The following is a 69698-nucleotide window of genomic DNA, read 5'->3' as shown; positions in this document are numbered from 1 at the left end:
TGGAGAGAACACCCAGGAGGCCAGTCCAACCCAGGAACCCAGAACCCCAGTAAGGATCCTTGTTCCTGGCGTTGCCTTCCTTGGACAAGCCAGGGGAGGTTGGAAGGGTGGGAATGCATCGAGTGTGACTCAGGGCGCACGCTGTGCCCGGCGCACGGCTCGGGGCGCTACAGAAACATCAGCTCGCACAGGCTTGCCACCGATGGAGCAAATATTTTCATACCCATATCACAGGTGAAAGCTATCACCACCCAAAAATTTGCAGAGCTCGGAGACCCAGTGGCCTGGGGTCACAGCCCATCGCTGGCTCAGCAAAGTTCAGCAACTTCCCTGAGGTCACCCAACCAGGACCTACTGGACCCACCCAACGCCGAAGCCCACGCTCCCCATCTGCAGCACCGCATCTCTGTCCCTGCGCTAAAAAATGGCTCTCGGGCGTGGGAACGGATGCTGCTCAGTGCTTTTCAAAGTCTGGTGCCCAAGCCAGCGGGATCAGCCCCGGCTCCTAGAAATACAGATTATCAGGCAGGGCCCTAGTCCTGGATGGGAGGCTGTGCGGGCGGGGCCTGTCACTCTGCTTCGGTAAAGCCCCACAGGGGACGCAGGCAAGAGAGCCGGGCCGGGACGGACACAGGGCGAGCGGAGCACCACGGCCCAGAGGGACAAGGCGCTTCTGTTTCTGCTCTCGGGATGACTGCCGTGTGATCGGGGTGCTTTGCCCCCACGTGTCCCCTTGCGGAGCTCAGTCTAAGGGTGGCATTCAGCCCATCAGCCCCCTGAGGGGCCTCCTCCCACGCGTGTCCTCAGCACAGGCTCTGTGAGCCGATGGCGTGTGCCAGGCCGGGACGTCGGGAGGGGGGCCTCTTACGAAGCGTGGAATGTGCCCTGGCGCCCCCCAGCAAATATTTCAGGACTTCCTGGCGGCTTTAATGAGGGTGTAGGTGCATCCCGTGGGACGCCCTTGGAATTCCAGCGGGGCTAGCTGCCGAGGCTCAGCTGCTGCCGGGGCCGCCAGGCCCACGGTCGCCGGGAGGCACGTTGGAGACAGAGCTGTCTTTGTCGGCAGGTGCGGGGGACAGTCGCACATTGCAGGGCTGAGTCTGGAGGGCAGCAGAGGAGGAACTTCTCATGGGCAGGAGGTGGAGGCCCCAGTCAGTGCTAGCTTTTCTGTGCACACACGCAGCCTCTCTCCACTCCCTGGGCACCGTGCAGCTGGGGCCCGGGCCCAGGCAGCAGTTCCTGGGGCTGTCATGCTCGTTCTGGCAGAAAGGCTGGGACTGATGCAGTACCCCAGGCCTCTGGAGGCCAGCCTCACCCTTCCCAGACCCCACAGCCTCCCTCTTACACCGAGCCTAAGCCCCCCACTTCCGGCCGCCATGACCCATGCTGCATCCGGTCCCGCCTGTCCTACTACCAGATGACCTTTCTTGCTTAACTAGCCGATGGCGACTTCGTTCCAAGGTACGGGTGAGGTCCTGCCCAGATCCTTACCGACACAGGGTGCTTTGCACCTCAAGGTGGAAACCACTGCATCTGTGCCCTGCAGGACCCCCTCCAGAAAAAGGACAGACTTCCCACTGCCACCCGACACCCCATAGGCCAGCTCGCAGCGTACCAGCAGAAAGGGACCAGAGAGCCGGCGGGAGAGCCCACACTGCTGGTGTCAGGCCGCATGTAGCCCAGGTCATACTGCAGGATCTGGGTCATGTCTCTGCTTTAGCTCGTTCATCAGCCGGACGGGGTTAAAGACTCTGAGCACAGAGCTCGTGAGGGATGGGCCCGCAGGAGAAGCAGCCCCCAGCACGCCACACCCGTGCACCTTCCACCTGTGTCTTCACCTTTCCGTAGCATGAAAACCAAGGTTGACCTCCACGTGATCGCCTCTGTGTCCTGGAACACGCACACGCTTGCACACGCAGACACACGTGTGTTCCGGTGACGTGAGGACGGGCAGGCAACGGCAGACAGCTGTCCGTGCGTTCGCCGCCGAGCAGCACTCGGTTTCACTTTCCCCGTCCTCACCCCCGTGGAACGGGTTCTATCCCTAGACCCATGTCACAGATGGGGAGACTAGAGCACGAGGAACGAGCAACTTGTCTTCCTAGAGCGCACAGGTGCTGCGCGCAGCACCTGAAACCCCCGTCTGGGGGCCTCGCAGCCCTCAGATGCAGCCACACCGCCTGCAGGGTCTGGGAAGACGCACACGTTCCAGCGGGAAAACAGCACCTTGCTCTTTCCAGCCCAGGGAGCCCAGAAATCTTCACCAAGCGATTCCGATGCTTGCTAGAGTTTGACAACCGATACCCTAAAATGTAATGCACAGAGCGTGTTCACATGGTGGCTTAACGTGCCCAGACACCCCTGCAGGTCCGCTCAGGATTCACGCCCTGGGACCAGGAGGCCTTTCCCAAGTCTCCCCGCAGAGCCGGCATCTTCCAGGACTACACGGAGAGGTCTACTTATGCGCTGATGTTTTCATCCATTTTTTTTTCTTAACTCTATGTCCACAATTTCTTCTGATGCTCCCCTTGCTTTTTTTAAATTGTGAAAGTAGTACACGTTTGCTATCACAAATCAAAATATTCAGAAGGCAAAACGAAAAATGCGTTCTTTTTAAAACACCGCAACGGGGTTGTCTGTTCTGGTCCAAAAGCAGCCAGATCAAGAGGGTCACACTTGGCCTCACAACAGATGAGGGACCCCAGCTTCTGCGCCAGCCCTCCCTTGAGCTTAGCCCGGTCCCGTGCCCTTTCTAAGCCTCACTGTTCCATTCTGCAGAATGGGGACAGCAATCCAACAATCTGACAGGGCTCCTGGGAGGTCCAAGCACAGCCCTAGCTGGCATTCTTTAAAAACCCTGAGGAATTCTTCACAGTGTGGACTTGAGGTCGTGAGGACGGGACCAGAGGTCTTACTTGCTGTGACAGTTGTCACTGACTTCTGCAGAGACGTATTGTGCACCCACCAGCCTTCCCTTCTCTCACTTGTCCACTCCGGGCGTGCACCCTTGCCATGTCCCAGAGCCTCACTGAGATGCCGTGAGGATCAGGTCCCGCCGCATGCAGGCTGCCCCTGGGCCAACAGCTCCCAAACCCACGCCTCCAGCCGCGGACTCACTTCTGACTCAGGAACTCTTTTTTCCTGCCTCCTGCTCAGCATCTCCACCTGGAGACTGACCAGGGATCCCCAAGACTCCCACCCCGAGCAGCGCTCTGGGTATGCCCCCTTCCCATCTCTTCCTCCCAGACGCCATGTTTGCAGAACTGTCACCATCATCCATTCATTTGCAAAAGCCCAGGAATCCAGGGTCCAGCACTGAAGAACCAGGCCCTGCCGCCAGGACTCCCGCCCCTGGCCAGATGCACAATCACAGGGAGAGACGGAGGCAGCTCCCTGGGGACCGGCCGACTCCTCTGCAGGCTGGTCCCCCTCCTAAAAAACCTCTCTGACAGCGTCGCGGGAGCACGAGCATCGTTAGGAACAAGCTGTCTACGGGCCGGTGGCCCCACATATTCACCCAAGACTTTGCGTCACTTTTTCCAAATCACATCCCAAAGCCTTACCATATCCCCAGGCCCGGTCATCTTCCCTTTCTCGAACACACCGAGCCCACATCACCCTAACGTGCTGGTCCAAAGTGCTCGCTTCTGGGAAGGCTCTGCTTCCAGATCTGCACATGGTGGGCTCCTTCCTGCCTTGATGCCCTACATGTGGCCTTCCCTGTCCACTCCACCTGCACCGGCCCCCGGGCACTCCCCGGTACACCTGCGCTTTTCCCTCTTCGGGGAACCTGCTGCTGCCCGGAGGTGCTATTGGGTGCCTGTGTGTCAGCGGTCTGTCCCCCCAACAGACATCGCCAGCCTCATTCACTACAGGGTTTGCAGCTCAAGGACACGTTGGGCCCCTAAGGGCTCAACAAACAATCAGCCCACGACTGAACAAGTAAATAAGTGACTAATGCCCTGTAACAAGCTTCCGCATCTGTTTGCATTTCAGAGCCTACGAAGATCTCTTACAGATAGTTTCTTAATCAAATGAATCTGATTGGGCACAGCTTTAAACTCAAGAAGCGTGGCCACACTCTCCATCCTAGCTCCTCACCAGGATTAAGAAATAGCGGGACTGTCTCTCCAAGGGAAGAGAGTTTATTTCTAGGAGCCCCAACAGCCCCGCGGCCTGGACACGCAGAGGCTCGTGGTTTCGTCCACGGGCATGGCGTGAGAAGAAAGCACGTGGGGCTGCAGGCTTGGCTGGTGGACACCCTCTGTGCGCACACCCGCCGTGGGCCGGACGCTGGGCCACGATGGCTGGCTCCACGATGAGGCGGGTGACCTCGGTTGTCCCCATTCCCCTGCCTGGCCGGGGAGACAGAGGAAGTGCAGTGGTAAAGTGACGTTCTGAAAGCTCAGAGCCGGGATTCGAGCCCAGGGCTGTGTGCCCACAGGGTCCCGGCAGCCCTTGTCCCTGAGCACGAGCTGAGTCAGGGAACGGAAATCTCGAACCAGGCAGCCCAGCACAGGCTTAGAAAGGGTTAAAACGCCCACTGCGGGAGGGAGCGGTCTGGGCTGCCTGGTGCTTTTTCAAGGCCAAGATTAGGAGGACTGTTGGCCTGGCCTCCCCTCCACCTGGCTCCCCGAGAAGGCCAGGTGTTAGTCAGCGACACGCGGGGGCGAGGGCAGGGGTGAGGGACTAGGGTTTCCTCTCCGCGGGGCGTTGGCAGGACCCCTGGGTCTGCGTGCTCACACTGGGGTGTCGAGTCCCTGTCTTCGGGGTCTCTGACAGGACGCCAGAGGCCCCACCAGCCTGGGTGCCGCCCACCCCACCCCCACACCGTGGAGCGAGGCGGTTGGACCCCACTCCTCTCCCAGCCCACACAGTTATCTCAAGAGCGCTGCTTCCTGCCTTGCAGCAGAAAGCAATATTTGCAAAGATGAAGAAATCCTGACTCTCTTTTCTTAATTTGTTGTTGTCATGACATGACTGACTCAAGAAGCAAAAATTTAAAATTCCTGCCCAAGGTCACGGGCTGGTCTCGCCCGCGCCTGATGTTCCCCCAGATGCTCCCGCTTTCCTCTCCCACCTCTGCACCTCGCTGCACGCACCCCGCGCTGCCCTGTCTCACGCCCAGACCCCTGTCTCCTAGCCAGCCCTTGGAGAGTGTTCAAGGTTTGGCTCAGCGTCACCTCCTCCAGGAAGTCCTCCTCGATGCCCCTCCCAGCTCTCCTGAACAGGAGCTGCCCTCCTGCAGTCCCGAAGCCCTCCACGGGGACTGGCTTGTGCATATCGTCTCCAGCAAGCGTGAGCTCCTCTGTGCTAGGGACCACATCCCCCTCCTCTCTGTAGCCCTTGCTGTCCCCCAAACAGTGCGGGCTCAACAGCCGTGCGAAGAGAGGAGGAGAGGGGAAAAGGAGCAACAGAGGGAAAGGCAGGGAGGCCAGAGGGAGAGAGGGATCTGGGGCTAGACGCACAGGCTGGGATGAAATACAGACCGAGACAGAGGGACGTGGCGCGCTGCGGGGCTGGAGGAGGAGTGTGCCCTGACGGAGCACTGGACCAGGAGTCCGGGGCCGCCGCTGCTCACCCGCTGGGTCACCCGTACCAACCCCTCGTCAGAACCCAGAGCCCAGCCGTCGTGCCCACTGGGGGACGCCCTGCTCCAGCAGCAGAGTGTCTTGCTTCCCTTCAGCCCCGAGCAACCTGCCGCTGGGGTGCGGGGGTCCCTCCTGGCAGCCCCCAGCTGAAGTCAGCCCTTGAGCTCATCAGGAGGCCAGCCCCACGCAGCGGGGGCCGTTACGGCCTAGAGATCTGCCCCACGCAGAGGCAGGACAAAGCAGGTACTGTGTCTTACTAAACTCCATGTTTAAATTTAGTGACACGTAATATATTATTAGTAAAAACCGAACACAACTGAGAAGGGGCTCGGGAGAGCGTCCTGGGCGCAGCACTCCGCAGGGTGCCGAGAGCTGGGCTTACTGAGCTGCGTCTGCTTTTCCCAAGACGAATCGCACGGCGCCCTTCAGATATGCGCCTTCCAGGCTCTGTGCATTCTACCTACAAGAACAGTGAGCGAACACGGAACTCAGATGGTGACACACTTGCTGGCGTGTTTAGACATGAAGGGTAGGGAATGCCTAGAACTCATCCAGAAACGTATCCGAGAAGTAAGGAGGAGGCACGGACAGACAGACGGTTGGCAGGATGGACGGACACGTGGGAAGACAAGTAGCGGAGACTGTTGCTGGCAGAATTTAAATAGTGGGCTATGCTCCCTGATGGCAACGCTTTCCCCTTTTCTGTATGTTTGAATGATTTTTAACTGTAATATTTCAGAAGAAATACAATGGAGAGCAGTTAGAGAAGCCATAATTTGGGGAGTGTTTAAATCAGTTGTGGGTTTCTGAGCCCATATAGGTGGGGATCCCGCTGACTGCAGGAACCAACGCCACCGCGTGGAATGAGTCTGTACGCATGTAAGGGTCACCGTCGGTGCCGCTCGGCCACGGTCCCTACAGCACGCTATCAACACGGGCTTTAGAAGGAAACAGACCACTGGGAGAAAGTCCCCAGGCCTCATTTCTGTTCACCTAGAGACACAACTGCGTTTGCCTCCCAGAGCCGCAGGGAGGGTCAGAGGAGTTGGTGTCTGGTACTGGCGGCTGCTCGGGAGGGAGAGAGGCTGGTGTCACAGAGACACTCCCGGGGGCTGCCCTCCAGGTGTGGGGGACACAGGGGACGGGCTCACGCTCGCAGAGAAGCGTCTTGAGGCCTCAACCCTCCAGCAAAAGCTTGTATTTCCTGAGCTAACAAGTCACCCTGATTATTTTTATTTTCTTAAGATTTTATTTCTTTATTTGTCAGAGAGCAAGAGCACAAGCAGGGGGAGCAGCAGAGGGAGAAGCAGGATCCCCACTGAGTGGGGAGCCTGACGTGAGACTCGATCCCAGGACTCCGAGATCATGACCTGAGCCAAAGGCAGACGCTCAACCGACTGGAAGTACCCTAGAAATGCTCGGGGTCGCTCGTAAGCTGGTGAGATCTGGGACAGTTCTCTTCTCTCATGCCTTTCCTACAAGGCTCCATGCCCTTTACCTAGAGCTGGTTTCTCCGCCCCTCCCCCACCGGCCTCCCAGACGCCCTTCAGAAAACAGCTCAAAGAGCACCACCTCGGGGAGCCTCCCTGGCCCACCAGACCGGTCAGTGCTCCATCAGAGCACCCCAACACACACAGCCCTCCTTGTCCGTACAGTTACGTGTGGGTGATCGTCTGTCTCAGAAGTCCCGTTTGATCCCCGGAAACCAGCCTGGGGTCTGCAGCCCAGAACGTCCCAAGTACGTGGTTGAAAATGAGTTCTGAGTGTTTGAGAAAGTGACTTCATTCTTTGCAGATTGAAAAGTAGGTAGAGGGGCACCTGGATGGCTCAGTGGGTTAAGCCTCTGCCTTCAGCTCAGGCCATGGGGGATCGAACCCCACGTCATGCTCTCTGCTCAGCGGGGAGCCTGCTTCCTCCTCTCTCTTTGCCTGCCTCTCTGCCTACTTGTGATCTCTCTCTCTGTCAAATAAATTTAAAAAAAAAGAAGAAGAAAGAAAAGTAGGTAGAAAATGGGCGGCAGGATGGCGGTGGGCAACAGACTCAGTGCACGCACGATTGTCCTAGACACCACCATGCAACTCTTGACTATCCAAGAAGTACGGCGGTGCGCCACGCCCTCCGACTCCTTCCGTGGGCACAGACCCCACTCCGTATGCCCCAGCTCCATGCCGAGCCTCCCTCTTCGAGCCCTTCCCTGCCGACCGCGGGCCGTGGGCACTCAGGAGGCCCCCCAGGTATGGTGGCTCCATTCCCGGCAGGAGGAGTGGAAACGCCTGCGGAGGACGTCACATGACCTTCGGGGCTACAAGCAACCGCTGCATCACGCGTTCAAAACCTGTGAGATGGCAGGACTAGAGCCTTCCTAGAGGTCAGCTGGACTCCAGCAGCCTGCTGTCCACCGTCTAGATGGGGACAGTGAGCCCCCACGATGGGAAAGGGCTTCCCCAGGTCATGTGGCAGGGTAAGGCCTTAGCTGGACAGGTGTTTGTGCTTTTAATCTCCAATTATCCTGCAGCTGAACTCAGAGAAAAAGGGACTTACTCATCGCTATGAAGGGGATGGAGGGTGTCCCCCAGATTGGTCCCCAGACCCAGGACCGAGGCATTCCTCCCCACAGCTGACGAAGGGCCACCCGCAGCTGTCTCAGCTGAATCTCTTTGCAAGAATTAGTCTCTGCCGAGGACAGCTGCCTTGCCGAAGTCTGTGCCCCAGACCTGGGTCAGCCCACAGGCAGCGATGGGCCATTACAGTAGGTGTACAAAACCCATGGGATCAGCTGGATCACAGCTGTATCCTGTGCAGCTTCTCCTTCTGGGGGAAGGAGACACAGGTGGTGTCCCTAGGGACACTCTCCAGTGACCTTCCTGCACAGATCTCTGCCCCAGCGTCTTACCAGGAAACCCAGCCAGACATGGAGACGCAGCCAGGGACAGGAAGTAGCAAGGCCTCCCCAGAAATAAAATGGTTTCCCCAAATACTGAGCACCTACTGAATACCAGATCAAGCCCAACCCTTGAGGACTCCCCAGTAAATGCATCCAAATGATCTACGGCCAAAGGGAGACATTCTGATGGGTGGCTGGACCCCACAGCTCGGTTCTTGGTCCCTATATGCCACTGCCTTCCTTCCAACTTCAGAGATGCTTTGAAGGAACCTACCCAACGGGCCCCCGGGCTCTCGCCCTATCTTCCGTATCTCCCTGCAGCTGGAACAGTCAGAGGGTGCCTTTGACTTGTCTCATTCCCCCTGTTAAAGAAAACCATGTGTTTACTCTCTTATGCCAAAGTTACAACAGAGCTGAGGTTCCGCCAGTGTTGACTTTAAAATTTGGGCAGAAGGGTTAACATCCTTCTCCCTGGTGCCTGTTTGTTTATGTTTCCAGAGCAAAAGGAGGTCACTGAAGAAACGAACTCAGATCTCCTGGGTCATACCGGCAGAAAGGCAGTAAGGATGGCCCCCGGGCTCCGGCCCCTCCCAGCCTCACCTCTCCCCCACCCCGTGCCCAGCCCTGCAAGGCTCAGAGGTCCCCTGCTCCATTCTCCCGGGGACAGAGACGCCGAGCAGCCCCCTCTTCTGTTCTGTTTCCTGCTGGGACCAGAGCTCAAAGCGGGGGACCCTGACAGCTATGCGTTTAGACAGGGATGCGTCTGCCGCGCCCCCGCCCCCCTCCAGTGCTGCCAGCAACGTTCACAGAGGAAGCAAGGGCTCATAAAAACCCGCTGCACCAGCCCAGGCTCCCTCTCGTCCCCTCAGGGGACCTGGGACACCATCACCGCTCACCTCTCTGCCAAGCACCCTAGTGTGCACACAGCTGGCTCACAAGGACAATGCAGACAGACAGGGATGTGTCCTGCTGCACCTCACAGGGGCACGCACACGCACACGTGCGTGCACACACACACACACACACACAGACACACACTCTCTACATACGGCAGAACCCAGGTCGTGATTTTCCAGAGCCCTCCTGGAGGATGCCGAGAAGAGGCAAACTGTCCATCCCCAGCTCCCCCAGGAACCCCCGAGAAGAAGCAGCACTTACCATTCTCCCTCCGAGGGAAGATTCTCTTCTGCAAACTCATGCCGCGGGGCTTTGAGGATGGGGCTGAGCCGCAGAAAGCCCCTCGGAGCCCCAGCCCGATGGAGAAGTCCCAGGGATCGCCGGCAGCTTCTGGGCGGGGAATATTTGAGTGTGACTTAAAACTACGAAGTAGCTAGCTCCTCGTTAGGACTGTTTTCCCCGGCAGGGAGGGAGGGAAAAAGTCCCTTTCCCTCTGCCAGCAAATCTTTAAAGTCTCACAACGGTTGCTTCCAACCCCTGCCCTTCTTACGAAGCAAATGCTCACGAAGGCAATGTTATTTCACTGAATCAAGCCCTCCGATCACAAGCCTTTTCCTGTACCGCAAACAGACATGTGAAACCTCAAACTTTCCTTTGGACTCGGGCTCTGTTGGGAGCGGACTGAACACAGCCCTCTCTGAGGTCGAATGTATGGAAAATGTGCTCAACTGTTTAGATCATACCCAGCACTAGGCTCTGCTCCCCACCTCCCGACTTTTTTCTTTTCTTTTTTTTTTTTTTTAATGAGTTCTGGTGTGTTTATGTAATTGCGAGGGACAAACACAACACCTAAAATCCCTGCCCAGAGTTGAAGTGATTCATTTTCTCCTTCACACACACCACACACAAACACAGCGCCTGTTTAATCCAAGTGAAAACGCCTTTCATAAAATCTGCTAAGGGCTCGGGCAGAGCCGCTCCTGGTGAATGCAGGCTGTGTCCCCAGAAGGGCAGTTGGGCCCCGGGGAAGGTGGAGGCTGTCTTTCATCAGGACAAACAGAAGGCGCTCTGACTCCCGCCCATGTTGGGACAAGCAGGCAGAAAAGAAAAGTGGGCGCGAGCCCTGGTTCGCTGGGCTATAAAACGCATTCTGCCAACTCTACTCGATTTCCCTGTTTGCCTTCTCATACCAAGAGATTTTATTTTTAGACTTGGACAAGATGTACTATTATTTTAAGTGACCAACTTGATTGCTGGGTTATAGAAATCCTTGGATTCCCCACCGAAGAGACCGAAAGAATATACAATAAGTGAGCACAGAGTCAGAGCTGGAAACTGGGGAAGAATGTGGTCGTTCGGGGGACGCGGCCACAAAGGGTCGGACTGAAAGGAAAGGCTGCTCCGTCTATAGAGAAAAGGCCACTGGGGAAGCAAGTGACACAGACCTTGGTCCCGTTCTGGGGTTACCTGGCACCTGCCCCGAGCTCCCGGGGCTTCCTGGGTTGGGTCTCTGGCGTGGCCACGGCCGGCCCCTTGACCAGGGTCCATGCTGCCACCGCTCAGGACCTTGGAGAGTCGAACGTACGCGAATTACCAACCCTTTGCTCAAAACGCCTCTGGGTCACTTTGGCCCCTTGACCAACACACACAGTCCACGTACCTCTTAAGTGAGGGTTTCTTAGGCCAGTGCCTCGGGTTGCCAGGAAAACCTCTACTATCAGCACCTGAAGTGGGAACAGCTCCCTGAGCGTCATCCCCATCCCGGGGCCCGCAGGCCCTACCTCGCTCCCAAGAACCAAGTAACCGCCCAGGCCTGGAGCTACGGGAAAGCAGCTCAGACGTCCACACCCGGGGCCGGACCTGGCCTTCCAGTCTAGCAGGACCCAGCCGTAGCCACAGGGAGAGCCCGGGCTACCGAACCAGGGCGTGCTTTGCAGAAATTAAAATAACGTGATAGAGTAAGGTTTATTGTGCTAGAAAGAGGTCTGCGCTACACAGCCGAGTGAAAAAAAAGATGCACGTTGCCGAGTGCGGGGTGTGATCTACATCCACGGAAGAAGACTAAACTCAGAGAAGGAGAATTAGGGGTGTTTTCTTCTACAAACTTCCCCGTACCCACGATGATCCTTCACAATTCGGCGAGCAGCGGTAGCTTTCCACTCGTATCATCTAGAGGATGAGAGAAAAAGATTTAATTAAATAGGCTTTTTTTTTTTGTTTTAAGTTAAGTCACTGTCTTTAGAACCCCTAAGTAGGTTTTTGTCAAGTCAACAGCGAGGACTATAATTTTGAAAGTCATGGCTTTTGATCAGATGCAGTAAGCCTTCGACAGAGGAGTTTTTATTTGCTGGGGTAGGCAGAAGCCTGGTCCCTGCAAAAAGGTCCGCGTCCTGCCCCAGGAATCTTGGAATGATTGAGTCCTCCAGCAGGTAGTTAAGGCTGCCGATGGAAATGGATGTGCTAATTGGCTAACTTGAAGATAATTAGGATCATTGGGATGATCCTGGAGTATCCAGGTGGACCCCAGGTCACCGCAAGGGTCCGTAAGTGTGGGAGAGGGAGGCAGAAGAGGGGGTCCAAGGTGGACCAGAAGGTCCACCGCCGGCTTTGCTGAGAGAGGACGGGGCCGCGAGCCACGGACGCAGGCGGCCCCCAGAAGCCAGAGGAGGAAGAAAACAGGTTTTCCCCTCCAGGCTCCAGAAAGAAACGCGGCCCCTGCCAACCCCGTGACCTCAGCCGGGTGAGACCCTGCTGTGTTCCCGACCTCAAGAACGGCAAGGTAACGACTTGGTAGTTTCTTAAGCCACCATTCCTGGGGTGAGCCCTGCAGCAGCAACAGGAAACTGGCCTGCTTGGTTTGTTTCTATTTTGTTTGCTTCCTTGATGCCAAAACCTTGCCTCTGGCTACGACCAACAAAGCGGGGAAGATTCAAACACAACGTTTATCCCGTGGAGCCCAGGATGAACAGCCGTCTTCTTGGGGCGCCTGGGGGCTCCGGCGGTGGAGCATCTGCCTTGGGCTCAGGTCACGATCCAGGGGACCGGAGATCAAGTCCCACACCGAGTCCCGCGCTGGGCTCCCTTCTCCCTGTGCCTTCCCCTCCACTCCTGCTCTCTCTAATAATTAAATAAATTCTTCAAAAAAAAAAAAAAAAAGAAAGAACAGTTGTCTTCTTATCCAAAAGGAGATGAAAATCTGCCCAAGGCCCACGTGTTGGGGCCTGAGAAGGAGCCCCCACTCCACTCCCTCCTGGATGACAGCAAGAGGCCGGGGAGGCATGGGCTGAGGACAAGAAGGAACACACTTCCCGCCTGAAATGCCTGCCCAAGTGGAAACGTCCTCCTACGGAGGGAGTGTGGCTGAAGGTTCCCCGGGCCCAGAGCAGGTGCCCAGAACTGCCTGACCGTGCCTGGGTGACCAGGGAGCTCCGGACAGGGGCACGCAGAGGGAGGAGAGGCCCCTACGCCAGCTGAGGAGGGAGGCCTGGGCGCCCAGCTGGGGGGTGCAGCTTGTGGGCTCCACGCACACTGAGAGCTCGGAGCGGCGCCCACAGATGGTTTGCACCCTCCCCAGCACCCCGGCACTCCTCAGCCCCCCGTGGGGGACGCGGGACCCCGAACGGACTGAGCTCGTAGGTACCCAGAGGAGACTGAGCAGAGCAGGAGTAAATCAGAACAGCTAAGTACACTTTGCATCAGCAGAATGAGTATCCGTCCGCTGCAGAAGTGACGGTTTACAAGTGAGTTCGGTGCAGAAAAATTCGGAAGGCTCCGTGTCCATAAGTCATTTTTTTCTCCTGTAAGTAACCTATCAGTTCCATGCCAAGATGGGGACAGACGCTGTTTCCGGCCAGTGGGAGGATTAGCACTTTTTATTTCTTTTACTTTGTATTTCCTAATTCATTTCCCCCCTCAAAAAGAGCAAGTTTATTTCTTAGCAAAAAAAAAAAAAAAAGGGAGGGGAGATACCGATAGAGGAAACCGTAGTGCATGGGAAGCAGAGCTCTGCCCAGAGGCACAGACTGTGTTCATCACAAGAAAGAAGGCTTTGTTTCGGTCACTGATTTATCCCGAGTGCCCAGGACAGTGCCTGGCACAGATCCGAGGCTCCAGAAATTTGCAGAATGATTTCCTCAACCGATCCGCCGATCCGCATGCCTCCGAGGCAGCCCGCTAGCTGGGTCGTCTATGCTCTGTGTCCCCAGGGCTCTGGTGGAAAGCTCGAGAGGCTGGTGCCTAGAAGGCGCCATTTCCAAAGTGTGCGGCAGAGGAGAAGCCAAGGGCACTGCGGCCGCCCCCGAGCTTGAGGCCTAGCTTGAGGCCCCCGCCTGCGCCCTCTGTGTCTGCCCCCGCCCAGCTCCCCCGGGAAGCCCCCAGGCCGCCCGGCTTCCTCACACAGCTACTTCCACTCAGAAGGTGCCCGAGTCCGGTGCATGAGGGAGGCCAGGTAGCACAAAGTCAGGTATAATCACAGATTGTAAGGGACGAGCCAGGATGTGGGGGAAGGGGTTTCACATGCGGGGAGTCTTCTCTCTGTGTTCTCTGTTCTTTCCACGTAGCCTCCTCCTATAAACAAAGTCTCCTCCTCGGCCCCAGTCACCCCATGAGGGGACTGAGGGAGCATCTTCTCGTCACACAAGGTCGGGTTTTGGACCAAAGCACCCCGAAAGCGCCCAATCTCGTCTGTCACATGAGGTCTGCCCCAAAGAATGGGAGGCCCCGTCTCTCACTAGTTAAACTACCTGAGGGGAGACGTGACCTCAGCCCCCAACATTCCAGCCCACCATCCTCGCGCGGCCTCTGCCTCTGCTCCCGGCAGCAGGGCTAGGGTCCTGGGACAGGGACGTGTGCAAACCCCTCGACTCAGCAGGCCCCCCGGGTGTGCTCACTTCAGAGGACTGGGTCTCCTTCCTTAGCTGCGAAGGGGGACCTACGCGATCCTGAGCCAGTTCTGCCCAGGGAGCCTGGCGGAGGCAGCTCAGCGTGCGTGCCTGAGGGCCCGGCGGCGCTCCTGCCGGGGGTGCAAGGTCTGCCAGGCCTGCCTGAGCTCTGGGCCTCCAGCTCCCATGTGTCAGCCGCTCTGCCAAGCCTGCCTCTACTTCCACAGACTGGCCTGTCCCCTTCCTGCTGCACCCAGAACCCACCCTGAACCCGACCCTGACTGTACACCCCGCCTAGTTCTCACCTCCGACTTGGATGCTGGACTGCGCGGCCCGTGCCGGCTCCTTCCCTCCAAACCACACACGGCTGTCCCCACCGGGTTCCGGCACAGGCACCGTCCCCAGGCGCAGCCCCATCCACATCCAGCTCTCCGCTCCCTAGGACACGGTTCAGTGCCAGTGTCCCCGGGAACCAGGTCCCCGGCTCCCCGGACCCCTCCCTCCAGCTCCCCTCGGCCGATGCCTCTAAGTGCCCAGTGGCCACCGTCAGACCCCCTCTCACGTGTCAGAAAGAACGGAGCCCCAAAGTCATAGACCTCCCCTGCTCGGCTTCCTGGTCCTCCGCCGGGGCTCCGAGCAGCATGTGGCCTGCCCTGTTGTCCGAGGAGGTCGGCATGACCTCCCAGATGGGGCCGCCCCGCTGCCCGGAGGGACACGTGACCGCCTAAATGACAGTGACCCCAAGGAAGCCGGGGCTGGCCCAGGGGAAGCCAGCAGACTATTTCTCAGCCTGATGTGTAACGATTAACCTGGATGCCTCTATGCCCTGGGTATTTAAATGCACCAAAGAATCAATTTCCTTGGTCAACCAACCCACTCGTTTTTAAATGTTCGCTGGCTTCAACATTTACTTTTGGACTCGGAGAATGATAGAGTCAGATAATACACCAATTCATGGCGTTTAGGATGTTTGGGCATTGATTTTAGGGACAAATTGGGTCTCCTGAGCCCACTCAGAAAAGGCAAAACACAGACTGATAAGCCCAAATCTCATGGAAAATCCCTGAGATGCTCTCCATCGTCTGTGGCAAGTCCAGAAACCACAATACCTGCTTCATTATTAACCTGCTGATGGGGAGGGTCCGGCCCCTCACTCACCTTACCCTGAAGACCTCCTGTCTTACTGTCTTATGGATGTGGAAACGGAGCCTCAGAGACGTGAGTGGGGGGCTCGCTTGGGCCCCAGAACTGAGAAAGGATGGGAGTGACACACCCAGGGAAGGGGAGTTCTGTAAAGACGGAGAAAGGGCCTGTTTGGTGCTCGATCAAGAACGAAATGGGTCGGTGACTGCATCGGGACAGGGGACCTTCTCCCGGGTCCCCAGCTGGGGAGGTGGCGATTCGTGGAACCCACCGCGAGCCCGAGAGCGCAGTCACGGAACTGCGGAAGTCAGAGCTGGCAGGGCTCAGGGACGCGCTGATCTGTGCGGTTTGCAAACTTTCAGGGGGGGCAGGTCCCCTGCTCTCAAATGTCTCACAGGGAACTTTAGATAAGACAGTGGATGAGGGTGACATTGCTCTCTCTGAAGGGGGGTGACGGTTGGTATCTCTCCCGTATCACGCCTCGGCAGCCCCCCGAATTCAGCCGAGCACGTCCAGAAACCTCTGTCCCGAAGCCCGGCTCTGGTCCGCACACAGACCTGCCGCGGTCTAGGGGGGAAAACAACGTGCCCAGAGACGAACCATCACGGGAACCAGAGGGTCCCCAAGGCCACCCACTCCGGCCACTCCTTGCTCCCAAGGCCCATGTCGGCCCCACTCGGTGACCAGTCTGCTGGATGCTGAGACCAGAGAGAAGCCCGAGGGTGCCCGGGTCGGTCCGTTCGCAGTCTCCTCAAGCACGCGATCTCCCCCCGGGTCGCAGAGACAGGGGGGCTGCAAAACGGGTTTTACCGACCTTTTGTGCGCCTTGTGCTTTTGAAAGCACATCCCGAAGGCTCTTCTCACGTCCTGCGCCTGTAAGTTATCAGGAAGTGTCTTCTGCAGACTCAGCGTATGGAGTCTCGTTGGATGCTGGAAGTTTCTATCGTTTTAATGCAAAATCTTGCATTGCTTATGTGTGTGTTACATCACATGTCTACACACACATGGAGACACACTTACATACACACAGGTGTATCCACACACACACACACACACATTTATCATCCCTTGCCCACGGCTCACACAACGTCGTCTCTGTGAGTCCCCAAGGGGAACCAGCAGCAAGCACAGGTCACAGGGAAGGTCTGGCGTCTGGAAGTCCGTGGGAGATGACCAGTACTTCCCCAGCAGATCCCAGCACGGAGCCAGGCGCTGCGGGCACCAGCGGCAGGCACTCCTGTGCCCGCCCTCCAGCAGCCCTCTCTACTGCTCTCCCAGGTCGGACCCAGGCCACCTCCCCGCAGGACGAGGAGCCTCCCCGTGGCAGCCACCACTCAGGAGGCCATCCAGAGGGTCCCTCCGTCTGCTCCTGGGCTCTGCCCCCGGGGTCCCACCTTACTCTTCTCCAACCTCCTCCCGACTCCAGACTGACCTCACAGAGACAGAGCTGAGTGGCCCCTAGGCCTCGAGCCCCCTGGATGACAGACACCGCTGTCCGCTGCACGGATAGCATGTCACAGGACGAGAGAACTATCTAGGCTGGGCCTAGACAGTGCATGTCAGAGAGGTTACACACCAGTGGCTGTGACCGATAATGGGGATGGTGGGGACCGTGGTGGGGACGGCCGTGTCGTGCGGAGCATTTCCTCTGTGCCAGAACGGTACCCGTCGCTTCCTACACCTCACCTCCCTCAATCCAGACCGGCGCGGTGAGGACCACATGGCAGAACGCCTCCGTCAGAGCTCGCTTATTCCTCCCACTTGGACAGGAAGGCGGGGGAGGAACAGACAAGCTCCCAGTGGGAGCTGGTGGCCGCTCTCCGGCTGGCCGGCGGACCATAGGGGTTCGGCCGGGCCATCTGTCGTGGCCCAGGGAGCAAGCAGGACAGCGACCCCAGCACCAGCCCATGCAAGGGCACAGGACGCATGGGGAGACTCGGAGAGCGGGCACAGGAATGACGTGGGACCCAGGACCAGCGCCAAACTGATGGTAAGGCCCGGGGCGGCATGGCGTCACGCGCCCTTGGAGGAGGGAGAGGTAATGAGCCCGCCACTTGGAGGATGAACGGCTCTGCTCCTCACGTTGGTCTGGTCCCGGGTGGAGAGCGTCCCCGGGGGCCCCGCTAGGGAGAGCTGGAGGCGGCGGAGCTGGGTGAGCACACTGAAGGGAGTCTGATGGAGGAGGCCCAGCCGGGGGGTCAAAGGGCCACTGTGTGAGCCCCACCTCTCCATGGGGAACTTCTCCTGCTTGCAGGGACCTGACCTGACAGAGGCCACCGACGCCCCGGTCTCCTCTCCAAGGCAGTTTGGAGTACGGAGAGCTGGCGGCAAAGGTCAGAGCTCGGTTCTCAAGGGAGACCCGAGAGTCAAGTTCGAGGTCCCGGACCGCCGTCCTCAACGCCGTCCCAGCAGCTTCGTCTCCCCCTCCTGTCCTTGTCCTCCGAGAGGATCCCATTTGCAGCTGACGTTCCTCCTGCCCTGCTGAGGAGCAAGGGGAGGCCTCCCATGTGAGCCCCTGGGCTGTGGCCGTCCGTCTGTCTGCTCGCGTGTCCAGCAGCCCCCTCCCCACTCTGGTCTCTGTCTCCAGGCTGCTGGCCATTCACCGTCACCTGCGGAGGTAGAGAGTGCCCAGAGAGCTGACTCCGGTCCTAGGCCACCCGCCCCAGGCCACCGGCCCTGCAAACCTGCCTGAGACACCCCTGGTGCCAGGTGTCTCGAAGTCAAAGCTCAGACGTCTTCCCGCGATGTCCCCCTTTCTTGAACACATTGAATTTTCGTTCCACAACCAGAAAGAACAACTTTATCCCTTGCCAAGACAGACTCTGCATTCAGCAGACAGCAAGCGAAGGGGCGCGGGACTGACCTCGGGGCTCTCTGAGGGAGAGTGAGCGGGCGGGGAGGGGCCAGGGTGGCCACAGGGCAGTGGCGCGCCGTGGAGGACGAAGTCTGCCCTTGGCAGCGAGAGGGGCCCAGCGTGGATCGGTGGGCGGGTTCCGAAGGTCGGGGGCGTGGGAAGGGGGCTTGTCTGAGCCCGAGGAACCACGGGGCAGAGACGAAACCAGACGTGTTCAGGATCCGCTGTCAACTCAAGGAGACCATTTCTGAGATGTCCCCTGCTTGCTGTCCCGGCTCCGCTGCTGGCTCCCCGTCACCCAGCCCGGGATCCACTCCCATTCCCCACTCCTACTTCTCCTTGTTCCTATGTTTCGTTCAATCCTGCCGGTATCCATTCCAGACATCGCTCGAGCACACTGACCTCGCTGTTCCCTCTGCCGCTCCCTGGCCTCCCAGGTCCTCCTGCCGTCCAGGGACCCCCAGAGCCGCTTCTTGGCCTTCCTCTGCGTCGCACGGGTCCTCCCCCATAGCTACAGAAATCGGACCTTCGTAGCTGTACCTCGCACTTTTCTGAGATCCCGCACAGACCGTCGGATAAATTCCAAACCCACGAGCAAGGAATGTGAGACCTCCACACTCTGACCCTGTGCCCCCCACAGCCTCACCAGACCCCCTGCCTCAGACCCCCTCCCCCAACTGCACTTCTTGCCTCCAGACTTGTGCCCCGCTCCCCCCACCCCACCCATTTACTTGGCTCATCTTTGATGTGCCCCTAGGACGCGTCTGAACCCCCCAGCACCCCCCACCCCCACCCTGCCAATGTGATCTGTGGCCCTTTCTCATGCTCTGGGAGGTCCCCTGTGCACTCCCAGTGCTATGCTTCCCGCTGTCCTGTGATCATTCCCCTCCCACCCATCCACCCCACTGGGTTGTCAGTATGTCGAGGGCAAGAACCGGGTCTTAGTCCTCTCAGCGTCCCCTGATCCAAACCAGCGGCCGGCCCGCTGAGAGAGCTCCAACTTTTCTGAACTACTTAAATAATGGCCTTGGCAACCGAATGAGCAGTTGGCACTTCGGTGACTAAAATCACAAAGGCGGGGGAGAATGGCTGGAAAGGGGAAGAGAGGAAGCGTGTGCTTTGGACACGGTTTGGGACCCGCGGGGAGTCCAGCGAGGAGGGATGCCCGCTGGGTGCATGGACCCCAGGACTGGAGCTCAGGACAGAGCCTGGAGCCCGGGACAGCCATCTGACCAGCGTCAACATGTAGCAAGTAGCCAAAGCCAACGGCTCAGATTGAAAATAACCTAGAGAGTGCGGAAAGAGAAATGACAAAGGAGGGACTCTCAGGGAATCCCAGCACGTAAGGGACAAGCAATGATGAGATGTACAACCCCAAGGCAGGGGAGACGCTGAAGACACAGATAAAAAAGTCTGAGAAGTTCCCACACAGAAGCCAAGGGGAAGGGAGGGTCCATTTTGCATTTTATTTTCAGCCTCCACTGGCTTTGGGACAGAACAAATAAACCCCAGGAACCCTTTGGCAAACGCGTTTGGCTTCTCATCTTTCCTGGAGGCCCCTGGAGTGAAACAGCTGTCATTTCTAGGGCGCTAAGGCGGCCATGTGGGGGACAGCAGATGGACGGAGCTACACTGAGGAGCCGGTCAGCCATCCAACCCATTTCCCAAACCCAGCGCTCCCCGGGGCAGCCCACGGTCCATTTCCCATAAATCGAAGTCCCTGTTTATTTCACCGGAAATACAGTCCACGTGTTTGTGATTCATCTGCACTTTATGTAACCAAACGCGGGGCTGTCACCGTGTGATGTCCGAGAGACCATGTGAAGCGTCTTTGCAGCCAGATCATGGCCGGCCTGGGGGATGAAAAGGAGGCAAAACTCGGGCAGCCTCCTCCGTCACTGGAGGCGCCCAGCGGGGACTGAGTAGGTAGCGCGCCGGAGCAGGGACCTCCCATCTGCCCGTTCTCAGCACACGCCCACGCCCCACGTCCAAGCTGCAGCCCCTGATCCCAAACCAGCCACACCCCCAAGCAGGCGATGGCTATCGCTTCTGTACCTATTGGGTTTCTGCCGTATGTTTAAAGCAGCACCAATTCTGATACTGTAACTCAAGCCAGAACGAAAACCTTCCTCTGCGTTTTCTTGCTACGTCTCTGGTCCCGGACGGTGGGTTTCCAGAGACAGAATTACTGGACTGAAGGGGATAAATATGTTAACTTTTGCGTCTCAGAAAAGCTGCATTAAATTATGCTTTCGCTGAGAGCAAATGAACTTGGCTTTCTTACTGTACCCTTCCCAGCATCGCACCCGACCCACGAAGTAGTTCAGACAAATACAAGGAAGCTATTAAAAGTCGCATTTTCAAGGACTCTGTTACACAGTACAGGAGCTACTAATAATACAGATAACTGTGTTTTTTTTTTCAATTATGTAGGGATATAAACTCAACGTTTCTCTAAATGGTGAGGTGGGCGTGCTGTATTCTCTAGCGATCCCAAGAGCAATTTGAGAGGGAATGATGAATTAATCCTCAAATCTCGGTATTTTAACCCAAATGAAGTTAGTTTTTTTGTGTTGTTTGGTTTTGTTTTGTTTTTTTCTCATTCCCACAAAGTCTGATACATGTCAGACTCCTCTTCCAGGCAGGTCACAGAGCACAGAGCTGTCCTTTCTGGTGCCTTCGACACCACGACGTAACGCCTCCAGTGCTCCGTGATGGGGACACGACAGGACAGGAGGCTTTCAGGGTCCCGGGCCTGAAGAGACACGTGTCATTTCTACTCAGCACGTGTTGCCTGGAACCCTCCCTCCGACCTGGCACAACACAAGGCAGCTAGGATGGGCACGTGGATGCTCCTTGCCTCCTGGCTTCGTCGGAAGCGGGCTTTGGAAGCAGGGTCCTCCGTGGGGGCTGCAGACGCACCTCCCGCCGCCCGCGGGATGGTCGGGGTCTTGGGAAGCCGCAGAATTCACAGGCTCACATAATCACAGGCTTTTTCAGGCAGGATTTATTAATGTTCTTTTGGCAGCACAGCTCTCAAACTCAGTAGTCCGCTTCACGTCCAGAAACCACACCCGCTGTTCCTTCCTTCCAGACTGACTTCCCAGATGTGCTTCATGTCTTCCCTTTGCGCCCGGAGCCTCTGCCCCTCCGCGTCCTGGCGGCCGGCTTCAGACAACCTGCAGCAGCAGGCGTGACCTTGACCGACCTTGTTCTCAGCTCTGCTCTGCGACGCTCTAGCCAGAGGGGAGCCCCACGCAGTGTCCAAGCCAAGCCTCCCGTCTCCGCTCTGCCGGGATTCTGTGCCTGGGACTGGGCACCCTGCCAGGCGCCGCACCCTCAATCTGACATTCGTCTCTGGACACTCAACGTCTTCCTGAATCCCATTTCTTGCTTGATCATCTGGAGGCGGTGAATTTTTTTTTTTCCATTTTTCCTCTTTCGATTTTCTCTTGGGAATTAGTCCATTGTGGTTGCTTCTGTCTTTCCTGTTACACCTTGTTAAACGGCCGGTGACAAGCAGCTCACACTCGCGGACTCTGTGTCCCAGCCTCTTCCCCCGGGGGCGGCAAACTCCTCGGGAGCCCAGGTGCTTTCCAGCTCATCACAGCCGACTAGCCTTGCTGGTATTTCACCAGTGCGCAACAGGGACTGCTGGTCTCCTGGCGGACGGGTCAGCGCCTGTACTCCTGGTGTTTGTCCCGACAGCGCCTTACTCCTACTACCGATTTCTACCTTAGTCAGAAGGAGCTGGGGTATATCACCGTCCCAGATTAACCTCACAAGTCAGGAGCTTAGCTGCACAGGTCCCTCGCTTGCTCCCGTCAGGTCTGCCCTGAGTCCCTGTGGCATTCCACGGCATCTAAAACACACGTTAGGGAAACACACTGAAAATTAATAATATGTACTTTGTTGTCCTCAATTTTCCACATCGAGTATTTATCACTTGGTGATCAGAGAACAATAAACGTTCACATCAACGGACAGGTCAGCTGGTTGCAGGATATGGTTCTTGTGTTTGTTTTTGTTTTTGTAAGATTTTATTTATTTATTTTTTATTTGGAGGGGCAGAGGGAGAGGAGAGAGAGAGACCCCCAAGCAGACGCCCCACTGAGTGCAGAATCCAACGTGGGGCTCGACCCCACGACCCTGAGATCATGCCCTGAGCTGAAACCCAGGCACCCCAGGATATGGTTATTACGAAGTGAACTGACTTTAGCCTTGGCGATCTGTACTCCCCGTACGGACCTTCCACGACGCTCTCTCACGGTTCCACGTACCGTACAGCCGGTGCCCTCGGGGCGAGCCTTTCCCAGGTGACGTCTTCCTCGGTCCCCAAGCATCTGAGAGACCCCCCCATCCCGCTCTGCGTCACTGCTGTTTACGCAATGCTGACATTTGGAGATGGTAGTAACGTTCTAAAAATACATCCGTGTGCTTTCCTCCCTTGGATTTTTGTTTCCATTGTTTCTAGGCAGCCAGAGGCTCGCACCTGTCTGGGAGGGAGCAAAGTCAAACGGCCAGGAGCATGGGCAGATCTCGTCACCCCGCGTGTGACGTGTCCCATTGGACACTGGGGTGTCCTGCAGTCCCGTAAGCCAGATTTGCTGCAAGAAAGGGAATTCTGGACTGGTTTTTCTCCCCTACTTCTCCCTGGCTTGGCGGCAAAGCACGTTCAGATGCCAATTTCCTTAGTTTAGTCCATAACGTCGAAAGACGACCTCTGGCCCCAGAGGAGATGCTGTGGTCTCAGATGTGCCCCGTGGGGGGAGAGGGCAGAGCGTGGGGAAGTAGGTGAGCAGGAAGTTGCTCTTCTGTCCAGTCCCAGAGGACAACTGATGTGAGGAGATTGGCAAGTCAAGGGAAAGGGGTCAGATAGGTGGGTCCTGAGGTTTAGGGGAGGTGAGGGACATGCTTCTGCCCAGTATGTGCTGGGCTCTTCACAGGGAAGTGACAACCCACACAGGGAAACCACATCACAGGGAACGGAGCTGCCTCCGGGCTAGGGACTGGCCCTTCGGTTACGCAGTCATGAGCGGCGTCCCCTGCCTTTGCGCCGTGTGTGGGATCAGAAGTTCCAACGTCCTGAAAAGGATAAGCTGAAGTTGGCTGAGAGTTTGTCTGGGGAGCTTGGTCAGAGAGTTTCCTGCTTCGGGGACAAAGTCACCCCTACCTAAAGGCCTCAGGCCAGCCACAGCGCTGTCGAGACCGGAGGTGACGCCAGGTCAGCCAGCAAGGACCGTGAAGTCCTGAGCAGGTAGCGGAAAGACCGATTGCGGATCCCTCCGGCCACACGCACCTGTCACCGGGATCCACGGGACGCTGGGGAGACAGCCAGTCACCTGTCTGCAGCCACCAGGTGGGATGGTGATCGGGGAGGGCTCAGCGAGGATCTGACAGGGCTGCCCACGGATCCCAGGACCTGTCTTCTCACTGCTGCCAGACACACCCAGTGACCCGGTGCACCCCGAATGCCGTTCTCGGGGTAGGGAAAGACAGCAGACTAAGAGATCAACCTTCCCACCTAAAGGAACTCTTGGAATGATTGCATTGGAATAAAAGGCAGGGCTGGATTCTGTCTGATTTGCCACGTCCTGACCACCCCTTTACCGGAGGGCAGGCCTCCAGGAGGAAAATCACAGTGGAAACAGAATACAAGAGTCCTCCACACTGTTCTACTGAGTCAGTGTTCCGACCCGGCCACCGTGGTCCATGTTCCACAAAATCGTGAGCCTTTACCCTCAGGAGCAGCGTATCACTTCGGAGAGCAGGGAGATCCCAGGGAGGGACACTCCTGAAACAGGGAGATCCCGGGGAGGGACAAGGAGGCAGGAAACTCTGATCCCTTGCAGACAGGAGGCAAGGTTGAAGCCGGCATCGGGACCAGGCAAGAGTGCGATGGAAGCCCCCACCGTGGACGGCCGGCAAGGTGCAGAGCAAGCCGTGGGGGGAGCGTCTCCATGAAGAGTCACGTGGGGGGAACGGGAGCTCCCCGCTCCGCCAGGTACACACGCATGTGGCGAGGACACATGCAGATCTAAAAGGGACACATCGGCCACGGTCTGTGGAGCGACTGAGATCGTGAACTGCCCTCGACACGGCACCATTTGTTCGAAACAGCTATTTTGCTCCAATTCTTCCAACATGTGGATGTCAGTTAGTCCGTCTCCCCGCCCCACATCGACACCGTCCCCTCCGAGGGCTTCCCTTGAAACCCCACGTCTTCAGGAACCTGCGGAAGGGAAGCCTGAAGGCTTGGGGGATTGAGGAAGACGCGCGCGGCCTGAAAGAGGACGCAGAGGGCGTGGCGGGAAGGGACCTCCGCTTTCGGAAAAGCGGCACTTGCCCAGGGGTGTCAGGTCAACCCTGAGCAGAGCCAGGAATGAAGACGGTCGGTCGCCGGCCGCCCACTCGTCCCAGTACCCGAGGGGCCCGGGCCCGGGGCCGAAGCACGGCAGAGCCCAGACCCCGAGGTGAGTGCGTCAAACTCTCCCAGTGGCTCCTTCCTTGTCGCACACTCAGGGCTGCTGGCCCAGGGCGTAGACCCCCCCCCCCCCCCCCCCCCCCCCCCTTGCCGCCCCCCCGGGCCCCCGGCCCCGGGGCGTGCCCCCCCCCCCCGCCCCCCTCCCCAATTATGAGGATCCGCCAAACCCCCGGGAGCTGGGTCTGACCCTAACCCCCTCAATGAGCGATGCCTCCCAGGTCCTCCCACGAGCATCCTGCTCGGTCAGCGCACCCCGGCGAGAACCTCCCGGCCCGGGCAGGGTCCCTGCCGACCCCAGAGGATGCGTTTGGCCTCTCGACAAATGTGCTGAGCCGTCGCTAAACCCAGACACTGGGCTGCTCCCGAGGGACACTGCCGTGAGGAGCCCACAGGGACCTCTCACCGGACCAGGGGCTTATCCTGGTGTCCATGTGCTGGGGTGCTAGGCAGGGGAGGGGACATTGAGGAGAAAGCCCCCTCTCCCCGGCCGCCTTGATGCTACGAGAGGGAACGGCACTGGGACGGGTCTGCCCTCAGATGGGGCTCGAAGAAGCCACAGCTGCCCCGGGGTGCCAGACAGAGCCATGCCTGAGACAGGATGGGGAGGGCTTTAGAGGGTGTCCCGGAACAGTAAGCAGACCTTGGCAGGAGGAACCCCGAAGCATGGGGACGATCTGGGACTGAGAGGAGGCCTCGGGTCCGGGGGGGCACATTCCCTTCAGCAGGAGAGTCTAGGCAGGACCCCAGGAGTGCGCAGTACCCCAAAGCCTCACCGAACTCCTCAAGACACACCATCACGTGGCCATCCGTCACCTTGGCCATCCGTCAAGGCCAGAGAACCCAGAAGCAGGGTGTCCCTGCAGGGCCCGTCAGGAAGAGACTGTCCCGATGCCCTGAAACCCTTTCCGCCCCCTAAACTGCAACCCCAAAGTTCGGTCAGCACCTTCGGTAAGACAGAGGAGGGTCTGTCTCCCTCCCAGGGTCTGACTGACTGGCCCCTGTCTGACCTCCAGGGTCTCCTGCCAGCAGGGAGGCAGGGGCGGGGGCAGGGGGGGCTCCCTCTGCAGCCTGCCAGGGTGTCAAGGGGAAAGTCACGGTGCACCTGCTGGACAGAGTCCGGTTCAAGTGCTCAGCACCGTCGAGGGCCCAAAGTCCTTTGGGACTTGCCCTCCACAGGGACAGCAGAGCATTCACGCAAGGGTCTGGACAGGATGGAGGGGGACGAATGACCCCATCCCTGGCTCGTTCGGGGTCAGGGCCACGTGGGGAACGGAGGAGAGGCAGGTACGAAGGGGAAGAGGGAGCGAGCATGACAGACTCCGGAGGATGGAGGCAGAGCGGGTGGGGGTGGGGTCACCGAGACGGGGTCTAGAGAGCGAGAATGGGGGTGTGAGGGATAGACCCTATGCCGACGCCCCTAAATCTTCAGACAGCCTTTCCCTCGTGGTGCGGGCTGTCGCATTCTGCCCACGGTCCCTCTGTGTCCCGACCCCAAGCCCTGAGGCTTCCTCCCCACCCGCTCCACGCTGGGGGCCAGGAAGGAGGGAAGCTGGTGGCCGATGCCTGGCGCCGCCCTCCTCAGTGGCAGGTGGGGTGACCGTCTGTGCTCATCCTTCAGGCGTGTGCCTGAGGCTCACCCCGTCTTCCAGGTCCCTTGCTGGGATGGGGTCCCCCCCCATGTCCGTCACCCGCTTAACTGGGCCCTTCTCCTGCTTCACAGCAGCCCACACGCTCGTGTCACCGAAGCCGCTCGCCCGCCCGTGGTCACCGGGTGTCCTTCAGAGGGGCCCCACGCCTGCGTCCACCCGGGTCGGGCTGGGGGGTCTAACACCGACTGCCTTCCAGCCCAGCCATCTCCCACGGCCTCTCCTCTGTCACACGTCCCTGACACGTCGCTATGTCCCTTCTGGGGAAGCGGGGAAGGACGTGGAGCCGAGAGGCCTCTCTGGGCACCGTCCTGGCTGCCCCCGAGATGAGCTCTCGGTTCGGGGGCTCCCACCAGCCCCCAGCAACCCCGGCGGTGTCGGGGGCAGCGGGGCTGCTCCCAGGGCCTGGCACTCCAGTTCAAGGGTGGTGCCGCTTCCTGCCCGTCTGTTTGGGAGAACATTCAGGAGACATGACCAGATGTTTGGCACAGGTTCAACCGAGCTCACGTCAGCCAACAACAACACAGCACAGAGACATGCAGCGAGGGCGGGAGGGAGGAGACTCCTGCCGGCTGCGGGACAGCCGAGGAGACTCCGTGCCCCCTCGCCCGGGGGAGGAGCTGTTAGCTGTTCCTGTGCGCCTTGCCCGCTGTGAGCTCGAGCACGGAGCCCGCCGTGCCAGGGTCTGGGCTGGAGCCCCGGGCGGGACCGCCTGCTGTGCTGGACAACCCGGCAGGGCCCAGAACCCCAGGGCCGGGCAGCCTGGACGCCCGAGGGAGCCTGGAGAAGCTTCGAGAACTGGGGTCTCTCAGAAAGGGCAGGCCTGGGAGCTAACTACCTGAAATACGGCCTCCGGCCCTCTCACGGACACACGGGGCATCTCTAAGCTCTGTCCAGCAGACTGGGCACAATCCCAGTCTCGCGGCCTCCAGAACACCCCTGCTGACTCACAGAGCGGGTACCCGCGACGAGCCCCACACACCATCCATCTGGGCTCACGGGGGTGGCCCAGGGCGACGGGCTCCCGGTGTGCCAACCGAGCCTACAGGTGCTCAGAGCTGAGCCTTTTCAGAAGAGGCTGCCTGTGGGCCCGCCATGGGCTCCTGGCAGCTTCCAGTCCTACTGCAAGGCTCCTGCCCCTGATCCCCCCGCCCGGGCCTGGACAGCTGCTGTGCTGGGATGCTCTCCCCGCACCCTCCTCCCAACCATCCAGGGGTGCCCGGTCACAGACACACACGTGCACACGCGCACACCTGCAGGTGTGGATGTGAACTTGAAGGCACACCCTGGTCGCTCGCCGCGGGCACTGTCGTGGGGGTGGGTTTCCCATTCCCGGCTTACTGGCTCCGTCCCGTCCACGACTACGCCCTGCAGCCTCCCTGCCCGGGAAGCGCCGCGAGTCGGGGTACGGTGCTCTCGCTCTCCCTCTCGCTCTGGATCCAGACCCCCCTGCTGAGTCGCTGGGCATTAGATGAACCTTCCTGCATCCCCGCTTCCTCGCCTGTCAGACTCAGGAGAGGACGGTGCCCCCCTCACCGCTGTGTGCGCGAGCTCACGTGTTTGCTACGGGAATGCATGCTTAGAGACGGTCTGGCACCGGGTGTGGGACCCATGCACATCAGCCACATGGACACCGGGGACCCACTCGGGTGCGCTCTCCTGCCCTCAGGGAGCTCACCATCGAGCCTGACGGACAGAGATGTCATCTGGAGGCCCAGGCGGTGTGGCTGGGGGCCACAGCTCTGCGTGCAGGGCTAAGCGACACGTCCCCCGCATGCCATGCAGGGACAGAGCGGCAGCAGCTGAGCCTCAGGTGTCTGCACACCGGGAGGCCCTGCGGATAGGCTCAGTCTCTGTGTTTGGAGAGCTCATGGTCACGCAGAGGACACGGATACTAACTAGCTCTCATACCATGAGACTGGGCGGCCCTTGAAGCCACAGAGATGCCCACCGGGTGCCTGAGGCGTGGGGGTCAGCACCGTGGCTACGGCTGAAGGCTGGACGCTGCCCGGGAGCCTGAACACATGGCACACGTGGCCTCACTCCAGGAGCTCATGACACAGGTGACTGGGGTGCCCTGTCTTTAGCCCATGGGTCAACGGAGGCTTGACGAAGTGTGGTGACCTCCAGGGTCCCCGTGGAGCTGTCGGGCCCCGAAGGCAGGCTCAGAACCATGACCCGGCCTGCCTGTCTCACCTCATTGCACTTGACCTTCTCAGCAAGGCTAAGCGGAAGTCAATAGCCCCGCAGAGGAAGCCAGGGCTTGGCACCGGAGCTCGGGCAAGGCTGGAAAGGAGCAGAGAGGCCTCGGACAGGCTCAGACATCACGTTGTTGTCACTCCAGGAGGTTTGGGAGCCCAGAGTCCCCAGGCCTGGGCCCGGAGTCCAGTGTCCTGGGGAGAACTCCAGCCTTGGGAGGGGATGTCGGCCCGGAGTCCCAGCAGGGCTGTGCTGGGGGGGGGGGGGGGTGACCCCGTTGGAAAGCAGATGCCCCGTGTACCGTTGGGAAGGAAATGAACAGATACCCTGGCCACAGCGCTCTCATGGTTTCCCCCGACCTCTTAAAATGTGCATTTTTAAAAATGGGAAACTCCCTGGTGTTTTGAAATTTAGCTCAACAGTTGAGCAATTGCTGGGCATGGGCCGGTTTGCGTTTTTTCACATTGACCCCTTGTGGCCACTCGGGGAACTGCAAGACCACAGCCGGGGAGGGGAAGCGCGGCTCCCCCAGGAAGGGGGGGGTGGCTTCGGGGGCTCCCGCCAGGGCTGGCTTCCCTCACCCTCCCACACCTGCCCTCCTTGGTCCGTGACCCCCAGAGTCAGGTGTCAGGCTGCCCTGCCGCGTCCTCCCCGCCCCTGGGCTGTGGCCCGTCTCTGCTCTGGGTCCATCTCCCCACCTGTAAGAGGACGGCGGGAGCCCCAGCGGGCTGCGGTCCCCAGCGGGCTGCGGTCCCCAGCGGCCTTCCCGTCACGGGGGAGAGCACGGCCCCCAGTCCTCACCCGAACATGCCCTGGGATGCCCCGTGGGTGCTCTCTCGCGCCGGAAGCTTCCACACGTGGTCACCCACCTGTGTTTCCTCCCGGGAAGCAGCCGGGCTCTCCACACGCCACATTCCTGTGACGACTCACTGCACATTGCATTATCCAATTACGATGGTTCTAAATGGTTCTTGTCACGGATGAAACAGCTGCTGCCCTTTGAAAAAGCTCCAGGTGACCGCAAGAGCTGTTGTGCGAAGTCACGAATGGAGAAAACGCAGATTCTACTAGCTCTGCCTTCGGGGGAAAAAATATGAAGTCGTCTGCCAGACCCCGCAGGAGCACCCGCCAGCCGCGTCCCAGTGCAGGCCTCCGGGACTCTCGCCGACTGTGACTACCGACTCCGAAGTCACCTTTTGCTCCCCCGTACCTCCCGCCCGGGGAAGCCTTCCGCTCTGGTCCTACCAGCCGCCTCCTGCTCAAGACGGCGCAGTGACCCCTCGCCCGCCTGCTGAGTGGACGCAGACCCCCGCACTCGGGCCTTCCCCTTCCGTGTCTTACATCCCTCTGACCCCCCCACACCACGTTCCAGCCAACGTCAGCTGCTGTCCGTTGCCAAGCACATCCTGCCTTCCCCCAAGTCAGTAGCTTCGGCTCTCGCTGGGGTTTTGTGGGGGATCCTGGAGCTGCTGCCTCTTATCCACGGAAAAAGCCGCTCTTCGTCCCGTAAAGCATCATGTCACCAGTGGCGGACCTGCAGGTCGGGACGCGTCTATTCCTCCACGGATCCCCCTGTCCAGCTCGGCCCTGGTGCAGAACAGCTGATGAGCTCTGCTGGACTCGACGGAACACGTCGAGTGGGAACAAAGTGGGGTCCAGTCCTGGCTTGGGAAGAAGCATGGTGACAGAGACAAGGTCACTCCTTGGCTCGAACCCACGCCTGGCTAAGCTCTTACATGAAAGCAGAGGGGAAGAGGACACGCCCACGCAGAGCACCTGCTGCCTCGTAACTGGGCACATGCTGGGCTGTCCCGACTGCTCGAGTCACAGAACGTACCCTGATGCTCAGGAAGGTGACCTTCTCGCGGCTAGGAAGCGGCCAGTCCTCGCTACGGGGCGTCGGCCTGCTCGCGCTGCTGGGGAGTTAAAGGCACCACCAGTCCTGAAGCTGTATTTGCCGCCGAGCACGTAGCTCGGGTTCAGTGGGGCCACCATCCCACCCACGGCCACCCTGGGCCCCGGGAGAAGCCGGAACTGGGATGCCGCCATGTCCACGGACGTAGCTTCCACTCCGGGCCAGACATCCCCAGGTGCCGCCTCACCTCCCAGCACAGCTGCTCAGCCCCCCGTGTCCTGACTCTCCAGGACGGGCACCTCTCCAGACCTGGGGTCCACCTTCTCGTCCTCTCTTGTCCTTACTCTACCGAGGTACGGCGCCATCTCCGCCCTCCACACCCCAGACGTCTCTCCCTCTGTGCGTCCGACACTTAGCCCGGAGCCTCATCTCTGCTCCGGGATGCCTCTACATCCCTGCTGCTTCCATAAGAATCCCTCTAAAGTGAATCGTGCCGGTTCCCTCCTCAAGCTCTTCCAGAGGCTGACCATCACCCTCGAGATAAATTCGAATCCAGTAATTTGTTACACACAGCCAACAGCGATATTCAGAACACTGCACGGCCTGCCAGTTTGTCCTGAACGTCACTGGGCACCAACCAAACCAAACAGACTCCAGCCACCTGTCCCGAAGGACCCTTAAGGGGCCAGATGTTAACTCTTCAGTGGCTGGGCCATCATGAAGGCGGGGGTCCCTGCAGGGCACCTCTGGGACTTGGGTCATAGGCGGTTTGCAAGCAGTGCAGACACACCTGCAGGGCGTGCTCACTGGGCCCCAGGTGAACACCATCTGCACACACAGCCCACAGCTACCGGCCTCTCACTAAGTCCCTGCTTCTAGGCACAGCTCCAAAGGCCACACTTCAGGGTCACGGAATGTCCCCCCACCCCCAATCGTGCCTGGAAGGTTCTTCTCCATGTTCCTGCTCCAGGGTCATCCAGTCCCTGGGCGTGGGTCATCTCCCCGCACAGTCTCCCCCTCCTTACCCTCCCTGCAGGGTCTTGGTCTCAGTCCCCACAGTGTCCACCCCTCCCCCCCACCGCAAGAGAATGGACACTCGGGGCACAATGCACAGACCTCATTCAGGTGAGCTGGTGCCCTCTGGGGCCCTGCAGACCTCAACTCGGGGCAAAGCCATGCAACATCACCAGCCGACTCTGGGACAGTTTCTGTATGGAAACCAAGCACAGTGCACAGCCCCCCACGACTGCCACAGTAAACCCCTCACCGTGAGTTCTGAGTACGAACTACACACACACACACACACACACACACACACCCCGAGCTACATTCATCAGTTTTACTCAGGCCCATTAAACTGTGTGCATTTAAAAAACTAACGTTTTGAACAGTAGAAAACACACACTGATGCAGTTTAAAGGATAAAATGGTGATACCCATAGAAGTTCTAAGCTTCTCTTTTCACGTCTCTCTGGGCCGTGCTGGGTGTCGCCCGTGCTGGACGCCACTATGGAGATGCTCTGCGCCTTCTGGGCGCTGTAACCCCCTCCAGACCAACCTTGTCCAGGGGGCCACTCTGCACAAAATTCTAGGTCTCCACCGGAGCCCAGATCCGACGCTAGAAACAGGTTATTCTTGTGCCTGGAAGTTACCTTGAAAGCACATAGTGTGTCCTCTGTAGAAAAAATATATAAATAGAAGAAAGAGCCTTTTATCGCATCTTCTGTAGATGGAAATGAACCTAGAAGATGGAGGGCAGTAGTGTCCAAAGTTGTGCCCCCAAGGGACATGTAGCCATGTCTGGAGACATTTCCAGATATGCAAGAGCTGGGATGCCACGGTCGTCATCCAGCGGGTAGAAGCCTCAGGTACCGTCAAACGTCTCATAGTGGGCGGGACAGCCCCCCACCCCCGCAAGAGAGAATTATCTGCGCCGACCACCAGAGAGCCCTGGGTCGTCTACCCTGGTGCAGAGGAAGGTCTAAACCACCTGACGGGCTCCTGCCCCACCTGGTAAGGAGGAGCCTCGACCTTGAGCTGACGACCTGATCGTGCCCCCCTGCTGCTCCCTCTGGAGGAGGACTGGACACATTCAGCTGCGCGTCCTGTCAGTCAGCGACACGGCGATGGACAGTGTCTGGTCTAACCCGGAGAAGCGTGATGTTCAGTGAGGACGTTGGTAGTTTGTAATGTGTGCGACAGAGCCCAGGCGGCAGTCCGATGTGACCGCGCAAGGTGAAGCCAGTCGTGCTGGGCCCCCAGCAGCTGGGTGTCCTCCGTCCACACTGAGGTGCACAGGGACAGCTATGCCGTAGTTTAACGCCTCTGCATTCCAACGACCGTGGTCTGCTGTCGCACTCAGCCGTTACAGATGGTAACTGCAGTCACCCAAACTTGGTGGTCAGTTTGGGCACTAAAACCCTACGGCTCGTGGCGGGAACGTGAGCCCTGATGTTGACTGGAAGCCGCCCGTGGGCACCTTTCACGGTAGCAGCACGAACGCCACAGAACTTCCAGAACATGCAAAACTGGCCCAGTTGCTCTCGGAGAGCTTGAAATGTGGAGAACTCCTTTCCCCGGATGGAGCCCCGCCGACCTGCTCCTGGCCCGCTCTCGCCCTCCGGGCACACGCAGGTGAGCCTAACTGAGCTCGCCGGTCCGCGGCGCTCAGCCCAGTCTGTACTTGGAAATAAAACAGTGCGATTTTAAAAATATTGTAACTTCCGCACCGAGGCACTGAAATGAAAATCTCGAGAGGCGAGCTGGGGCGGCGGACCTTTCTAAAGTCCCACCCTGGGAAGTGACTCCCGAAAGAGGTCACCGGCTGGAAGCAGCGTCTGTTGAAACCACACCTCCACCGCCTGTGACTGCCTATCTGTCCCCTGGTGTACTTACGGCGGGACAGCCGGACCCATCTACCTGCGGGCCAGAGACTCCGCATCCCGCCATGAGACCTTACCTGATCCGGCACGGGGACTCCACAAAGAACGAACGGACAAGCAGGTTCGTGGAAGGGGATGGTGTTTATTTTGTCGGGAACTTTCAGATCACACGGGTGCCACGGCTCGTGTGCCCGTTTCAAAGAGTAAAGAGTCTTTGCGCTTTCAAAATCATTAGTCGGTAGAGTGACCCGTCCAGGGCAAGTCCCGAACCCCCACCCCCGCCAAGTCAGAGGTAGAAACAAACACACAAGGGGGAAGACGGTTAGGTCCAAGGTCAGGCCACAGCTCACAGCTACATGGTGCTGATTTCTTGGTCGCCGTCTAGTGGGGGTGGGGAGGACGGGTGACAACACCCTGCGTGGTTCTGACAGCTTTGTCCCACACTCGGGCTCCTTGTCCAAGCTGCTGCTGAACAGCAGCTCAAGTTCTCCAGGAATTTAGACTCGACAAAGGAAAGTCCTCTGTCACCTTCAAATACCACTTAGGAGCTCTTTCCTGGAGCCAGTGTTTCCTGTGTCCCAGGCCCCACCACAAAATCAATAATCTTCATATAGCCTTTGCTTTGACCTCGGGTTCAGGGACATCGATGCCCGGCTTAAAGAGAGCTTGGGGCATGACCTGGCTAAGCCAGGTGTTTTTGAGCACGCGCGCTCGGGGTCACTGCCCCCCGGGGTCCGCGCCCTGTCCCGGGGCTTGGGAGTCCTGCTCCGGGGCTCGGGCATCCTCCGCCGGTGGCTTGGGCACATCCAGCATGGTGGACGAGTCTCTTCGGGGGTTCCCAGTCACCAGCATCCAGTGGTTTTTCGGCTTCTCAACTCGGTGCAAATCCAAGTGTGTGTGAGCGGCCACTTCCACTTCCTTTCCGAAACGGCCGCTGGGTCGGGAGAGAACAGACCCCGGTTGGAAACAGAGCAGTGGCTCTGGGTGAGTAACTCTGTCCGCCCCCGTCCCAGCCCCAGGTCCAGCGGACTCGGGCTCAGGGACGGTGGGCTCTGGGATACGTGTGTGCCGGACCTTGCCCCTGCCTGCACAGTGATGAGGGGCACTGGGTCCCACCACAGCTATAGTCATCTCGTCGGGCAAGGACCTGTGGGACACCAGGGCTCGGGCAGGATTTGCCACACCTTTGAATCCTTTGTGACAACACTTCATCATCAAAGCACTCGTGTGTGTGGCCACACTGACTCAAGCTGCTTGGGGTGCCTGGGTGGCTCAGTCAGTTGAGCGTCTGACTCTTGATTTAGGCTCAGGTCATGGTCTCAGGGTTGTGAGATCGAGGCTCATGTAGGGCACTGAGCTGGGCGGGGAGTCTGCTTGAGAGTCTCTCTCCCTCTCCCTCTGCCCTCCCCCTCCAAAATAAATACAGAAATATAAACACATCAGTCGAGTGTCTTTGCGCCCCTATCCGTGGCATTTAGCTGAACTGAGCAGCACGTACACATACCTTAAGAACAGGTGTCTGTGGGCTGCCAGCCCCCGGTTCGTTTGGGAGTGATTGAGGATAATTTTTGCATTTGCCTTTAAAGATGAAGAGAGTGTGTTATTTGCATTACGAACTAAAACCTCCAATTCCTAAAGACAAAAAGTTGAAAATATACTATATATTCACTTAAATGTAGTTCAGTGAAATAGAGAGATGGAAATAACCTAGAAACCAGACTTTAATGGACGGATTTCATACACCGTTGCAGGTGCACAGGGGACGGAACATCCTAGAATCCCTGAGAGCCACACTGGAAATCTCTCACAACATGAGACATAACCAGCAGTGTTTCTAAGTGGAGAAGATAAGGATGTCACTGATGTCCTATTTCGTTAAAAGAAAAAAAAATTGAAATTAAATAAAATAAAGAGACATGCACGGAAAAAGACAGAGATGATAAACGCTAGCGGGCCTCTCTGGAAGGTGGTGGAATTACTGGTTATTTTCATTTTATTTGCTTTGCTTTGCTGATTTTCCTTCAGCGAGCATATATTCTGTTTATAATCAGGAAAAAAAAATACATATTATTTCAAACTCCTGGCTTCTGGAAGCTAATGACTGAGGAAGCCCCCGCCGCTCCCGTGGGACTTACACAGCATCAGAAATGCCCACGTCAGATCGGGCCACCCTGCAACCAAGGAGCGTCCCACCCGAACACAGACGAACCGTGCGCCCTGTCCAAGATGCAGGTCTCCCCACAGCCGCCCTTCCCAGCTGATACAGCAGGAGCCTGGCCCAGCCTCCCTCCCACAGCTAAAGCGTGCTGAGACAGCAGCACAGAAATACCCCTGCTTCCCGATGGCATCACGAGCAGAGCCGGCTTCCAGGGAAGCTCCCTAGAGCCCGGCCGCACTCACCGGCACGGGGGAGCCTTCGTACTCCAGGCGGAACTGGGGGTCCAGGAAGGCGGCCTGCCAGCAGTTCAGGTAGGAGGCCTCATCGGTCAGATACACCTCCTGAAGCCAAGACCTCTTCGACGACCTCAGCAGGGTCCTGTGGTCACTGGATAAATACAGCTGAAAACGGCAATGCAGGGGTGAGCTACGTCACACGGCTAGAGAAGCTTGGGGCGGTGAACCACCGACCAGCGGGGTGTCAGGTGTGGTCCAGCGCAGTTCTGGAAAGCCCCTTCTTGTGGGCGGTGTGAGAACACTCGGGTTTCCTCCACTTAGAGACATCATCGCAGGAGGCTGAGGCTACACCCCCAGCACCTCCACTGCTTTGCCTTCCTCTGGGTGCCAAACCTGCTCTCTCTCCTCCTCATCCGGGCCCTGCTCCCCCTCCTCCTTCCCAGGGCTCAGGCCAGAACCCCGGTTTTGCTTCTTAGAAACAGCGTTGCACAGAGTTGCCGCATGAAGGGAAGTGCCTCACAACCGACACCGTCACCGCCAACATTCACCGTGGGCCCCTGAGGACGGCTCTCTGGAGCTGACGTCCCCATGGGGGACTTACTCCGACAGCTCTCAGGCCCCTGTAACCGGGCCCAGAAGCACCCCAACCTGCAGAAAAGCCGGGAACGTAAGCTACTGCTTAGTTCTTTAGTGATTGAGCTTCACCCCGAACCTGGAGGCTGTTTCTGCCTCTTTCGGTGGGTTCTCATGGGCAAAGCTGGGCCACGAGGCGCTCGCTGCGGGGAAGGCAGAAGTGAGTTACTCTCTTCGAGGCCTTTCCTGGCGAGCCAGACAGGGATGGAGGACAGGCCCGGAAGCACCTGTAGACCCCAGGGAGGTTGGACAGGCCAGCAGGAGTGGGAGGGGCTGCCGGCAGGCACCAGCGAGGACACACACTTACCCAGGGGCTCAGGAGAGGCTCTGAGGGGGAGGCAGTGTGGGGCTGGGCACCCAAGGGGCTGGCCGCATGTGGACAGGGAGGGTGGGGACATATCACAGAGGACCTTAGATGCCACCGTGGACGGCAGTGCTAACCAGACCCGAGCTCCTAGAGCATCGACCTGGCAGCGTGTGTCTCCTATGGTCTGAGGTCAGGACAGACTAGAGGGATCCAGCGTGGACCAAAGTCCTGGCACTGGGGACGAAAAGACAGGCCCAAGAGCACTAGGAAGGGAGAGCCATGGCCATGACCATGAGCAGGATGTGGACAGGGAAGAGAGACAGGCCCAAGACACACTCGGGTTCTCAGTGATCGGGGAAATCCAGGGCAACTGAAAACCTGCCCTTCCAATGGCAAAGACTGTCCACCTCAGACCACAAACTCCGTTGTGTTAATGTGAAGAGAAATAATAGTGAGCCAGGCACGACTCTAGAAGGGCGGCATTACCTGATTTTTTTTAACGAATGCCCCGGAAGTACTTGCTAATTCACAGACAAGGAACAGAAATAAGAGAATTTGAGAAGAGACTGAACCACCGTCCCTTGAGAATGAGAGCACCATGGACCTGAACGTCCTAAGAGAATTGACCGGAAAACCATGAGAGAGAACAGAGTGAGGCTTTCACCAGCAGGGAGTCTCAACAGCGATGGCTTTCTTACATTTTTCTTGCAACTAACTTAGGGCCCCCCATAAGGGCCATCCATAGCAGAAGATACCGGGAGGACAACCTCAGCGGGATCAGCATCGAATCCCCAGGAAGAAAAACCACAGAATTTCACGGAGAGATAAGAAAGAATAAATGAATAAATGGGAAGATCTCTCAGAAAAAGAAATGTTATGAAGCATCAAATATGTGAATTTATGGAATTTTCCAGTGCCAATAAAATGCCATGTGAGGGGCGCCTGGTGGCTCAGTGGGTTAAGCCTCTGCCTTCGGCTCAGGTCATGATCTCAGGGTCCTGGGATGGAGCCCCGCATCGGGCTCTCTGCTCAGTGGGGAGCCTGCTTCCTCCTCTCTCTCTGCCTGCCTCCCTGCCTACTTGTGATCTCTGTCTGTCAAATAAATAAATAAAATCTTTTAAAAAAAAAATGCCACGTGATTTTTTTATCACACCCCCCCCCCCCAGGGAGAGGGACTTGCAGAAATAATTACATGTAACCGAGAGGTTAACTAATTCCTAATATAATTCAAAAAAGTGTAATGAGAGAAAACTGACCCAACGTGCCGTCAAAATACACATTATACTGTAAAGCGTAATTCTAGAATAAAAAGACACAATTTGGGTTGAAAGGGTTAGAACGGGAAGCTCAGAGACAGCACACGGGCTGTAGAGTGATGCTCCGCGGAGATCTGCTGTCAGAGAGGAAAGGAGTCATCGTCCAAGAAACAACACAAATGCAGCTTATTAGTCGTTTAGGGGAAATTGCAGGTCTCCACAGTACCTGCACCAAAATAAACCTCAGGCAGATAAACAACAAACAGGAACAAACGTGAAGCTTCAGCCACTGAGAAGTCGATACAAGTTTGTCTTTTCATGGTATTTCTAGAGCAGACTTTATGGGGCTCTGAGCAATGGAAGGGATTGAGATGGAAACCACGGATACACGTTACTCAAAAATATGTTAGAACCACTCCGACTTCAAAGCCACATAGCCAAAATAAATAAATAAATAAATAAATAAATAAATAAATAAAAATAACAAAATCCAAGAAGCAAATGGGAGGGAACATGACCAAGAAAATGACAAAATGTTATAACCTACGGAAGAGCAGGTACCGAACACAGGTCAGTACACGGACCCAGGACGAAGGATTTACAGGAGACAAAGAAGATGGGACAGTCGAGGACAGCGTTGGGGGAGAGAGTAAGGGAAGGAAGGTCGAGGAAGAGAGAGAGAGAAACCAGAAACGGTGCCTCTACTTCTTGTGGGGCTTGTAACTTTCTCTGTATTTTATTTTTTTTTAAGATTTTATTTATTTGACAGACAGAGATCACAAGTAGGCAGAGAGGCAGGCAGAGAGAGAGGAGGAAGCAGGCTTCCTGCTGAGCAGAGAGCCCGATGCGGGGCTCGATCCCAGGACCCTGGGATCGTCATGACCTGAGCTGAAGGCAGAGGCTTAAACCCACTGAGCCACCCATGCGCCCCTCTCTGTATTTTAAATCCATTCTGAGAGAACAAAGTGTAAAAGAAAATAGCGTTAGTAACGTTAACCTCTGGATAACACAAGGGTGATTTACCCCCCCCTTCAACAATATGGTATTTTCTCTAATTTCTACATTTTTTTCTTAATTCAGGCTGCGGCTTACCATCTAAGGTGTGTAGGGGTTTAACTGGCAGCGCTGATTTTTCTTAGCATCACACAAGGTAATAAATAACGTTACCTCATACCATTATGGAAGCTTTGATTCAGCAAGAAATGGTTAAGTGGTACCCCCATTGCCACTGGACCCCTGAACGGCTTGGAACAAGATCACCTGACTTCATGCCTCAGTTTCCCCATCAGTAAAATGGGGTAAAACAGTCCCTAGTTCAAAGACCTATTTGGATGATTAAGAGTGTGTGTATTTGTGTATGGTATGTAGTAAGGTTTACTAATCCCCATTTTATAAATGAGAAAGGCTCGAAAAAGTTAAATGACTTATCTGAGGTCCCACTCCGTAAAGAGACATCTCAGCTCGAGTTAGACCCAGATTTATCTAGTTCTGTTACCCTCCTAATCTCCAAGGGAAAGAGAAAGATCAAGTTAAAAAAAACAAAAATAGTTATCAGGCGACACACCTCGCTAGCCTTAGTGACACTGACAGTTATCAGACGACAATTAGTTAATCCAACCATTAACTTAGGGGTGGAGGTGGCAGAAAGCTATGCTTGATGTCAACTGCATTGCAAAAAGCTTTTTCTCCCTTACTCCGTAGCGCCTAAGGGTCTGTTTCTGTCCTTCGGAAAGCTAGAAGGCAAGAAATGGCACAAGAGCCGCGGGCGGAGGTTCCAGAAGCCAGAGGCAAAGCCCACACCTACAGAGTCCTCTATCTGTCTCTACAGGTGACCGTGAGCCGCACAGAAACCATCCTCTGGCTCCACACGCCATGCACCGTGAGGACTCACCATTCTGTCTTCAAATCCGCCCGTCGTCGCGAGGCAGAAGTTCTGTCCATATGTAAGGACCTGGCCCATGGCAGTTCTGTCTGCACTGTCAGGGAAAAATAAGCATCATGTCAATTCTCTATTAGAATTTTTCTACATTCAGGGCACCTGGGTGGCTCAATCGTTAAGCCTCTGCCTTTGGCTCGGATCATGATCCTGGGGTCCTGGGATCGAGCCCCGCATCAGGCTCCCTGCTCGGCGGGGAGCCTGCTTCCTCCTCTCTCTCTGCCTGCCTCTCTGCCTACTTGTGATCTCTGTCAAATAAATAAATAAAATCTTCTAAAAAAATCAATTTTCTTGATAATGTATTTCACACACATTAGCTGATTTGGTAGCTAAACATTTACAAAATGGTCATTTCTCTGGGCCTTCAAATCTGGCTGATATCCTGTCCCTGTCCCCCTGCCCCACCCCTGCTCCCGCCGTGGCCAGTGTGCGGAGTGTCCGTCCGTGTGAGCATGGCGTGCTGTCTTCCACTGAGGGATTGTGGCCAGGGACGTGGGCATCTGGATAAAGAGCCCTCCTGGCCAGGGAGGGCTTACACACTTAACACAGTCTTCCCTCCCAATGCTCCAGGACACAGAAGCTGTGGTCCATTTTTAGTTGTCTTGACAGAACTTCTCAGTGTTCAAAGGAACTCTAAAGCAAACACTCAAAGGAGGGGCGCCTGGGCGCCAGTCAGCAAACCACCAGCTTCGGCTCAGGTCATGATCCGGGAATCGTGGATGAGTCCCACATCAGGCTCCCTGCTCGGCGGGAAGCCTGCCTCTCCCTCTGCCTCCCCGCTGCTTGTGCTCTCTCTGACAAAAAAATAAAATCTTTAAAAAAAAAAAAAAAATTAAGACCTAAAGGACTGGCTGTACTCTTGTCATCAAAACATTGCTATCATTGTTCAATTAAAGTAAAAGCAATCCTTTTTTGTTGTTACTATGTATCTTTAAGGATTTAATTGCCGATTTCAAGATCTCAGCTACAGTTTTAGCGAATAATTACAAAGTAACAAATCCCGCATAGTGCCACCTTGCACTGGACTATTTCTGTCCTAAAAATAGCGACATTGAGCTCCAAAGAGCATCCTGAGATGTTATTAGGAAAACCCAGTTTGTAGGCAGAACGCGATTTTAGTTTCCTAGATCCAATACTTTTGAATGAAGCATTTATAAGGGAACACAAATGAGCAGTTGTCCTGATGTTTAAGAAGGGCATGTGAAGGCCACCAACAGTAACCCCCGGGGGGAGGCAGCAGGACAGAAAGCACAGAGAGCGTCCTAACCCCTTCACCTCCAGGCAACAAGCCCTCCCAGGGCTTCCTGAAGCTGGAAGTGAAAACACATTTATGATAACCATGAGCTGAAAATTCAAGTGTCTGTACCTCAAAATGATGAAAGTGTTTCTGCCAACGGGGATCTTGGTTTGAGCTGCGCTCAGCCCACAGGGCACCTCTAACTGGTCACTCGCGGGCGATTTAATTTCATCCAGAGCCATGCAGAGGCTCAGGTCCCCGCCCAAAACCAAATCAGCGTCCGTCTCAGGGTAATCTGGATTCACAAGCATCACTTTGTAGCCACAGCGAAGGTACCCGTCCTCCGTGATGGAAAGCTGCATCTACAATTTAAATTGTTTTTCAGACAACCCTGGTGTGTCCTCAACAGCCAGTGCAGAGACCCCTGCCAGATGCCCCTTCCCCCCTTCACCGTCGAGAACCTGTCCCAGGAGGGGGCACATCCCTCAGGGACCTTGTGATAACTCGCATGCCCTCAAGTCCTTCATTCTCTTCCTTTTCCCGCGGCCGACCCCCTCCCACTTTGCCAAGGTCCCCCCCAAATCCCAAACGGAGTCAGAAAGCTGATGAAAAATCATGCGCTGACCCCACTCTTCTTAACTGATTCAGACTCACTGGAAATGTCCTGAGCACCGAGTAAGGGGCGTTTTACAGATTCCTGTACTGATCCTGGAAAGTGCGGGTAAATGAAATTAAGAGCAGATTTCTCCTACGTTTCTAAAATCTTAGGGGGTTATAAACATCGTGGTTTTCAGCTCTAGAAGGGGGACAATGGTATCTTCCAGACGATAATTCATTTATGGAATGTTTGCTTGCTTAACACACACTCACACTTAATTCGATATAATTTTGAGGACGGCGCTCAGATTTAAAATTACCGGTCTCAAAAGATTCTCTTTGAGTCTCCTATTTCTCTGTATGAGAAGCTGTCCCTTTTCTCTCTTCTCCAAGAAGTCCTTCATGCGCTCCTGGTGAAAGAGAAAATGAAAAAAACCCCAAAGGTCAACAATGGTCCTCAATTTACAGACCCCGGTAGCTTCTAGGTCAGAAGCATGCCGAGTTGAAAAAGCAGAATCTGAGAAAAAGAAAGGTGAGCCTAACGGGAATGGTGGAAATTGTTTTGGCTTTAATATTCTTACTTCTTTGTAGAAGGCTTGAAAAAATGACACACACCAAAAAAATAAACAAACAAACAAACAAAAACAGCCTCACCCTCAATTACCCCATCCAGAGACAATCATGAACAACATTTGGAGGCCGTGTGTCCGCAGTGGAGGTCTCCCCTGGCTGTCCACCACCGCAGCCACCAAACCCTCCCCCACCAGCTAGATGGAAGCCTGATGGCTCAGGGCCTTGTCTGAGTGTAAGGTCAGGATAAGGGACACCACCGGACGCCTAGGAGGGAACTTGTGGGGCTGAGATGGGCACCGAGTTTGGAGACCCAGGGACCTGCAGAAGGAGCAGGTGTGAGACCTGGGGGTGTGGGACAGCAGGTGAACTTCCTGGGGCTTTCAGACTCCGGGTGGGTTGTTAGGCTACTTGGCGTCTGCTGGGTGAGAAGGAGGCCCAGGGGGCAGAAGGACTGGGGGTGGGTGGGGCGGGGAGGTCCCTGAGGAGTGGGCGGCGGGGCCAGCTGCACCTGCCTACCTCTTCCAGGTAGATGTCCTCGTTCCAGTTGCCCATTCGCACTCCCGGACCGTACAGGTTCTGCGCCATCCTGCCCTCCGGCCAGCGGCCAGCCCGCCAGCCTGCCTCCCACACCTGCCTTGTTAGCGTGCCTTGTCGCCATGGCAACCGACCCAGAGCAATTGGCCAGGTCCGGGGCCTGCTGGCCAATCAGTGGCAGCGCAGGAGCAGGGGGGGGGCGCGCAGCCGGGGGGGTGGGGGGGGGGGGCCCTGCAGGGATGGGGTTGGGGAGCGGCACACTCGCTGCCTGGAGTCCCTTCCACTGTGATTTCTCTGAATTTAATTCCAATGCAGGCTGGTGGGCTAACGCCAGCCCTCCGGCCTCGTGGTGCTAAAAATGTAAAACACTTTTTTCTTTTCTTTCTCTCTTTCTTTTTTTTTTTTTTTTTTTAAATCCAAACAAAAAATGCCATGGGGGGGGAAGTATCCCTCGCTTATTGAGACGCAAATAGGAGCCTTTGAACCGAAGCTCCTTAACCCTAGAACTGCGTATCCTCCGTGTAGAAATCTGGAAACCAAAGTAATATGGAGGAAAGAGGGAAGAGACCATCCCGAACTCAGTGCCTCAAAAGTAAGAAACCTGGCGCGTTAGCATCTTTCTGCTTATGCGACTGGGGCAGTCCTGCCTCTAAGGGTTTTACAGCATCACCCCCCCCCCCCCCCCCTCTCCCTCCTCCAGTGTCCAAGCTAGAGGACAAGTCCATGGCTTGCAAGGACTCTGGATAAAGGTGGAATATGTGGGAGCCAGCGCATTTTGTTTTGTTTTTGCTTTTGCTTTAATGCCGGAGCCAATGTTTTTAAAGCAGCACTTTATGAACAGGCAAGTGCTTCCGGGAGCTTGACGCTAATGCCGTGCCTTGGTAGCCGGCCGTGCTCCTGTCTACTGAGACAGCACAGACACGAAGGACACGCATCCTTCCCTCCCTCCAGCAAACCCAGTCTACAGGAGAAGGTACTTTGTGAAAACAGATCACCACAGGAGGAATGGGACAAGTGAGACTACAGATGCGCTGATGAAAGGCCACAGGACTGCAAGGAAAGATTCGTTTCTGCCTCGGGGAGGTGACTGGGGGGAAATCAGGAAGGACGCCCCTGGGTGGCAACTGGGGCAGGACCCTTGGCAGCTGGCCTGGGGAGGGTCTCAGCGGCTGGGCTGCAGGTCCCGGTACGGATGGGACACTCCCTCACCCTTGCGAGTCTGCAAGCTCTGCCCCTCCACCAGCTCGCTCTAGGACACTTCAAAAGGCTAAGCAGGACGGTAGGTCGCATAGTATTCCGCCAGAACTGCATTTGATAAATTAAAACGAGAGTCTCAAAGGAGTGAGTCTCTCATCCAAGTTCAAAGTGCTAAAAGTTGCGCAGGACATAGACTCAACCCAATTTCCTGACTCCAAAGTTCAGGCTTTCTCCAAGTGTTTCTGTGTTCCCTGTAAAATCAGGAATATCCTAAGACAGTGCTGGTCTCCACGTAGTTTACTAGAGTTCTCAGGAGTCGATCCGGAGGGAGTTTTGAGCTCATCTACTTCCCTTGTGCCATTATGGGGAAATGAGTTACATTGCCGGTTGTTAGAGGCCCAGCAAGACACTATCTACATGTTGTTTTGTGAAATGGCTTTTTAAGTCAGTCTGGAGACAGATACAACCACGTGATTGTGGAATTGCAGACACACTGGTGTTTGCTGGGGGTCTTTGGTGGGTGCAGCTTACCACCCAGTGTGACCTGCTTCCCGCCCAACAACTGCTGTGTTTCTGGAAGACAGGCCTAGCAACACATTTTCAGGGCGGTTACTCCGTTGATTTTTTTCGTCTTTAGTTTTGTAAGATAGTTTACTGGATGCAAGACCCTTGGTTACAAGTTTTCCTTTCAGTGCCTTAAGTCTGTCATGCCCCTGCCCTCTGACCACCACCGAGTCTGGGGAGAAGCCAACCATCGACCTCGTGGGGGTTCCCCTGTGTGTCTGTGAAGGGTCGTGTGTGGGCTCCTCTGCTCTCAAGGTGCTCTGTGGCTTTGTCCTTCGTCCCTTGACCATGGTCTGGGGGGCCTCGCCTGCCATCCATCCCACGTGGAGGTCCCTGACTGTCTGAATGTATAGATTGTTTTTTTAATCCAATGTGGGATTTGCCATTCTTTCTTTGAATATCCGTCTGCTCCTTCCTGTCTCTCTTCTCCTTCTGGGACCCTGTTGCGTGTTAGGGGGGCGCTCCTCATTAGGTCCTATTTGTCTTCCTTCTTTTTTCTCTCTGGCTGAAGATTGCATCATTTCTGTTGCTTTTTCTCAGGTCTGAACTTTCTCCTAGGCCGGCTCAAATCTGCTGCTCCACATGTCTCGTGAATTCTTCATTCTGGTCGTAACACTTCCCAGCTCCAGAATTTCTGCCCAGTTCTATTCTATCGTTTCTTTACCGAAAGTCTATATTTGAAGAGACATTGCCAATATACGTTCCTTAAATTCTATCATCACAGTTTTCCCTTGGTCTTTGAACATATTCTTAATTGCTCTGGAGTCTCTGCCTGCTAAGTCCAACATCTGGGCCCTCTGAAAGCCTGCCTTCTCTCCAGAAGATAGATGGCATTTTCCTCTTTGTTGGCTGGGATCATGATTTTTTGTCAAAAGCGAGACGTTTTCAGTAATGTAGTATCGTAATTCTGAATACTGATTCCAGACCCCCAGTGCTGTTGTTTGCTTGCTTGTGAATCTGGTCAGTGAGCACTGTTTCCCACTGTGCAATCCTCTGATGTCACCGTTGAGAGGTGCAGTCTGACCCCCCCCCCAAAATGATAAACAAAGCTCCATAAAGGAACGTCTCTCAACCTAGAACACAAGCAGATTTATTTTTTAAAGACTTTATTTATTTATTTGACAGACAGAGATCGCAAGTAGGCAGAGAGGCAGGCAGAGAGAGAGAGGGAAGCAGGCTCCCCACCGAGCAGAGAGCCCGATGAGGGGCTCCATCCCAGGACCCTGAGATCATGACCTGAGCCGAAGGCAGAGGCTTTAACCCACTGAGCGATCCGGGCGCCCCACAACACAAGCGGATTTAAAGGTCAGGTAATAACAACAAAATGCTAAACAAACACGCAAGAAGTCTTTTCCCCTTGATTTTCCTAAATTTTACTTTGATTTTTGAAAAATTATACAACCTTTATTTCCTACATAGGTATATAAAATGTTTATTGTATAACCCTTGAAAACCCCCAAAGCTACAATTGAAACAGAAATGCACTCTTGCCTTTCTGGCTGCCATAAACTCTGCTCGGTTCTTGTTTAGCCTTAAGTACCCCCTTGACCTCAGGCCATTGTTCCTTCTTCTTTCGGGTTACTACAATTTTGATGTAAAGCAGGTAGGTACTAGAGAACATGTTTGCTATTTCTTTTCATGATTCAGTGAGGCTCTTGGAAAAATTTAATTGGAACCTTTTGTTCCTTACTTGTGAAACATCTGGCAGGAAAAGAAAAGCCGAAGAAAAACTTGGACACGATCGTTCTCAGAAAAGAGAAGTAGGACAAAGTTCAGATATTGGGACAGAGAAATGAGAGTTGCAGTCTTAGAAACCAGTCATTTCCGGGGTTCCAGAGAGTAAGTTTTAAAGTGCTCACTGGATAACGGATACTGTAAGTCTTCCTAATGTGGGGGAACAAATAGGACTGACGCTCCTTTCACTAGGCTCTGTGAGAATTACCATCTCTGAACAGGGGTTTTCTTCCCCAATAAAAACAGGTTAAGGATAACGTCACTGATAAGACTCAGGGAAGCATTTCGCAGATGGTCCACAGGGTGTTCACAGATACGGAGCGGGGAGGGCTCTAATGTGGATACATTTAGGCAATGCTGGGGTAGAGACACGTGCTGATGGTGGCCCTCCTGGGGACCTTAGCCACTGTGGTGTCACTGGAACTCTGCAAAGGAATGCTGACCCATGACTTTACCCAAGCCAGTTTCAACATGGAATCCCTTTTTAAAGAACCATCTTGTGAGACCAATGTTTTACGACGGACTCAGAGATTTTGTGAGGCTCAAGTGACATAATAATATAAAAACCAGGTAGGATTTGGCCACAGAGATGACAGAACCCAGGACAGCTCTCTGCAGACGGGGGAGGCGGCTGAAGCCAGCGCAGAAACAGAGACCCGGGGAACAGCCAAAGGGCCAGAGAGGCACAGGGGCAGGGAAGGAGGGGGGAGGGGGGAAGTGGTGAGGGGCCCACAGCGCCAAGGTGCGGAACAGGGATCCTCTTTGTTGAGTCCTGGAGAGCGGCCCACAGAGCCCAGGCACGCCTCGGAGATGGGCGGGGTCCCTTCCTGACCGCGGCCGTAAAGCCACGGTTGGAATAAAGTGAGTCACATGGATTGTTTGGTTTCCCAGGGCACATAAAAGCTATGTTTACACTGTACTGTAATCTGTCAGGTATGCAATGGCTTGATGTCTAAAAAAACGTGTACACCTTAATTTAAAAATACTTCATTGCTAAGAAAAAAAAAAAATGCTAACCATTATCTGAGCTTTCGGTGAGTCGTAATTACTGGTCACAGATCACATGACAAATCGAATAGTGATGACCGGAAATGGTGGAATAGCGTGAGAATTACCGATCCCTGAGCCAGAAACACCACGGGAACAGATGCTGTTGGGAAAATGATGCAAGGTTGCCGCAAAACTTCAATTCGTTAAAAAATAAAATAAAATAAAAAAGCCGTATCTGTGACATGCACTAAAATGAGGCAAGCCTCTAGAGCTGGGTGACGTTTTTCTGAGGCCACAGGCTAGTGCATGGACTTCGGGGCATGAGACCCGGGAGGGGAGGGGGGCAGGAGCCCCAGTTAGGAGGCAGCGTGGGGACAGGGGACACACGTGCATGAGTACGGTGGTGATAGAGGGACTAGAGGGAAGAGAGAAAAGTCGAGATCGTCGCCTCTTGGGAAATGACTGTGTATTGGGGAATTCGTTCATTTCACTGGACAGCGATTGGCCGTGTCCCAAGCGTTGTGCTTAGCCATGGGGAGCCGGGGATCAAGGAGACCCTCCGGGTTTCGTGGACAGCCAGGAAGCAGAGACAACTCAGGAGGAGCCGTCCCATGTGGGAAGCACGTTGTCAAAGACCCAATAAGGCAGATGTCCCTGAAAGTGCCTCAGCAGGTGTTTTCTCACTTATAAGAGTCTTTCGAGAAGGTGGGCAGGGCCATGAGGACCACATAATTGTTGTTTAATGCCTCATCAAAGCAGGGCCAATCCTCTCCAAAGAACAGAAGGTGGAAGCTGCCCAGAAGAGGGTCTTCCGGTCTTTCTTGTCTCCATCTGCTTTCCTCTTGGTTCCACCAGACCTCCACGGGGAAAGACCCCCAGCAACGCACCTATAATTCTCCGCAGCCAGACATAAGCCCAGAGCCCAGCATTCGGTACAGGGACAGACCCGTAGGACTTAGTTCTCCCAGCTTCTGGTCACGTCTTTGCAGCCAACAGTCAGTGCTCCTGCAGTCAAGCTGACCTCTTGGGTGCTCTGCTGGCATGTATCCTGAAGTCCCCATAGCAGAAGAAATTTCCTTCCATGTGCAGTCCTGACTTCTGCAGGGGCTGGACCCCATGAAGAGGAAACCTTTTTGGTCTACTCAGCACACTGATGGGGAAATGCCAAGGGGGACCCAGGGCAGGGCGTGACAGCAAGAGACAGAAAGAGGCAAATGCCTTTGCCTAGAAGAGCAGAAAGAAAGCCAGGTTCCCCATGGGGAGGCACATTTTGGAGAGGCAGCCAACACCCCTGGTGACCAGGAGAAAAGAAGTTTCCCTCCCCCCCAGGGAAATTTGGGGAGCACTTTGGGCTTCCCAGAGGCATGAAGCTGGGGTGTCAAGCCGTCTTTTCTGGAGCTCCAAGAGCGGGGAGGCCCTCTAGCTGATATTTAGGTTTGAGGAGTATCTCTTTCTTTTAAAATCACCAGAAATTTATTTCAAATCCGCCCCCCCCCCCCCCCTTGAAAGCAGGGAATCGTAGTTTCCAACAAAAGCTAGGCAAAACTACATAAAACAAATATATTTTTTTTACAAAAAAAAAGGTAGTTTTATGGTTGATTCCAGTGGTGACCCCAAACTTCCACTTTGCCCCACTGGAGGACCTCAAGAGTCTGCAGGTCTCGTTTGTCCTCTGATGTTACAGGGGAGGCTTAAAGAGCAGGGTTCAACCCCGGCGCCATGAACAGGGGCTCCATCAATGCCAAGAGCAGGCTGCTGTGCCGGGACTTCTCTGCTTCCCAGCCCTCGCCAGCCCCACCCGGGGGACACTCACCGGCTCACCTCTGACCCTCGCTTGTCTTCCTGGTCAAGAGAGAGGACACCTGCGAGCTACAAGCCAGTGATTGTAGCAGCCTCCTGAAAACCCTAGAATCGTTCAGACACTTACCTCACAACAGGACACAGTTAAGGAATGAGGGGCTCCAGGAAGTCCTCCTGGATGCCGGGTAGAGGTGCACAGGGGGAAGCAAAACAAAGACCCCTTCGCTCAAACCGTCAGCTTCTCCGGCTCCTTTCATGGGATGGGAAAAGACAGGGTGTCCCTTCCTTTCACAAACAAGGAACCGGAAGCGCGGAGAGGTTGTGGGAAATGGGCAGGTTAGAAGTCACTGCTTACCGTGGAGCAAAGACCGTCATCAGGGGGGCCGAACAGGGTCGCTTCCTCTTCGTAAGACTTGCCAGTTCCCAGTTCTACGGAAACTTCCCTTGGCCAATGGGCAAACAGAGGCGCAGCCCAGGGAAGAGACGTGTCTCGGGTCAGACAGCTAGAGTTGTCAGAGCAGGAGCCAAAACCCAGGACCCGTCTTCTGTGAGGGCGAAAGGTCCCACGTAAGAAGCTGAAAACTGAAGCCTGTCTTTGATCCACGTTCGCAGACCGACGGCCACGGCAGCAGCGCTCCCAGCACAAGGACCCTGTGGGGCACAGAGCGAGATGCCCTACAAGGAGTTCATCTCGTGCTTTTGGGGTACCTGTGGGCCCAGTGGGGTGACCTGAACTTCTCCAAAGCATCAAGCCAGGGCCAGGCGATGGCGTGGCCAGAGTCCCGGACACCCTAACCCCAAGTCCGAGCTCCCTGAATTGTACGACCGTTAACAGTCTCCAAGAAATGGAGAGAGAGATGACCCACCCGGCTGTCCTTCAGTTACAGAGCCTCTCCCTCAACTGCCCGTCAGGGAGTCCTGGGAGCCCCGCTAAACTGTGGATTCTGGGAGGCCTGCAGTCTTCTGTTTGCTAAGACCTGACAAATACTCTGAGGGTACCTGGGAAGCCCTCATCTCAGCTGCGGATGAGACCGAGAGTCATGGTCGTGATTCTGGAAGGCAGTGCCGCAGGACCTTATCAGAAGCCTCAGAATGAAGCGTCCTGATCTCTGAAGTCCAGGCTGAGGATACGATACCGGTGAGACAGGTGCTTCGACAGCAACAAATCAGAGAAGTCCCACAACCCAAATATCCAATAATAAGGGGTTGTTTCAGGAAAATACAGAGCATTTATGTTTTGGAAGGTTATGCAGCTATTAAAAAATCATAATATAAAAACAATATTTAGGGGCACCTGGGTGGCTCAGTGGGTTAAACCCTCTGCCTTCAGCTCAGGTCATGATCTCAGGGTCCTGGGATCGCTGCTCAGCAGGGAGCCTGCTTCCTCCTCTCTTTGTCTGCCTCTCTGCCTACTTGTGATCTGTCTGTCAAATAAATAAATAAAATCTTTAAAAAAAACAATATTTAGTGATCTGGGAAATGTTTGGAATATACTAAGTGAAAATGGGATTCTGAAATAATGTATAATGTAACCAGTCTCCTTTGCAAAAACATCTATCAGAAAAAAGCAGTTTATAAATATGTGTTTATCATATGTGTCTACATTTGTATGCATAAGATGCGTGTGTGTTTTATAATATCTAATATTATATACAATCATATACATGTTTCCTCTCCACACATATAATCTATACACATTTATAATCCTTATATGTGTAGCTGATGGGAAGACAGCATGAGGCTTCCTGTAGGCATCTGCAATGCCTTGTAATCATAAAAAAGAAAATATTCTGAAAACATTGGCCCAGTGGCATTCCAGACCTGCCTACACTGAAGCCTGAGTCCTATCACAGTGGCAAGAATCGTCGGGAACCTGTCTCAGGGCTTGGGAAAGTTAGGACCAAGCATAGGAGCCAGGTTTCTGCCCCAATTCCCCCTGGCATGTCACGAGACGTTTGTGGCTTTCATACAATTATGCTTTCATACAATTACGCTGGACGGTTTCTTGCCCTCGAGGGTCACTGTCGTAAGGAAGAAGTGCGGACAAGGTCTTTCCTGACCTCTTTTTGGGGAACTTTGAGTCCATCGTTGGACAATTGTGCCCTCATGTGGCCGGTCTTGAGTACAGCTGTCTGTCCTCTGCAAGGAAAATGACCTGAGGAAGAGATGGTCTATGGGCTCAGGACAGGAGACCCCACAGTGTACAAGCATTCCCAAAGGGACATGCTAAGTACGGGATTCTAGGAATTATAATGCATCTCCCCCTCGAAATGATAAACATTAGCTCGAGAGCCAGCCTCCTGTCAAATCCTAGTGAACCTTTACACACGGTAGTAATCTCGGCTTCCTGCCCTGTAGGAGTGCTGTTTAGTAGTTCCAAAAGTCTCCAAATATTTGAGGTCGCCAACACAATGTTTTTATTGGCCTTGGTGTTTCTTCCACTTGAATTTCCTTACTCAACTTGCTGCTTCTCTGTGTCATTTCTACTCATTCACCAAGACCCCCCAATAATATCCCCAAACCACGTTAAGCCAGGTCCCTCCTCGGGCTCTCACGGGGCTTTAAATTTTCTCTGCAGAGCACTAGTACGCCCAGCTTTGCTTAGCCATGAGCAGTTTGGATGCACGGCAGCCCCACGAGGACAGAGGGCTCCCATTCCAGTGGCATAACCTTCACACCAACATGGTGCCCGGCATAGAACAGGGGATTCTAGATACACATTGCAATAGCATATTCTTTCTGTCCAGTGCTCTTGGGACCAGATGTGGCACAGGAAGGACAAGCATCTTACCCCAGTTATAGACATAAGTGCTAGTCCCTGAAACTAGCCAGCTACTGAGTAAACACCGAGCTTGTTTGCACAGGGACTCAGCAATCTCCCATCTGCTTACAGCCTGGCAATGCCCAGCCACCGGGATCTCACGTGAACCCTGAGGTAGGTAGGCATCAGCATTAGGCAAGCCTCAGTTTCCCCAGCATCATGGACTCATTGGCAGGATGTCTTCTTTATCCTCGCATACCCGGAGCATGCTCTGCATCTTGGGAGCGGGCAGGAAAACCGTCTCCTACTCATCCCAGGCGATTCGCTACTCCCTCCTTTCTGCTTCTGGAGTGACCGTCCTGCTCTCGGCTGCTTGGTCGCCTTCTGCATATCCACAATGTTTTCCCAGGCTCATGGCATGTCCTGTACCCCTGCCCACAGACGAGGCGCACCCACTCTCCACCAGAGTCTGGGAGCAGAAGGTGACCAGTTGTCTGATAAGTAGATTCCTCTGTTCCTGTGACATGGGTCGGTGTCCTGGGACAGGCTCAGCACATGCAGGGACTGTGACCTATTCCAGCCTGAAAGCCACGCGGAGCGCTTGCTGGGGGGCGGCCACCGCCATCCCGGTCAGACCCAGCCGTGAAGTCAGAACACATCTTCATTGCAGGAGCTGCTCCCTTTCCTGAACATTCCCACAGATGGCGGCTACAGGCCTTCCTAAAACTGTGCCAGAGCAGACCCCCCCAACCCCTCCCCCATCCCCTAGCGTCTGCTCTCCCACCCCCAGGCCCCGTGCATTTGGCTTCCAAAGAAAAATCACCATGGAACAGGCAGAGATTTCCAATCTCTGCCCAATACAGCCCTTGTTTTTCCCTGGGGAAAAAAATTATTTTTCATAAATGCCCACATTCATTTAATAAAGACTCTTTAAAGACTTTCTGTACGCCTCCTATAGGTCAGATACAGAAGTCTCTTGTGGCCTTAAAATGAGCTTCCATGAGACTCTGGAAATCCTCTGGAGACCATCACACCTGGTGAGTAAGAGAAGAGCCCCTCACGCCCTCCCTCACTGCTGGGCCATCGTCCTTGAGGTTTTGGTCAAGAGATGTCAAGATAATGAAAGTTCATGCCCTTTGGATCACCAACACTGTTTACAGTTTTTCTCTAAGAAGAATGACCACACAATCATAAAGTCTATGCAAAAGGGTGTATATTAAGCAGATGCTGAAAATAGTCCAAAAATAAAATAAAATAACCTAGAGGTAAACCCATGAAAGTTGGGTTTAAGTAGATCATGCTACAAATCTCCAGGGAAATATTATACTGCCCTGAAAAATAATCACCATGTACTTATATAAAGAGATGCCCGTGTGTATTGGATTGAATGTTATGTCCTCCCCACCCACCCCCATAAATTCACCTCATACCTACGAGTCTGACATTGTCCACAAATGAGATCTTTACGGACATCATCAATTTAAAATGAAGTCATACTGGACTAAGGAGGGTCCTAATCCAATGACTTGTGTTCCTCTAAGAAAAGGGACAGATATACAGACAAAACGCCCCGTGAAGAGGTAGACAGAGAGCTGAGCGAGGGGTCTGCAAGCCGAGGGTGACAGAGGACTGTCAGAATCCACCAGAAGTTTAGACAGAGGCATGAAGAGGTTCCTCCTCCAGGAGGAACCAACCCCGCCAGCACCTGGATCTCAGACTTGCCGCCACCAGATTGAGTGAGAATCAACAGTGGCCCCTGGTTCCTGCTACTTTGTTTCCGCAGCCCAGGAAACTAACCCACAGAGTAACTAGCAAAGCGGTCTGTCCTGTCCTGCACTCTATTATTTTATTTATGTAAAATGTTACATAAATTGGTGCCCATGTAGGGAAGCCTAGGTCTGGCACATTGATTTTGGTAGCCATCTCTGAGTAGTGAAATTGGGAATGATTTTTCTTTATTGTATTTTTTTCATGCTACTTAAATTTTTTACAAGAATCCTATTTAAAAAACAATGAAGTTGTGTTCACAAGGCAAACAGATGAACTTGTCTATTTTCTCGGTCTGCTATCACAAAATAGAGTGGGTTAAGCCACAGAACTTAATTTCTCATCATTCTGGAGCCTGGGAAGTCCAAGACCAAGAGAGTTTGGTTCTGGGAGAGAGCGCTCTTCCTGGCTTGGAGATGGCCGTTGTCTTGCTGGGTCCATATATGGCAGAGATGGAGAGCTCTGGTGTCTCCTCTTCTGCTAAGGACACCAGTTCTATCATGGGGCTCCTCGTGAGTTTGTCTGCAGCTAATTGCGTCCCCAAGGCCACATCTTCACGTGCCATCACAGTGAGGTTAGGGCTTCAGCATGTGAATTTTCACGGGACACAGACATTCGGTCCCCGACCAGCTATGTGTCCGGTGGATGGGAGGGAGGTACAGAGATCATCCGGTGATTCTCAGATGCAGGGAAGAAACTCTACAGTTTACAGCTGATCGTCTCCGTGTTCTTCGGGCTGAATAAGCTGCAGCAGACCGGTGCAGCATGGGGCTTGCTGGAGCCCCCAAGCTCCCGGGCTCTGCAGGTAGGTGGGGCCAGGCGCCTGCCCAAGCTCACTGGGATTTTAAGCCACTGAACTTTCAAAGCCTCAGTAACCTCCTCTGTACAATGAACAGAAAAACAGCTGTCTCCTAGGATATCCCAGCTGTCCAGTAAGTAATACATGAAAGAGGTTGCCATGGCTATGGGCAGATACGTTCTGTAAGGGAATACTAGAAGATATATCAGTTATTTGTGGTTGTTGAAAGGATCAGGCCATAAACAAAAATTCCCCCATCTGGGGGCCCCTGGATGGCTGAGGCGTGAAGCGTAAGCTCTCGGCTCAGGTCATGATCTTGGGGTCTTGGGATCAAACCCCATGTTGGGCTCCCTGCTTAGTGGGGAGCCTACTTCTCTGCTGTTCCCTCTGCTTCTGTGTTCACTCTCTCTCTCTCTCTCCCTCACTCTAATGAATAAATAAAATATCTTTTAAGAAATTCTCCATCCGGATGAGAAAACATTTCTGGCCGCCTGAGCCTGCTTCCTCACTTCTGCCCTGAGTTGGGGGAGAAGAAACACCAAAATATACATAGAGATAGAGAGAAAGATGCTAAATTTAACTCTCTTGGGACTTTAGTGATTTACTGATGATGCTTAGGTGCCAAGGAAAGAAGCAGGTGACACCAGCAGGACCTGCCACCGTCCTCATCATCACTCTTCCATCTTCAACCCAACAGGGAAGCTTGGATGCCCAGGTCGGCTGGTGGATGCCCCAGGTCCCACAGCTTTATTCATGAGGAACAGCCTGCAGCCAGCCTACATCCCCAAGCCACCTTGGAATTCAACAGCTAATAACACCCCATCCTTCCACCTGGCACTAGGAATCACCAGCTTCTCACTAGCTCGTGATCTGGGGGCACAGTGAACTCTGCAGTTCATAGTGATTCCTCTCAGTAAGTTTTAACTTTCCCAAACTTCCATATTGGAAAAGTGTAAGATTTGGGTACAAGGCATTGGAAATAATTCTTTGAGATGGTTCCTCAGTGAGTAATCTCCAAAGGCAATCATTCTAGAATATTCCATAGAAGGTTAGACTCATGCCTTGTAGCTCATGAGTGTCCCACCCCTTTGGCCCAGTGTAAGGTCTGTTCGCAGGAGAGAGCACCTCCCCTTCGTGCATCTCCTTCTGTGTCCTGAGATCTCTCACGTTCAGATGGTGGCTGTCTAACTTCATGTCCTCACCCCACACTCAGGGGGGACAGAGAACCAGTTCCCATTGTCCTCAGTTCCTATCTGACCTCATGCACTCGCTGGCACATGAAGCGTGAGTTGGGATCAGGGCTGACCTCAACTCCCCAGCCTGTTGACCACAGTATGTCTGAATTTCCAGAAAGTCTGGACTCAGCGACACCCACCAGACTGTAATGCAACCGTGCCCACCATTAGCCTCCGACGACTCTTCTAGAAATTCCGGTTTCACCAACACGCACCCTCCCTGTAAAGTCTATCCAGGAGCAGGGACCAGTCCCCTCTCACAGAATGAGGTGGAAATGACCGACAGCCGAACTCAGCCTGGCAAGTGTCTCCGTCTCTTCTGTTCTTGGGACTCTGCCCATGGCCTTGCCAGTCCCAGTGGGAAGGACTCGGGTCTTCAGGACAGCAGCTCCCTGGGAACAATCCAGAGCAGCTGGGGCTGGACCTGATGGGGTGTGACTCCAGCCAGCCAGAGCCCATGATCTGAAACTCTCCTCTAAAAGACACAATGGACAGGGCCTCCTGGAGGCTCAGTCGGATAAGCGTCCAACTCTGGATTTCAGCACAGGTCGTGATCTCAGGGTCTTGAGATCAAGCCCTGTGTCGGGCTCTGCACTGAGTGTGGAGTCTGCTTGAGATCCTCTCTCCCTCTGCCCCTCCCCTTGCTCTCCCTCTCTCTCTCGCTCTCTCTCTCTCTCCCTCTCTCTCAATAAATAAATAAATAAAATCTTTCATTATGTAAAAGATGCCATGATCCATCCTGCGGAGGCCCTCTGAGGGGTCTTGTTGCTGAGATCTCGAACCGCATCCCAATCTGCCTCCTCCCCCAGGAGGTTCTGAATCCCCGCTGTCCTGGTCGTCGCCGCCAGCCGTCCAGCTCGGTCTCATTGTCTCGGCATGAGCTGGCCAGCCTTGCCCGGGGTCTGCAGGCAGCCTCCGCGGGCCCATGCCTGCAGTGGCTTTCGGGCTCCCACCTGGCTTCTTTGCATTCGTGGGAGAATGAAACCCGGGGGAGGAGGTTGGCTGGAAGCCTCTGTCCGTGGACGCCTCCTGGCAACATTCCCCCCAGCCAACTCCCGTGTCTCATGTTGAATTCTTCTGCAATTTTCTCCGTGTTGTGGAAGAATTCCTGACTTTTAGTACCCAACGAAGAGTCCATTTGCTCCTTCTTTGCCAGTGGAAAAGACCTCGACGCCGTCCCGCATTAGCGATGTGTTTTAACAGGGTCTTGCTCTTCTCTGGGCCTCTCTTTTCTCATCTGTGAGATGGGGATGGTGATGCTTCCTACTTTGTTCACTTTATTGCGGTGCATAAGTGAGTTAATGGGCTTTAACAGGGCGAGGCTCACAGTAAGCGCTCAAGACACGTTGCTTGTTGTAATCACCGCCATCAGCGCGGTCCTCACGGGCTTCCTCTGCCCTCCCTTTCACCTGCTGCCGGTCCTCCAGACTGCGATACCCGCTGTCCAGCCCGAGGGTCGGTCTGGCAGACTCATTTATTTTCAGCCCTTGGGATGTCCCATGCCCGTGGCATTAACCTCTTGCAAGCAATCCCATCGATCGAGTGCCTCCCTTCTAAATTAACACCCAGCGTAAGAACCCCAAACCAACTGTGTTTCTTGCCTCATTGCCTGTTCCTGGCCTTTCAGTGGGTTTCGAGGTCTTGGTGAGCAAAGCCAGTCTCCCTCTGGGTTTGCCTGCCAAAAACACCAGCCGGCTCTCGCCAGAAGCAGTCCAAATGTCTACCTAATTTTTGTGAGCCAATTCTGTGTTGGGTCCATGCAGCACTCTCCAGACCATTCCCTCTCACGGTCCCCAAAGGAGGCCTCACCCAGGAACCGGCCTGGAGAACCTGGCCATGGCCCAGTCCCAGCACCTTCTCCGACCCCACCTTCACCCCGCAGATCAGGTGCTAAGATCCCGATCGCCTCCCTGTGCGAGAAGATGGTCAGTGCCTTCACTGACCGCGCCGAGGAGATCTGTGCTTCTTGGCTCCTTCTCCTCACAGTCTGGCTGCCACGTGATAGAGCCGGTCTTTGGCTCAGTTCTAGGGTATGAGGATATTCGAGAGCAATTAAGTGCCAATCTCGGTTCGCTATCCAGATGGTGCTTGCCATCCCCCAAAGTATGCTCAGAGCTAGAGCTCTCCCCACGAAGGCGGAGGGGGAGGAGGGTGCACCCTGCTGCAGCAGGGGCCTGGGGGGGGGGGGGGGTGTCGGTCGGTCAGGTGCATGCTTAGGTTCCTGGAAAATGTCCCATCGTTGTCTGCCTTCCTCTGGGCTTTAAAGGACAGCGTGGTATTCAAGTGGCTTTGCAAACATCCTTTCCAGAAGGACCTTGAGCAAGCAGAGGGACTGAGGGAGACACTGGGCAACAGACCAGACAGACTGTCCCCGACACCGGAGGCTGGATCTGCTCGGGTACGGTTAGTCTGATTTTAATGTGTGATATGCTTCTGCACTGGTGACCGACAGTGGCTGCCCAGGGCTACCACGGCTTCCCCAGTTCCTCCCTCTCAGGCCACCCTGACATTGTCTCCCTCTAGCACCACGACTCCTCAACAATTTAGGACAAATATTTGGCACAAGAGGGGCTGCCTCACCTCTGCCTCCATATGACCTCTGCTTCTTTCTGACTGCCAGGGACAGGATGTCCAGTATCTCGGCCACCATTGCTGCGGCGGCACCTGTCCACACAAGGAAGGCTAACTGGCAAGTTTGCTCCAGTCCCGTAGCATTATGAAAAACAAAACACACAGATCTAGGGGTTTTTGCTGAACGCCTTCCTCAAGTCGATCAAGATGGCAGCCAGATCCCCGGGCTACTAACCAGACTTGACCAGCGGGTCCAGAGCGTGCGGAAGACGGTGGGCACCACCCCCTCCAGGATCTCCTAGCGACCCTGCAAACGCATACTGGGGGAAGATACACCTGGTCGAGTCAAACCTCTTTTTGTTGAGAACAAGAACTTTTAAGAGATAAAAAGTGGAGGCATTTTTTTTTTTTTAATCTCAAGGGTAAAGGGAGATGGCTGTCATCACGGAGACATAAAACCTCAGGGACAAAGGAAGAGACACGGAGCCAGCCTTGGGGAAATGCGGAGGGGAAAGTTCTGCAAAGCGAGATTTCAAAGCCCAGCAAGCAGGTGTTCATGATTTACGCAGCAGAAAGACAGTTCCAGGCATATATCAGCCCAGAATGTGACTCTTATGTAACTTTCCTCAAAAATATTATGCAACTGGACTATAAATCACATTAAAGAGCTCAGGGATAGGGAGACTGAATTATAGGACTTCCTATAGAGAAACGCTGAAAATATGTGCGTTTCAGAAGTGTGTGGGAACTCCGGGGACGTAATTCCAGGGCACACAGAGTGGCAAAATCATGCAGTTTAATAATTCCTGAAGGAAAAAAATGCTTACTAATAATGAGTATTAAACTTTGTCCAAAAAAATTACCAAGTCTCAGACTATACCCAAATCCTGAGAGGCAGCCTGAGGCGGGAGATGTTACAACCAGAGATCTTTCTCCCCTCAGAGAAGGTCTACGGAATGTTTTCAAACTGTCTAACGTGCTGCACAGACACCGTCATCGGTATCTGGATCCTACACGCGTAGGAGGCCACGATCACGCCCTTCCCTAAGTGACACAACAGGTGTAGAGAAAGACTTGTACAAATCAGAGGGAAAACCTCCTAGAAATAGGACGGACGGAGGAAAAAGATAGCAGGACAGGGAGATTTGCATACTTTTATGCCGAACAACATAGATTCTTTTCAGATAAGGATTTAGGAGACCTGGAATGATGTCACCAGTAAGCCCGACTTGGTATTCTCTTCCGTGTCCTCCTCTGTACGGAGGGGAGGGGTCCTTCCTGCCACAATGTCCTACGTGTGCGAAGAGGATGTTTCCTCTCAACAAACAGGCTGGGGCTCTTTGGGGAGCTTTTGGAATCTCCAGGGCCTGGTTTCCAAGAGCTGAGGTGTTCACCCCCAGAACGGGGGGTCCAGGTGGAAGAAAGGACCAGAACTCTCCTTTGCCCTCAATGACAGACACGAACTTGGCCTCTCCGGTTGCAACATCACAGAGATCCGGGGAGGGGCCGCTGCGATCCCTCCCAGGGTCCCGGGAGAGCGCGGCAGGAAGACGTCCTCCTTCTGCGCGAAGCAGAGCCCTGCTTTCCTCGCCGGTCCTCAGTCCCTGACCTCCCTCTCCTGCCCCTGGCTCACACGTTCCCTCTGGCCTAAAGGATTGGGCAGGGCTCCTCTCTGGTAGTCTGCTGCTGGAGATAAGTCCTTGATGACTCTCTGCAGGCTCCCACTCGGGAGATAAATTTCCTATTAGGGAGGAAATCACACCCCCTCGTCCCCAGCGGGGTCGCGGCATCTCCCGCCTTGGCAATGGTGGGAAGGCACACCCACCCTTCCCAACCCGGGGGGATTCCAGCGTTTAAAAGTTCAGAGCTGGAAAGATAAACACCGCGGCTTCTCCCTCACTCCCTCATTGTTGCTTGTCAGCAGCAGAAAAGGAACCGAGAACCCGGCCGCACGGAAACGCACCCATCCGCAGGCGTTGTTAGGGGAACCGAGGCTGTGAATTGTACGCAGCAGCCCTTCCCTTTGCTCCTCACCGCCACTCCGCCCAGCCCTTAAGGAAACACAGACCCAAACTCTTGAATCTCCGAGGTAAGATGCACCGGCCCGGCCCTGCCAACCCCTTCCTCCTGTAAACCCAGAGATGGAACCGTGCCCGGAAGCGAGCGCCAGATCTGCGTCTGAGGCACAGGGACTCTCCCTTCCACTGTGTCTCTGAGAACCAGGTCCCGAACAGGTCCGGGGCCCCGGTCCCGACCGACACAAGGGAATCATCATTGTTCCCTACGTGATTCACAGGGTATTTGGGCAAAAGGATATACTGGGCCCAATTCTGTTTCCAAATTGCCAAGTAAAAGAACATCGTCATGAGCTCCCAACGCTCCTCCTGGTCTCTGGCTGCCGACGGAATGAGAGCCCTCCTGTTTGGGCCAAACTCGAGGGCAATGCATTTTTCCCTTCATGAGACTTGGTTCCAACTGTTCCCTCTGCCAGGAATGTTCTTCCTCCTCCATTTCTACCTTCGAGTTCTGTTGCTTCCTTCCCGGGGAAACGCCCATTCTTCCAAGGAGTCCTCCGTGTTCTGATGTCTTTGCCCAGCGTTGGCTTCTCCTTCTGCGTGCCGCTGGCCTCCTCCCGGTCTCAGCACTGACCCTGCTCTGTCTCACCGTCAGGTTCTTTCTCCATCTGCTGAGCCTCCCTGTAGGCCAACGGTAAGCCACTTGTCCCTGCAGCCTCTGTGCCCGGCACGCAGCCCGGACAGGGAACGTGGCGGGGGTGAGGGTAAGGGGGATCCATCTATGCCGTGTGCACGGCTGCATGAATTTCTGCAGGGAAATATGCAATCACGCTTCCCCCCCCCCCAAAAAAAAGAGTCTAAGGAAACTACAAACTGAACACAACTCCCAGAAGAACAAGGGAGAGCAAAACAGAAACAATATGTTTGGAACCACCTGGAATGAGCTGCTTACTAGAGCGGAACGCTGGGTTGATCTCTGAATTTCCTGGACGGAGGGGACGCAGGCCTACTCGTATATTGTTCATCCTACAATAACTCTGGAATCAGACTGGAAAGAGCAGTTTTTCCTGGCTCTGCGTTCGAGGAGAAATTCATCAAGTGCGTCCTTACAGAACAGACATGAGGCATGAGGTAACACAGTAGCCCCATCTCCAACGGGCGTTGTGCAAAAGGACCCAGTTGTCTTAGCCTGGGCGATTCTGGTGTTGGACCGCAGTTCAGAGAGAAGGGATTTCTGCAAGGAAATGAGACCCCATGGCCCATGCCCAGGGCTCTCTCCACAACTGAGAAATCCTAAAAACCTATGAAAAAAAACATTGGGGGAGTTGTTTAATATCAGATCCCAAAGACCACATCTGTGTTCATCCCAAAGATGGCAGTAGCCAGCTTGCAACAGCTCAAGGCCGGTCAAGGCTGTCGGTGCTCCGGGCTGGGACAGGGTCACCCTCCCAGGGGACAGCCTGCAGAGGGGCGGGTATGCACGAGGTGGGCAGGGCTCCGTGTTCGAGCACACCAGCGTCCGCCCCTCTGTGCAGCCCTATACTGGATCATGTCAAGGAGCCCGTCACTCATCGGGAAGGCAAGCCCAGCCTGGTCAGCCTCCAAGGAGAGTCAGGAGAGGTGTGGGAGCCTCGCAGATGCCCTAACAGACGAGGGAAAAGACTGGAGGAAAGAGCTCGTGAGAACAACACCAGGCCCTATGGCTGAACGCGGCAACTACCAAGATGGCAGATGAAGATGGGTATTTCCTACCTCGGGCTGAACCTGAACGTGGGAGCCTTGGGGTGTCCTTCTGGGAGCTCCACAGTCAGGAAAGGAAAGTGGCCGCTGACCTTCGCACGCGACCTCCTTATCCCGTGACGGGAGGCACGGAGGCCCCAGGAAAGGACCTCGAGTGTAATAAAGGCTCTGCTCTGTGGCTACCGCCCGGAAGGGCTTCTGGCCTCCCAGGCCAGGCGTCCAGCTTCATCTCCACAGAGAAGGCTCCCTTCTGGGGCCTCACAGACGCCCTCAGAACAGCGGGGGTCCCCCCGTGAGTCCGTGGCTAACATGCCTGCAGGGTTTACAGCCTGAGATTTTTTTATGTCTGGAAGGAACTATCTCTTTTTCTCTCCTTCCGTTTTGGGCATTTGCTACTAAGGCGGGTCCCGACGGGCCAGCTCGTCCCTCACATGACCCCAGAAGCCTGTCCCCTTGTCTCTGGAGGCATTTCAGGGTGAGCAGAGGAGCCGGTCTCTGACTCCGGTGAAGCCTGAAGATGGAGGCCCCCACGGTCCCCGCAGACCCCCGCGGACCCCCGCGGACACGGCAAGACGCGCAGAGGGGCTTCCCGCTGTCCTCAACAGCAGGTGCCACGGGACAGGATTGGCCAGGAGACCTTCGAAAGGCTGGAGGAGGGGACGGCCCAGAAGGACAAGCCGCTCCGTGCTCCTCGTGCCGTCTACACCCGGGGTCCGCTCCGGGCAGCCCCGGGTGGGCTTCTCACTCCAGCCCTTCCCGTCTGTTCACACTCCTGCCGCAAACAGCAAGGAGCGTGCGCATGGCCTCACGGGGACGGACGGCTCAGGCGTCGAGTGCTAAACTGTATTTCCCCCAAGACCTGTTTTCACTCAGCTGAAAAGTCCAGAATGTCAAGGGAACGGCTTGATTGATGAAATGACTTCTTAAAAATTCTTAATAACTCATCCATCGCACAAGCCTCGCCTCACGCACCTGCTACGTGCCCACCGCGGCATCGGGCGCTTTGCATTCAGTCCGGCACAAGGTCTGCCCCTCGCCGGGGAGGCTCGGCTCCGACCGTCGGGGTACCGCACAGGCACGCAGGCCAGCTCCGTGGGAATTACTTGTCACCAGTTCCCGCCGGGCCAGGAGAGGCGCGGGCCAGATGCCCTCTCCATGTATCTGCCTGGAGGACATCTGGGAAGACCTGGGGTGAAGAAGCGACCTTCAGAGCCAGGACCCACAGTGTGGTGAGGTCCTTGAGGCAGAACCCGCCGAGCCCAGTGGACCTAAAATCACCTCCTCATCTTGAGTGCAATCTAGGGTCAGGCCGCCGGCTCGTGCACCTCCGAGCCGCCCTCGCTCCCTGAGCCCCCCCCCAACCCCCGCGTCCTCCTGGCTCCCGAGATGCCAGATCTCTCTGTTTTGCTAATAAGGAACATGAGGTCCAAGTGATCGGGTCAAGATCCTGGTCAAAGCGAGGACTCCAGCCCTGCCTGAGCACCCACTCCTGCCGGGCACGCTACGGAACCGCAGGACCCAGAAAGGACACCCTTTCCTCCTTCTGGAGTTTTGTCTAAAATCTGCTATCTTCGGGAGAGCCTCCATGGGGCCCACAGCCCAGCAGCAAAGGGCCCAGGAGGGACCAGGCAGACAGGCCTTCCACTCCCGCACCCTTCCCGGCACACGAGTTCACTCTTTGCTCGCTCTCTGTCTTTCCTTCTTCCTTCCTTTCCCTCTTTTGTTTTGTTCTTTCTCCTCTCACCTGTTCTCTGAAAGAGTATCTGAGAGACCAGAACCCCCCCTCTGCCCTGGTTCCTGGGCTCGGGGTCCCCAGAGTAGGGGGGGCTCACGGCGGGCTGCTAGGGTCATGAGCGTTTGCAGGACGCCAGGCGGAGGGAGACGTTAGCTCACGGAGGGGCTGGAAGAGGAATGACCTTGATGGAGGCAGCAGCCTGCTTCTAATTTTAGCAACAGCGGAGCCCTGGACTTCCTGGAGGTATCGGGTTGCCCGTGCTCCCCCCCTGCCCGCGCTGGGCTGACACCAGACATGTGGAAGAGATTCAGATCACAAGCATCCCCAAGTTGGGTCACACCCGTAGCTCGTCCGGCTCAGCCTGTGCCTCTGAAAGTGGGGACAGAGAGCCCCTGACGGTCAGAGCTTTTCCGTCTCCTCGTAAAACCCCCTCAGTCTGCAGATGGAGCAGAAGTTGAGGGAGGGGAAGATGGCAGTTGACAACGAGGGGCCAGTGAACCCAGGTCTAGAACCGGGGTCCCTGGGCAGCAAGTCGTGCCTGCCTGCCTGTCCCATCACCCTCTCCAGATTAGGGTTGTAGCCTGAGCACATACTCATTCCAGGCAGGAATATTGCTAAATAATTTCCCTACCATTTCTATATGTTATATACAGTTTAAAATTCACTTACAGCGAAATGCACGTATCTTATATGTGTAACCTGATGAATTTTGAAAAACATGTCCACCCCCATCGAGATAAAGGACACGTCCACAGCCCTCAGAGAGCTCCATCCTGCCGTCCTTCCTGTCAATCCTGAGCCACAGGTAACCCCCTGCTCTGATTTCCATCGTCAGAGACTTGTTTTTCCGGTTCCTAACTTCACTATTTGAAGTTAAGTTCATCTCGCGTAGGTCCTTCACTGGGGGTTCCAGTGTTTCTCTTCTCCAGCCCCTGCTTGCCGGGCTGAGTGGAAAAGGAGCCTCAGCGCCGGGTCCCCATCCCCTGAGCCCACCAGGTAGAAAAGGAAGTCACACCAGACCACCGTGGTCCCCGTTATGTTGTCAGGTCACAAGTCACTCATCCCCCGAGACCCTGCCCCGGGAGCGACTACTCGACTCCTTCCGTCCAGCGCTCCTGGGACAGACCGCAGACCTTCTCTTTGCTTGCTAATGAATCCACCCCGTCCCGGATGCTTTTCTCATTCCAGCGGGTAAATGACAACAGTGAGTCTCGGTCTCTCCCCAGTAAAGGGGTTGAACGGTTGATCCGTAGTAGAGTAACTCAGTAGGAGAGCTCCTTAAACTGTATGTCGTGATCCCACTGGCCGGGGATTTCTGTAGCCATTCCCAAATGCTTGGCACTGGACGCAGGTGTGTGCTGTACCCGCTACGCATTCACTTGACTTACACCTTGCCGGGGACTGGCCTGGTTCTTTGGGCTTGTCACCGCGTGTCCTCGGCCGCCGGGCTGACCGCCGGGGAACGCGTGCATGCGCAGTGAACGGCACCTCCTTGATGGTCTCTCCCGCCTGCCCTCGCCTGAGGTCCCCTGTCCCGTCGCTCCCCCAAGGGACAGTGAATCTTGCCTTGCCGAACTCCCGCGTGGACCATGCTGGGATCACACAGAACGCCCAGGCTCTTCGCCTCTCTCTCCCAGCGTTCGCCATCCGGCTCGGCTCAGTACCCACGTGCAGATCATCAGGGAACTGCGATGACTCAGCCCACGGAACAGTGACAGAGAGGTTCCCCCAAAACGTTGGCCCCTCCCTTCCCATAGTCCCTTCCAGCGGGTGCCGAGCCAGGACAGGTCCTCCGAGCGTCCAGGACCAAAACCCGCCCAGCTTCCCGGCGATGGCCGTTGTGATCCCCCTGCGCGCCCTCGGAGCATTGTCCCGTTTCTCTCTGTCACAGGCTGTCTTTGGGGGTCCAGCTCGTTAGACTGTACTCCCACGAAATAAAGGGAGAGTCCGCTCCTTAAAGAGAGTCTTCCATTGTCTTCGTGTTGTTTTCTTGAACCGGGATCCCCCCAGCCCCCTTCATCCATCGGAAGTTTCACTGAGCCCTCCTCTCCCCCAATACCTTCAACGTGTTTCCCTGGGGCTCCCGGAATGTGGGCTTCCAGGCCTCTTTGCTGCACCCAGAAGGAGGAGAAGCTCCTTCCCTTGCCTCTGTTCTGGGGTCTGGCCCCACGTCCCCAGAGCCCCGCGTCCGTCCACCAAGCAGGGCTTCAGCGTTGTGAGTGTGCTCTGCCCTCAGACGCCACAGCGAATGTGCACCCCTCGTGTGGAAGGCTGCCGACCTGGAGTCTGGGGGTCCAGAGGCCAGGGACCCATGCTCCCCCACTCGGCCGTCCCGAGAGCCTCTGATCCTCTCCCTGGACGGCAGCAAGGACCACATGGCCCAGCCCCGCAGCAGATCCCCAAATAGAACTCGTAGGAAGTATTCATGGGTCATAAGTGATGGAATCAGAGCCAGGAGGGACCTTACGAACCTTCTGGCCCAACGCTTTCCAGAGTTTAAAGGACAAACCTGAGGGACAGTGATTTGCCCGGGTCACCTGGTGAGCAAGCAGCGAAATAGGTTTCTGGTTGATTCTATTCCAGACACGGAGCCATCATTTTAGGTAATAGGCTGTGATAGGACCAGACATGCTCAGTACCTTTCCAGTTAACCCAAAGAGACGCATGGGATCGTCTGGAAACTTACAGACAGGAAAAGGCAGCCCAAGGGTATACAGGTGCCAGCTGGGCGATGAGGCAGAGGCTCCTGGGGGAGCTCAGATGGAGGCAGGTGCAACTCGAGGCAAGGGTGTCCTGCATCCTGATCTTTCTGGGAAGGCCTGGGTGATGCCCAGCGGGACACCATTCAGCTCCGGCCAGAAAACAGCCTTGGCAGGGCTGGTGCATGGGTGTGAGGGGTTAGGACAGCTGTTTCTGCAGCAAAAACTGTAGGTGCCAGTGGCTGAGGAGAGCAAAGGTGCTAGAAGGTGCCCGTGAACAGGCGTGTGTGCAAGTGTGCAAGCGTGTGTGTGTGCACAAGCGTGCGTGTGAGTGCAGGCTCCTGTGTGCCGGGTGAGCAGGCAGAATGCAGACGGCGGGCCCCCAAAGCAGCTGGCGTCTTTTCCTTTTGGAAGCAAATGTACAATCAGCATAACAGCCCCGAAGAAAAAGCAGAAAGAGAGAAGAAAAAGCCCCGCCCCGTTCCCATCCCTTTGACGTAGCAATCTCCCCGCCCCCTTCCAGTCATGATCCAAACACAGACAGTTCGCACATTGCTGTCACGGTGCACATGTCATTTTGTCACTGGTGACCCTTTGACGCAGTGCTCTGAGCTCTTCCTCATGGCGACGGGCCGGCCAAAGACGGAGGGACCGTCGCGCTCGGAACGAGCCCCTGGCCTCTCTCATGTAGTCAAGCCACTGTGGAGGGGGAGTTTCTCTTCTGATGAATTCTTTGATTAAGACAAATTACCAAGAGTTTAGGTCAAAGATGGTGCAACCTTTTTGGCTCCTGCTGTACTTTGTCGAATGAATCAAGCCCCCAGGAGTCCAGCCGGGGACAGCCCCACATGTAGCGAGGGGAGACGGTGCTTCACCAGAGCCCTCGCCAGACCTGGAACGCTATGATTTCGACAAGGCTGCAAAGCCCTACGTGGGAGGACCAAGTTCAGCACCTCCAGCAACGTCTTGAAACGGCCAACAGCAGATGACCTGGAGCCGGTCCAGCCTTGGGATGCTGGAAACCACAGCAAAGTCAAGAACCGTCTTTAAGAAAAAGGAATATGAAATCACCAAACTGAAACTAAGTATGAAAGCAGCTTTTCAAAGGGGGTGTGGGGGGGATCAAAACAAATCACAAATGTTTAAAATTCATCCATGCCACAAATTCACAAAATTGAAGAGAGAATTTTCATGCACGATCTGACACCCCCTAGAGCAGTTTTTTCCCCTACCTCTTTGGTTTGCATACTTTTTGCTGTTTTGTTCACCTGATGGTGATTTTCAGTATCTTTATGTGTAGCCAGAAGAGAAAACTCAGTCAGTCCTTCCTCTGGCACCCTCGATCAGAATTATAGCAGCTTGTAAAAGTTCCTGCCAGCTTCACGGCTTGGACTCATGGCTAACAGTATCACATAGTTTTACAATGTTATAAAATTTGGGAACACCTCGGTCAAGGGCCTTTTGGATATGAGCCCAATTCATCTTCTTAAGTCGAGGCTGCCTTTATCGCACATTTCAAACCAGAATTTGTTTTCCTAATTTGGGCAGATGCCTTGGAATTTGCTTTATGTCACAGTTGGATGTAGAAACGATCTGGGCTGAGTCTGAATGTATTTCAGATTTTGTGTCCCCACCAGGACACACGGACTTCCCATGCCGGCCACCGAAGGACGTGCTCGTGAAGGGACAACCTCTGGCCGTCCCCCCCCCCAGGTGACCGCCTGGCACCGAGGAGTCAGGGAGCGTCCCTGAAAACCATTCCTGTGCGGATACAGCCAACAGCAGTTCCACTCTACGTGGAAGGAAGTGTGAATCACACAAATACATCCCACCCAACGCAGAATAGACGCCTCTCTGAGTCCGTTCCAGACCCAAATATTCCTGCAGCCACTCCTATGCCGACCGACCCAAGGGGAGATGAGCAGAGGGGGAGTCCGAGGAGAAGGACATCATGGTCTGAACCAAACATGGTTAAAAATATCTTGTTTGTTCAGATTGTAAAAAAGCACGGGACCATTTCTAGGGCCCCTCCCAGGGCTTTGGAAGGGGTCCATGCGAGGGAGAGCCCCTGAGATGAAGCTTTGAGGGTTTCCTCCATGCATGTTCTAAATTAATTCATGCACGGGTTTGGCATGGTGAGAATTGTTAATTAACCTTAATTGCAGTGGGGTGTTGTGTGGGACTTGTTCTCTGCAACTGAGAAATCACGCCGAGGAGAAACGTATTTTGCATTCTAAGTCCTCATCGGGCACCGCCCCCTCCCCAGGAGATGATTAAGAGGAAGCCAGCCCAACCCTTGCTCCAGCCACCCTCCCCCCAGCCAGTCTGTTAAGCAGACAACCACAGGGGACACAGGAGGAAACCAGAAGAGTCATTAGAATCAGAACTCATCCACCTGCTTTGGAAGTTCTGGGGGGTTTCCATCTCCGGGACTGAATGATGGGCGTTCCACGGCAACCGCTCACAGTGAGCAGGGGGCTTGAAAGAAAGGAAAACTGAACTCTTAACTTCCAGCGGCGTGGCTGTTTGTGCAAAGTAGATGTGGACGTGATTCCTGCCTCTTGGAGCCAGGGCTGGGGACGAGAACAGGAGAGAAAGGGCAGGTGGAAAGTGGGATAGCAGGTGAGCCCCTAGCAGCTTGGATTCCCCAATTTGGAGAGTCAGGGCTGTGTGAGTCTGCCCCACGGAGGTAAACACAACAGTAGTAACCGGGACATGTCCCTCAAAAGGGCTGGCCAGCAGGTGAGGGACCCTCACTAATGGCAGTTCTGGAGCAGACCATCCAAGGGGGAATTTGTGCGGATAGCAGGAGGTCACACCAGGCAAGAAGGGACCTCCTCTAGCAGGGGAGGGTGGGGGACAGAGGCACCATCCAAGACAGCCTTCCACAGAACTCACACGTGGCCGGCACCAAGGGGCACCAGCTGAACACCTGCTACCCAGATAGCCGTGGTGGAGAAGAGTGACCACCGACAGAGGAAGGACCATAATGGCATTAACCCCTGGCACGCCAGAGGAGAGGGCGACCCTCAGGAGGCAAAGGAGGGATGCAAAAGGCAGACTCGAGCCCATCGGTCCCAGGTCCCTGGAGCTGAAGCCAGGCTGGACAGGGGAGCAGTGAGCACCGAACCAACCTCATCGCAGAGTTCTCGACCAAGGCTTCAGCTCTGCATCGTGAGATGCACCAAGGGCGGAAAGACAGGAGATGTGTCCTAGACCAGTCCCGGGCAAGGAGAGGAGGCTTAAGAAAATTTGTCTCGGCAACAAGTTCAGACTGTTCAATAAATTGTTCATGAGCTGGAAGAATTG

The 69698-nt window shown here is 55.2% G+C and overlaps 2 protein-coding genes across 7 annotated transcripts in view; both read right to left on the bottom strand.

The window, feature by feature from the left end:
• The window catches only part of IL16 (interleukin 16), a 105165-nt gene extending 95082 nt beyond the window's left edge, over nucleotides 1-10083 (bottom strand). For 2 of the 4 annotated variants that reach the window (XR_009398969.1, XM_059371443.1), the window contains exon 1: nucleotides 9634-9762. Coding sequence is in view for 2 of the 4 variants with exons in the window: in XM_059371443.1 (XP_059227426.1) it covers nucleotides 9634-9673 (40 nt within the window). In the remaining 2 variants the exon portion in view is untranslated. Of the gene's footprint in view, nucleotides 1-8749; nucleotides 8836-9633 lie in introns of those variants that run through there. The other 2 variants (XM_059371444.1, XM_059371446.1) reach the window with 2 other exon arrangements.
• Nucleotides 10084-33444: 23361 nt separating this feature from the next.
• Nucleotides 33445-49478, bottom strand: CFAP161 (cilia and flagella associated protein 161). 3 transcript variants are annotated; one of them, XM_059371451.1, is made up of 7 exons: nucleotides 49423-49478; nucleotides 41996-42085; nucleotides 41208-41440; nucleotides 39797-39881; nucleotides 35716-35874; nucleotides 34820-34893; nucleotides 33445-34249 (listed from the first exon to the last, which is right to left on the bottom strand). In XM_059371451.1, the coding sequence occupies exons 2-7, from the start codon at nucleotides 42077-42079 to the stop codon at nucleotides 34033-34035; spliced, it is 852 nt and encodes a 283-aa protein (XP_059227434.1). In that variant the 5' UTR covers nucleotides 42080-42085; nucleotides 49423-49478; the 3' UTR covers nucleotides 33445-34032. The 3 variants fall into 3 exon arrangements, with proteins under 3 accessions (XP_059227434.1, XP_059227433.1, XP_059227432.1); XM_059371450.1 differs by lacking the exon at nucleotides 49423-49478 and adding an exon at nucleotides 49195-49339; XM_059371449.1 differs by lacking the exon at nucleotides 49423-49478 and adding an exon at nucleotides 42765-42886.
• Nucleotides 49479-69698: the final 20220 nt, after the last annotated feature.

The sequence above is a fragment of the Mustela nigripes genome, chromosome 13 (assembly GCF_022355385.1).
Source record: "Mustela nigripes isolate SB6536 chromosome 13, MUSNIG.SB6536, whole genome shotgun sequence".
In the NCBI taxonomy this organism is placed as follows: Eukaryota; Metazoa; Chordata; class Mammalia; order Carnivora; family Mustelidae; genus Mustela; species Mustela nigripes.
The sequence above is the reverse complement of the archived record's forward strand: the minus strand, read 5'-3'. Positions and strand labels throughout refer to the sequence as shown.

What these genes read in the sequence shown, in the direction of transcription:
- CFAP161 (XM_059371449.1), bottom strand. Translation starts at nt 42,833, where the DNA reads ATGGCGCAGAACCTGTACGGTCCGGGAGTGCGAATGGGCAACTGGAAC. An exon ending in AAGAGAATCTTTTGAGACCG is followed by an intron (nt 41,441 to 41,995) that starts GTAATTTTAAAT and finishes TTTAAATTGTAG; the next exon opens with ATGCAGCTTTCCATCACGGA. An exon ending in ACGAAGGCTCCCCCGTGCCG is followed by an intron (nt 34,894 to 35,715) that starts GTGAGTGCGGCC and finishes TCATCTTTAAAG; the next exon opens with GCAAATGCAAAAATTATCCT.